Genomic DNA, 56007 nt, shown 5'->3' with positions numbered 1-56007 from the left:
GCAGAAATTTTCTTTGGAGACTGGGCTGTTATTGGAAAGTGTATTCACACAAGGGCAAAATCATCACAATGAGAAAGAACACACTCTTAGCATCATCACAGTAGAGCAACAACCTCCCCGGATTGGAAGTTCAGCTGAAAATCATCTTTTCTTCCAGCAGTGTTGCCCCCACTGCAGTGGTAATGTGGAACAGCAGCCCCAAACCAAGTGCAGCCTTCCTGCCAGGGCCAGTTAAGAGGAGGCAGACAGGTAAGGCAGCTCCCACAGTGTCCTTGGGGGCAGAAGGGCAGGTAGGGAAAGCCCCCTGGGCTCCCAGGGCACAGGGAATCCACATGAACCTGTGGCCACAGGAGGTCTTGGCTGTGCAGGCAAAGCTCTGCGTGTCAGGTGGGGTGAGGAAGTGGCCCTGGCTGCCCCCAGTCCCGGGGACAGGGTGAGTGCAGGAGGGCTTTCCATAAGTGGAGTGGAAAGGTCTTAATTTAACCTGTGCCCACCACCTGGCCTCAGCTGTGGCCTTGCCTCTGTCCATCACAGCTAGGAGCTGCACAGGCATGCCTGGCTCCTGCTCTGGCAGGCTGAGCCCAACAAAATCCTTCACAAGCTGAGAACGAGCAACACTTGTAACCCTTTCCCTACTGGGCATGGGAGAAACACAGTGCAGTGGGCACGCGTGTTGTAGGCATCCCAGACTACTCTCTGCACCAGTGAGCTTCCTGCAGCCCACAGCAGGGCTAAGCCCCCCCAGCAGGATCCCATCACCCTCCCCATGCCATCTCTCCCTGGACAGCCCCAACCCCTACTCCCAACCCCAGCACCCAGACCCACGTCAGCGAGAGATGGACGAGCCCAGGGAAATAACGACAGAAACAACTGCATTAGGGGTGTGACAGAATGACTGATGATTTAATGCTTCTTGAAGTTTTATGTTTCCTTCCACAGGGCATTGGTTTTAAAAACAAACAAAACGAGGTAAAATAAATTAATTTATGTACACTTTACATACACTGTGTCACATGGAGCTTTGCAGCAACAGTAACCAGAAATTGTTACAAAATAGAAAGTTGCATGGCTGGTGCAGGTCCTCAGCAACCTGGAACCTACAAGGTTGTCATCCTGAGTGTGGTTGGCAAAGTGATCATGTAAACATGTTTAGAAGCATTTACGGTGGACAATGGATGGGCCAGCTTCATCGTACTCCTGCTTTGTGATCCACATCTGCTGGAAGGTGGACAGGGAGGCCAAGATAGAGCCACCGATCCAGACAGAGTATTTGCGCTCAGGTGGGGCAATGATCTAGGAAAGCCAAGAGAGACAAGATCAGCACACTTGCAGCCACCACAGGTGTCATGGGGTACATGCTGCCCCACGCACTGTTCACAGGAGCACCAGAAAAGGCTGCTCCTGGAGACTTCTGTGCAGGTCCTTGATACTCAAGCCTTACCTTGATCTTCATTGTGCTGGGGGCCAGGGCTGTGATCTCCTTTTGCATGCGGTCAGCAATACCTGGGTACATGGTGGTACCCCCAGACATGACGTTGTTGGCATACAGGTCCTTCCTGATGTCAATGTCGCATTTCATGATGCTGTTGTAGGTTGTCTCATGGATCCCTGCGGACTCCATACCTGGGGGCAGGAGAAGAGCAGGTATGAGCTAAGTGCTAAGCAGGAGCTCTGTGCCAGAAGAGAGCAGAGAACTGGCAGGGGAGAACAGAGGGAAGGGGGGCACACACCAATGAAGGAAGGCTGGAAGAGGGTTTCTGGGCAGCGGAAACGCTCATTGCCGATGGTGATGACCTGTCCATCAGGCAGCTCGTAGCTCTTCTCCAGGGAGGAGGAGGAGGCAGCGGTGGCCATCTCGTTCTCAAAGTCCAGAGCCACATAGCACAGCTTCTCCTTGATGTCACGGACAATCTCACGTTCAGCTGTTAGAGGGAGCAATGGCATCAGTGATTGCAAGGAAGGGAAAGAACAGGAAACACTCACAACTCCTCCATTGGTCTGCTGGGTCTCCAGACCACAAGCCATAAGCAAATGCCCCACAGGGAGCGCTCCCAGGGCTTGCAGTGCGGCAAGAAGCTTCAGCATTCCTTGATGTGTGAGAGTTGGGAATGTGGGGAAACATTTTGGAGGAGGGAACAGTGCTTACCCGTGGTGACAAAGGAATAGCCACGCTCAGTCAGGATCTTCATCAGGTAGTCAGTGAGGTCACGGCCAGCCAGATCCAAGCGCATGATGGCATGGGGCAGGGCATACCCTTCATAGATGGGGACGTTGTGTGTCACACCATCGCCGGAGTCCAGCACAATACCTGTGAAAACAAAGAGCAGCCACCTGAGGAGCAGCCCACAAACAGATCTGCGCTGGGGCAGAGCAACTGGTGACTGCAGAGGCCCGGTCCTGGGTGTCCTTGGGGAAGAGGGTCCATTGGGATGACTGCACTCACCAGTGGTACGGCCAGAGGCATACAGGGACAGCACAGCCTGGATGGCCACATACATGGCGGGCACGTTGAAGGTCTCAAACATGATTTGGGTCATCTTTTCACGGTTGGCTTTGGGATTAAGGGGGGCCTCAGTGAGCAGGGTGGGGTGCTCCTCAGGGGCCACACGCAGCTCATTGTAGAAGGTGTGGTGCCAGATCTTCTCCATGTCGTCCCAGTTTGTGATGATGCCGTGTTCAATGGGGTACTTCAGGGTGAGGATACCCCTCTTGCTCTGAGCTTCGTCTCCTACGTAGGAGTCCTTCTGACCCATACCCACCATGACACCCTGCAAGAGAGGAAAACGGGGGCTCAGCAACCTCTCCACGGGCAGCAGCATGTCCCCTCTCCACACACGGGGCCGAGTGACCCCGCAGGAAGCCCCGAGGGGGCCAACATCGTACCTGGTGGCGGGGCCGGCCCACGATGGAGGGGAACACGGCCCTGGGGGCATCATCCCCGGCGAAGCCAGCCTTCACCAGGCCGGAGCCGTTGTCGCACACGAGCGCGGTGGTCTCGTCCTCGTCACACATGTTGCTGGCTGTCTGCGGGACACGGGGCCGTCAGGCTCAGGGTGACGGCGGGGCGCACGGAGGGACCACACGACGGCCCCGCGAAGGGACGCCGGGCGGCGCGGCACGGCACGGCGCCCACCTACCTGTGCTGACTGCGCGTCGGGCCGCTGGCAGAGACGCCTCCCGCTCCTCCGGGTAGCTCGTGGGCCGCCGCCGGCCCCGGAGCCTTTTATCGAGGCGGGCGGGAGCGGCGCCCGGCCCCCAGGAATGCAGCCCCGGCCGTCGCCATATTTGGGTGTCGGGCCCGGCGCGGCCCCGGCCCGGCGCTGCCCAAAGAAGGCGCTCCTGGCCGCGGCCCAGGTGAGCGAGGCCGGGCCGTATAAGGAGCGTCTGCCGGGCCCCCCCCGGGGCCGGGGCCGAAATAATCCCCCGGCACCGCCGGGCCCGTTAAGGACGAAGCGGTGGGGGCCTCTCCCGGGGCCGTGCGGGAGCCGGGAGCGCAGTGAGGCGTGAGGGAGGAGGCCTCGGGGGCCGGGGCGGCCGGCTGCGGGGCTCCTTACAGGGACGGAGCCTCCGGGCCTCACCTGTGAGGGAGCGTGAGGCCAGGTACGGGCTGTGCCAGGCAAGGGACGGGCAGCTGGAAGGGCAGCATGTTAGAGGCTGAGCTGTGGCTATGTGCCGTCCTGTGGGACGTGGTGGCAGCCCGCCTAGAATTATAGAATCACAGCGTCATAGAATCGTTCAGGCTGGAAAAGATCTTCAAGATCGTCAAGTCCAACCACAACCTAACCGTACTATTCTAACAACCCTCTGCTAAATCATGTCCCTGAGCACCGCATCCAAATGGTTTTTAAACACATCCAAGGATGGTGACTCAACCACTTCCCTGGGGAGCCCATTCCATTCTATAGAGAAGTTTTTTCCAACCTAAACTTCCGCTGGTGCAACTTGAAGCTATTTCCCTTCATCCTGTTACCTGTCACCAGTGAGAAGAGACCAACCCTGCTCTCAATGCAATCTCCCTTCGGGTATTTGAAGAGAGCAATATGGTCTCCCCTCAGCCTCCTCTTCCCCAGATTAAGCAGCCCCAAAGTCGCAGCTTTGCATTCTGAGTTGTCACATATTTTTCTCCTGGGTGCTATTTTTAAAATGGAAAATAAAGGTATATGATAATCACAGAGAAATGTCTGAAGGCAAAGCAGGGAAGGTACAGACGCAGGTGACTCAGATCCCAGAAGCCTGACGTGGCCATGAATGCTGGTGCCCTTACCACATCCCTGTTTCTGGCCTGCTGAGCTCTGCTGGATACAGCACACCACCCCCTATCCAGCACAGCAGCTCAGCCTCTTAAAATGAGGGCAGTCTCACTGAGAAACCACCTCTGATTAAGCAAAGGTACTGTGCAAGTGAAAAGGAACTGTCCATCTCTGGCAGCTATGGGTATTTTAACAGGTTCTGTGTGGCAGATGTGGAAGACTTTATACAGAAATTCTGATCACGTCAGAAGAAGAATTGAGGAGGTAAAAAGCAAGTTTGCAGCCTTGCACATGAGTCCATGTAAATCAGCCTTCAAGACATTCTCTAATGATACAGCTGGTCAAGGGAAATACTTATAAACTTTAACATGGAGTCAAGAGAGGAAGAGGAAGAAGAGGTAAAAAGAAGAGTTAAGCCAGAAGCATTCATGCGGTGAGGAAGTTCCTTACTCCTCAAAGTAAAGGCATTTCCTCCACTGCCATGCAGAACAAGAAGTGTCAAGAGAAGCAAACTTTTTTTTTTCAGCTTTTGCATCCTCTGTCTTGACAGCATTCCTCTTCACCTCTGGCTGCTCCCTATTTCTTTGAGCTGTATGTTTTCGCTTCTTGTCACTTTATTGTACTGAAGTACATGGGGATAACAGATGCTTTTCTCTCACACTATTTTTCAACTTCTTGTGCTGTTCTTCAGTTCTGTCATCTATAACTGGGACTTGAAAAATTGGAAGCCAGAAAAGCACTTTAAGAGAACTGCGGCCATTGAATCTACTTACAGAACTGTAACACGGGTTCCAAAATGTGGCCACTTGCATTAAGCGGGCTTTGGATCTGAAATCAAATTATGTTTATAACAGAAATCCTGCCTAAAACATTAACACTTCTGAGATGTAAACATTTTTAATGGTCCTTCAATGAAACACGACGCAAGCCTAAACCCACTCTTCCCCTAATTTCTTCTGATTTTCTGGCAGCCCAAATAAAGTTTACAGCAAAGTGCTTGGTGTGAAATTCTTCTAGTTCTGCATAGCTCTCCACAGGTAGGTCAGATATTTAACTCTATTTGATTTGGGCTGTAAGTCAGGAAACATTTGATTTTAGTTTCCAAAAGTGAACACAGAGAAAACCACTATCTACAATAAGTGGCTTTAGAAATTTACCACAAATGACAACTGATAAACTGCTGCTCCTATAACAGCAGAGGACAGTAGTGTGGACATGTTGTGCTGCACGTATTTTCCATTAATGAAAAAGCAACACTTTAAGAAACAATATGAAATGCAGTTCTGTACAGGAGCTGCCCATACACCCTGAGCTGTTTTTATCAAAACCTGAATGTTTTGAGGCCCAACTTTATTTCTGGTTCTGTTGCACTTGGAAGTAATTTGGAGCTCTTGCATGACCTTTGATGGGCAGTGATAAACGAAGGCATCCTGCTGTACAGTAACCCGAGACAAGAGTGCTGTAAAAGAACAGCTTATTACATAACGAAACAGAGTGTGGAGGGATAGCCCCAAATCCCCAGCTTTTCAAGCTTCCTAATGCAATAGTGAACCAACTTAACATTCCTTGTAGGAGAACAGTTAACTTCAGTTTAGGCATGGAAGTTATTTTAATGAGGTTATATTTAAGTAAACTCATTGCCTGTAGCCTTCTGTTTTGGCAATAGTCAGATGAAAGGCATTGTACAAATGCCAAATACCTCCTAACCCAGCAGCAGAATAAAACATTAATTGTAAAGACTCCAGGGCTGATCGTTTCCTGAGAACCTGGGGAATGCCTTTATACCAACTGGAATAAACACATCTCAGCAAAGATGCCAGACGCATTGGAGCAGGCAGCAATGGATGAGCAGAAGTGTGTACAGCTAGAAAAAGCTTTCTTGGCTTATCCTGTCAGTCCTAACAGACTACTGACATTCTAAGAAGGGTATCTCTGAAGTATTTCGCTGTGGATGGTCAATTACAGAGATTCCTTTTCTTGCAAAACATGCCCAGTAAAAGTTTGTGTAGAACACATTTCAGCACAGAGTGACAGTCATCTGCTAGATTATGCCATTTCTCTGAAAATGTGACATCAATTACATGAAACCACCCTTAAAGCAATATTTAAACAAGCAGGTGCAATTCTTCTAATGTTTTAAATGACTGACTGCTTTGCAACCACAGCTCAGATTTATACCCACACTTTGGTATCAGCCACAAAGGACTGCAGGAGAGCAAAGTCTGCTTCCTAGAACAATCTGAGAAGATGAGTTGTTAATGCATTTCTTTTCCATATTAGTTAGAACCTCTCTAGATAAAGCTATTCTTCCAAACATGTTCAGACTTTCAGCCCAGCTTACTGTATTAGTACAGGGAGGAGGGGAAGCGGCGGAAGGGGAGCTGTGCTTTTAAAACTAGAAACTGGATTCTCTTCAACCAATTTAACTTCTGACCTTCTCAGCTGTTGGATCAAGTTGTTGCAGCAGGCAACTCGCCAGACAAGTAAAACATAAGGGCATGCAACTCGCTCTGCATTCATTTTCTGGCTGTTGAGCTACTTGCAAAAGTAAGGTGCAAACCTATCAGACTAAAGCAACATTTAACTTAAAGTTCAAAATCTGCTACCAATCAAAATAATTAATAAAAAATTAAATGAATTTTTTATTCCTATGTTAGAGACAACTGAGACAGAAGGGTTAAAAATTAACTGCAACATCAACTCTTAAAGAGCAAGTCGTCAAGTAAGGAAGATCACGATGGACACCCACTTTCATGAACTGCTCTCGAGGTTTCTGGTCAGCCTCAATTCAAGCAGTTACTCTGAATGCCTGCATGGTGAGCTCCTAAATCTCATTTTTAAGATGCATTCTAGAAATCTAGAAGTAATTTTTATGAACATTAGGCGGATAAAATGTCAGTTAAGAGCATTTTGAAAAAGTAACCCTAGTCTTGTAAAATATAAAATCAGGACGAACTGAAAGAATGGTGTATTTCTGGGTCAGAGGAATCTGAATGACAATAGTGTTTGGTGACAAGTTGAACAACTAGTGACAAGCCAGCTATCCTTACAGCAATCGTTACTGCAAAACTGAAATTAGTTTCTGCAGCAGACTGTACACAATGCAGACTACAAGAGAACTGTTGGTAGTAAAGTTATTCTTTAGAAGAACTATGTGTTTCTTAAGCAAAATATAGTCATCAAGCATTAATGCTGTTCAGTGTTATCTGAACTGAAATCACAGACCCCATGGAGCGAGAGCAAGGGTTTCTACTTTCTTCAGTGGGTCCCACATTTCACCCTGTGTGTCTTTGCAACTTCCTGACTATCAGGCAGGTCTCATAGTAAAGAAATTATACAACAAAACAGTGGGTTTACAAAATGCGTGGAAAATGAAAACCTTATTGCATGGAAAATGAAAACCTTATTTTTTCTTTTACCTGAAAACACACTCCTGACGCCCCTGACCGAGGTGTCAATGTTTATAAATATAAGACTGCTGTGGTTTAACCTGGCAGGTGACTGAGCACCACACAGTTGTTCACTCATTCCCCCTCTTCCCACTGGGATGGGGGAGACAATTAAAAAAAAAAACAAAACAAACAAACAAAAAAAAATCCCAAACACTCAAGGGTTGAAATAAAACTATGTTCTAGGACAGAAAAAAGGAAAAGAATAATAGTTATGACTGGATGTATATATATGTATATAATGTATATAACAGGTGATGAACAAGCAATTGCTCACCATCCCCAAACTGATGCCCAGCTAGGCCCTGAGCAGTGGAAGAGCGAGAGACGAACTCTCACCCCCTTCAAAACTCATTCTGCTTGATGTCGTGTAGCATGGAACATCCCTTTGGCCAGTTTGAGTCAGCTGTTCTAATTCTCTTCCCTCCCAGCTCCTCGGGCCCTTTGCTGAGAATGGGCTTGACTCTACAACACTGCTAAGCAGCAACTATAAACACTGATGTGTTATCAACATTGTCTTTCCCCCAGAACCAAAACATAGCATCGTACCAGACACTATAAAGAAAACAATTCCATCCCAACTGAAACTAAGACACCCCTTATTCTCTATCGTTTACATCATGTTCAGGTCCCAAAATTTCTACACATCCTAATTAACTACCATCACCTATCTTGCTTTCTGGTATATCTACACATACAGTATTCCCATGACCTACTGGCCATTCATGTAAATTGTTCATGGTATTCATTTAGTTCACAACTTTGCATCTGCCAGCAGTTCGTCAGTGCAGAAGGGATGATTCAGTGTTGGGTTACTGCATGCAGAAGCTAGTTCTGGGTCCACTGGAGTTCATTCTTCTTTAACCTGAGCAGCTCTTACTGTAATAGTTTTAACAAGAGATGTAACAACCATAATCGTGATGATGACATGCAGTATTATGTAGTAATTTAACATCATACAATTTAAACTACCGTCTGTTCTCACCCAGCATCAAATCACAGACATCCCCATCCTTCCACGTTACCCACCACGTGCACCTAGGTCCTTGAGCAGAAGCAATCCCACAAACAGGCTTGCCTTTGCCCAAGGCTGGAATAATAGACTGCCTTACCCAGCATGTTTTTTATATACACTACCAGCACTTCATCCCCTTTTACAGTGCATACGAGGTTTCATTGGGCAGGACCAGCTTGACTGGCAGATCTTGGAGTGCTGACTAATCACATGGCTTTTGGCAAATGCGTCCCAGTGTTTGAATGCCCCAGAACCTATTATTCCCAATACAGTGTTTAACAGTCCATTGTATCATTCAGTTTTTCCAGAGACTGGTGTATGATAGGGGATATGATACGCTCACTCACTGTCATGCTCTTTGGCCTTGATGGTTATGAGATTGTTTCAGAAATTAGTCCCATTATCTAACTCAAGTCTTTTTAGGGTGCTATGTCACTACAAGACTTGATTTTTAAAACCAAGCACCAAATTTTGAACAGTAGCATGGAGCACACAATCTGTTTCCAGCCATCCAGCTTCCACTCTTGTAAATACATGGTGCTTGCCCTGGTGAGTTTGTGGGAATACGATATAAACATGGGATGCTCTGGCAAGTAATTATATTTCAGCTGTTATTCTCCATACCAGAAAGGTTTTATCCACTGCTTAATTGCAGTGTGTGTTGCACACTCACAGATAACCATGCAATAGTGCCCATATTCAAGCTCACCCCCCAATCTATAAGTTGCATCTCTTCCTTGATGGCCTGAGGTGTCATGGGCCCACTGAGCTAGAAATAATTCACTCTCATTTTGCCAGTCCAGATCTACTTGAGTCACTTCAATCCTAGCAGCCCGCTCCATCTGCTGATTATTGTGATGTTCTGTAATGGCACTACTCTTGGGTACATGAGCAAACTAGACACTATGAAAAAAACAATTCCACCCAGCTGAAACTAAGACAGTGACCAAGTATATTACTCTTTATAGACTTTATTACAAATTTTTAGCAAAAAAAAAAAACCCAAAAACAAAAACCAAACAAACTTTAAAAAAAAAAAAGAAGTATACATGAATTCAACAGTACTTTAGAAAAAAAGTATATTTTAAAAAAGGACAATCATTCTGTTTGTCCGTGAACATAGAGTTCATAGTTTGCTTTTAACACAAATTCAAAGTAAGCATTATATCTCAAGGAGCCGAGTTCGTTTGCTTGCAGAAAGTCCTTCACGTCCGGTAAATATTCACTTAACTGAACTCCTGCAATACAAAACCTTTCATTACAGAACTGATAACAGTACTTTGCATTAGCATTTTAAGCAAGCACTCATTTCTGCATTTTCTTGCAATTCAGACAATATAATTATAACTCTATTACGTATATTTAAAAAATGCAGTAAAACATAAGCATCCTATAAAACTAAGTCTAAAATACTTCCTGCCTAAAGACAGCTTCCCGATGACTTCCCCACTGAATTTATTATTAAACCTAAAACACTTCATACGAAACCTAAGTATTAACATTGCACTTTCCAAAGGAGATATCAGTCACATAACCAATACTGGTATTATTAGTTGCAATGCTTCAGTCTGCACTGTGAACATCTTACAAAAAGGAAAGAAAGTGACAGGCTGAGCACACAAAGCCAGACCTGTTCTGAAGAATTTATTTTTCATATTTCTCATGTAGTGCCGTTTTAACTCTGGAAAGTGTTCATATGTAGCAGTAATAATTTTTGTTTTATTTTACTTTACACTTTAAGCTCCTTATTCCCTGTCCTCCCAAGGCATAATCTATTAAAAACTGTAACTTCAATGACCACAGCTTCCCACAGTCAGTTTTAGCTTTGAGAAAGTGGTGGTGGTGTCCACTCTGATTTTGCATGTTGGGGGGAAAACAAAATGTAAAATATTTGAGTTTTAGTTTGTGCTCTTCAGGGTGACAGATGATTAAATACTAACAATCCTTCTTCTTACAGAAGAGATGCATTTATTTGCAGCAGACATGCTTTGCTGTGCAGCAAGAAAGCATTAAAATCCGACAGGCACCCAACTGAGCCAATAATTTGAAGGTGCTAAGATTGTAACTAAGAAATCAGCTCATCTCTTTCATCTTCTTGACATTCATAGAAAGAATTAATTCCCATACAATTGTAATTATCTAGTAGAATGCATATGGAGGTTTTTATTATTCTAAATACACACCAGCTACTCTAAGTATGTATTAGCTACTACATACTAGTTTTAAGCAGTTTTTAGAATGAACTGCACTTCAAGTTCACATTTACATTCAACTTACCTTCTTTCAATAGCTTTTGCAGTATTTTCACAAATATACTATCTTTAGATGCTTCTATTGGATCATCTTTACCTTCTGAACTGGACCAGCTGCAAAGTCAAAGAATAATTTGCAAAGAGAATTGCAGCAATGCAAATTACATGAGAACAAGAAAAATTCACAGGAAATCTGATAAATGATCAAAGGTGACAATACATGTTCACACACAAGCACTGTGTTTGTGGTTACAGCTCAGAGCAAGAGGCTTCCTTAACCATTATTACATTATTCCAAGAATGTGCATCAAGACAAGAATTACCCACTCTCAATAACTAACAGTTGAGATCAAAGCAGGGATTTATCTTTTGGTAAATTAGAGAAAAGGGAGGAAAAACTGTACAGTACAAGCTGCAGGCTTCTAACATCACGCACAAAAATACAAGCTGAGTTTCTCTAGTTATTAAATGTGAAAGACTTATGAATGCAAGACTCATCTGTGATTAAAAAAAAAAACACCTGTTTTTTCTAAGAGAAATTTTATTTTAAGATGCTTTCAGATCTGAACCTGGCTCGAAAAAGCTCCTACTGTCACATCCTCACTGAAGTCATGGTTTTATCCTGAATATCAGTTTAACTCCAAAACTTGGGGACCTTCATGGTTAACTCCACTGGGAAGAGACTGAAGAAAGGAAGGAGGGAACATGAAAGGCTTGGTGATGGTTTTCCTCTCCTCTATACAAAGGAGGGACAACGAAAGCCCTACCAGAATGTCAGGAGCATGCCATTTGTGGTTGTGGCAGTAGAAAACAGGTAACTGTAACATGTTAAATATTTTATTCCACGTACTGAAGAAAACTAACACTACCTCTGTTACAACTGACCTCTTTGTAAGCCTTTGTGAGCCTTGCTGGACTGGAAAATCAGCTGGGAGATCAAGTTTTCAAAACACAATTAAGGACAAAGTGTTTTCTAATTGTACATGGTTTGCTAGTGAACGGGGCAAAATCTTGTCAACGCTGCATATAATTTGAATGGCCCAAATATTGTGTACAAAACTGCTTTTGGCCCAGGCAGGATGCAAATCTATTTCTAGACTAGTGCCATTTTGGAGTTCTAGATTCTTCCATCTTTCAATTAATAGAAAAGGAAGAAAACAATTACAATAGCATGAAGCTTTTTCTGCATATATTTGTGCCATATGTGCCAGTAAATCATGCAGCTAGGAATTTATTTTCTGCAGATCACCGCCCTTTGGAATCTACCCTGTGCACAAACCTGAATCCAAAACTTTTTCATCACAAATGGCACAGTGCATTTAGAATGTACACTATCTCCTTCCTCTCTAAGGTCTTTTTAGAACATGGGCATGAGTTGGTAAAGCTGGGTAACTTCTGGAGATTAGTAAGAAAGGAAACAATGTCATCTGAGTTACTCAACAGTAGCACTGCTTGATGAAAAGACTCTTCTGACCAATTGGATTCAGCCTGTATTCAGCATTGAAGACCCATAATAGTGGCTCTTCTAAGCAGTATCTAGGATTTTGATCTCTTACAGTCAAGAGTTCAGCTTAATATAAAAAAAGCCATTAACAAGTTGAAGTGGTTCTACGGTCAAAAACAAATGAAAGAAAGAATGAAGAAGTTTATAGAAACAATCACTGCACTTATTGCTCTTAAAAAGCTTCATCTTGAGATGCTTCAAATGGAAAAAAGTTTCAGCATTGATCACTGTTTTTACCTTAGCAAAGTGTTTAAGAATATAAGCTGCATGGCTACACTGCTCTTTCTCTGGTGTTGAAAATGAATAGCAGGCTGCCAGTGAGCAAAGATAATGAGGTCTTAGAGGTTATTCTTTTATGGGAGTTTCACACACATCATTCATACTTTACAAACCTCATGCTATGAAATTCAATCTTTTTGATGAGCTGAAGAATAACAGTGCCCTATCGTTTAATTCTGGAATAGCTCCACCACAGGTACTATTGCTGATTTTTATTCTTGCTGCACTTACCCATCTCTTCGGAGAGCCATGCAGAGAATTTTAAGTTTAAGATCATTTACATCCACCTCCTCTTCCTACATATCACAGAAGGAGAAAAGACAGGTAATTTTTAAAATTTGTTATTTAAAACATAAAAATCACTATTGACAGTGACAGAGGTTACATCGATTAAGTAGTCTTCAAGATCTGAACACAGTCAAAAACAACATCCTCTTTAAACAAACGAGCCAATGGTACTGTTGAACCACTGAAGACTTCATTTCCATTTGAACATACAATTCGGACTTTCTACATCCCCAAAAGACTGCCTCAGTTTGAAAAAGAGTATAATTTAAAGCACACAAACATCTGCCAATTTGTAGAACAGCATATTCCAGCCAACTTTAACATGCTAAAAGGCAACTGAACTCAAGACTGAGCAAGCCGACACGGAGCAGCATTTATGTTAGAACAGTGTTATGAATTCGTGATATAATGATCCAGCAGAGATTTAAGGATTAGCAGCTGGGGGAGCAATCTCTCTGTTCAGAGGTTGTGCTTTTCTTGAGATATCACCAGTCTTCAGAAAAGATGAGCTACCTTCTATATTGCTTCCTAAACTAAATCTTAAATACCTTTGTAAGGTATTTAAGATAATTTATTTACTTTTTATCGTGCTCTTTAACATCTTTATCAATGACAGAATCAAGCGCACCCTCAGCAAGTTTGCTGATGATGGTGGAACAAAGGGATGCCATTCAGAGGGACCTCAACAGGCTTGAAAGGAGGGCCTGAGTGAACGTAATGAGGTTCAACACAGCAAAGTGCAAGGTTGTGCTCTTGGGTTGGAGGAATCCCAGGCATTCATACAGACTGGAGGGAGCAGTCCTTGAGAGCAGCCCTGCAGATAAGGACCTGGGGGTCCTGACAGATGAAAAACTTAACATGAGCCAGCAGTGTGCCCCTGCAGCTCGGAAGGCAAATGGGCTCCATCAGAAGAGGGGTGGCCAGCAGGGACAAGGAGGTGATTGTCCCTCTCTGCTCCTGTGAGGCCCCATCTGGAGTACTGTGCTCAGGTCTGGAGCCCCCAGTACAAGACAGACAGAGAGCTGTTGGAGAGGGTCCAGAGAAGAGCCACAGAGATGATCAGGAGACTGGAGCACCTCCCTATGAAGACAGGCTGAGGGAGCTGGGCTTGTTCAGCCTGGAGAAAAGAAGGCTGCGGGGTGACCTCAGTGCAGCCTTTCAGTATCTAAAGGGAGCCTACAAACAGGAGGGGAACCAACTCTTTGAAAGGGTTAATAACTGTAGGACAAGGGGAAGTGGTTTGAAGTTGAGGGAGGGAAGATTTAGGCTGGATGTCAGAGGGAAGTTCTTTACAGAGAGAGTGGTGAGGTGCTGGAACAGGCTGCCCAGAGAAGTTGTGGATGCCCCATCCCTGGAGGTGTTCAAGGCCAGGTTGGATGGGCCCTGGGCAGCCTGGTCTAGTATGAAATGGGGAGGCTGGTGGCCCTGCATGTGGCAGGGGGGTTGGAGATTCGTGATCCTTGAGGTCCCTTCCAACCCTGGCCATTCTGTGATAAGCATGCTCTTATCCTAGTAGAAGGGATTATCACTCTTGCTCCACATAATCAAATCAAGTTTACTGAAGGCCAACAAAACACATCACAATGGCTTCATAAAGCACTACTGAAGATTTTAATTTGGATTTCTTTTATGTAGAAAAGGAAAATGATGCAAGAATTGAAATAACCTGAGAAAAGCTCTCATTTTCAGTTACCAAGAAATACCTTCCAAGCCATTCATTGGAGAACTCTGGAATAATTCACTGAAATAATACAGCTTTCAGTTTTTAGTGAAGGCAGCTTTCAATTCAGGTTTGATGTTTCTCAGATGTTGATTTACCCATGCTTACTTTAAAGTTACTCCTGACAATTTATTGGATCATACAGTGAGTTGCAGTGAGCACTCCAAGCTTGAAAAAGTAAATCAGTAGTTTAATGCTATGGCTGTGCAAGAAAGTTGGCAACTCTTCATCCCACATTATCTCATGCTAATCAGAGGAAACTGCCAATAGTGGAGAGGCAAGAACAGAACAACTGAAAACAAATCTTGGTCCTGTTTGCAGAAAGCCTGTGGGGAAGCAAGGCTCTAAAAAAGAAAGTAGACTATAAATGGGAACTGAAGATGAGAGGAGTGTCATTTTTCTTCAATGATCTAAACCACATTTGGCATTAAATCTTCAGCGACTTAAAAAGCAAAACAAAAAACACATTAGGGACTATTTTTAACTACTATACGCTAAGCCAGTATGCTCTTAACTAACTACAGATGCAACAGCCTAGCTTAAATGGTCAAAACACATTTCTGGATTAGAAATTCTTCAAAAACTTTTCCTACCTCATCAATATATTCCAGTAGATCAAGTGCTTTCTTGAAGTCATACTCATTGGCCCTTCTGTTCTCATCACAAATGTACATCTATGATGTGAAAGATGAATGCACAGAATTATTTTTAGCCTGCAAACTAATGTAACTGATAGTACAAACAACTCATTGTGGGAAGACCACCATGTATTTTCCACTTACATGACCTTCTCATGAAAACATGCCTCGATTCAATTGCAAGTATTTTTATAGTAAGGAATATACTTAAGGTTTTAGGGTGGCATTCCACCTACATGACAATGGTCTGTGGACAAATGACACTGGATAGAAAGCTGCTAGGTTTCAAATTTAAATGCCATTTAAGGCAGTAACATTCCTGGACTACTGCAGCTAGAGCTCAGCTCCACAAATAAAGTGAACTCAAAGGATTACTTTAACAATTAAAGCGTAAAGCAGTACATAAGCACATGTACAGCCCTTCCACCTTTTAAAAACAGGTAATTTTGCCATTCACATTTCATTTTTTCCCTTATAAGCAAAGATCTAAACAAGTACTTGAAAGCAAAACTAACATTAATGCACCTTTTGTTCACATTTTCCAAGTTTCTTGTTACTTGCAAAGTGAGAATGAAAGAACCGTGGTTAGACAACAGAGAATTCAGAAGGAAAACCGGCATGACGCCAGCTCTTGTCAACTGTGACACTTCCCATTCTTCCCCAGTCCCACAGAAAGTCTCAATTAAAGACAGAGGTAACGACTCCAGAATCCACAGGCAACTAGCATTGTTCTGAAACAAACACACACAAACACACACACACCAAATGGGAGAAGTTTAACAGCTGCGCTACTAGTTTCTGATTTTCCCCGGGATTACAGAAGAGTAATGAGCTGCTAAACTGAAACCCAGACAAGGCATATTTTGTTTTACAACACGTTGTTGCTACTTAATCACATATGTTTTGTGTGCATCACTGGATGATAAAAATACATTGCCAATGGGGCAGAAACAGCAAGGTTATTGGTTCCAGGCTACCACCAGAAATGAGTTGGAAGAGCAATCAGCTGCAGTGATCCCAGAACTAGAATGAACATTTTTTTTTATTGGTGTTGTTTGATTTTAAAGATAGAAAGACAGAAAGTGCTCTTTGCAACAAGTGACCAAAAGTCTCTTCCTGCCCTTTCTTTTTCTAGATTGTAGCATCTTTCTTCATGAAACTGGAATTCTTTGTTCCTTCTGTTTTCCAAGCTCTGCCTACCAAGGATGTGACAGAAGGTAAAAATTGTACCAGCACTTGAAAATGAGACAACAGCTTCTGACACTGATTTTATTTTGCTTCTTCTCCTTATAGCACCCACAAGCACACATCCAACAAAGAAATCCCATACTAAAAAATAAAGTATTTTTGTATTTGTTGGTGGTGGAAGCAAATTCAGATAAATTTATGCCAGATCTTTAGGTGGTTAGTAAGTCATAAAAGAGATAAAAACATCTGTGATCTCATTTATTTTATAACACCAGAAGTAGAATATACACTGGAACTTTTAATGGTAAAATGAGAAAAACATGAAATACTTACATCAATGAGCTGAGTTGCAGACAGCACTGGCATATCATTGAGGTTCAGTTGTTTGTCTACCAGTAACTGCTCAGGAAGTGTCTCCTGATGTAGAAGAAAGCGTTCCTGTTCTGATATTTCTAGCAGTCATTGAAGGAAATAAATGCTTCATATTATTAAAATGCAATACATCTTACAGCACAGCATGTCTATTATGAAATATTTTATATGGATGCTAATCTGAGTTATTTAAGCACAGAAATACTTCTATTGCAGTAGCACCGCCCTGGCAAGCTAGTAGCTGTTACTTTGCCCTCATGTTCCCAGTGTAAAGCAGACCAATAACTTTCTTTTTTCCTAAAACCAACAGAACTAATCAATAGGAATGGAGAGATGCTATGGCACTGGGTAGGAAAGCAAGTTAGCTATCATTTCTTGGAGCCACCTGTGCCATGAACCTACTCCTTTGAGAACTGCTTTGTTTTCCAGTAACACCTGCTTCAGAGTTAGAAGCCTACTGGGCTGAGGCAGAATCAAAACAGAGTAACTCTATCCACTCCAAGCAAATTCCATCCCCCGCTGTTCCACTGCATTGTAGAAATGAGAAAATAATTCCAGAGTATTTTACCTGTTTAAGGAGATGAGCAGATTATGGCAGAAATAATTACTCCTTCCTTACAAAGGTGAAATCTATACACAAGCAGTAGAAGTTTTAAAATCTATGTCCTCTGACACACAGAAATGGGTAACCCAGGAGAGCCCACACTGAATTCTGATAATCAGATACTCTCAAAATAAAGTTTTGCTTTCCTTATTTTTAAGGTTTTCCTCTTTAATGATGAAATTGTTCACATCAGTATTAGCATACATTTTGAAATTGCATTCACACAAGTTATATGCAATGTTTAATAATTACATAACAAAAAAATACAGGACAAGTTATTATTATATCCTGAAAATAATTTGTGACACCTACTTAGCTATCTGCTACTTTAAGACTTTTTCAGCAAGTTCTCATTCAAGAACTGTATATAACACACGGATAGATACACAGATAAATACAAGCAAGCCTGTGAAAGCTTCAGTGATATTTTAGAGCCTCCCCCTGGTGGCCAGTAATAGTTTAACTATCAGCACAGAGAATGCTTTTTCACAAACTCACAGAAGCGTGTGCTGTACAAACGACAGCAGAACAGAGCATTTAAGTGGGATGGGAAAGGCAGAGCAGGGGAACTCTTCTACTTGGTAACTCACAGGTAAAGCTGAATACTGAGGTTACTGCCTCATGCTCTCTTCCTTGTTCTCAGCAAAACAAACAAAGTCAGACCATTTATCCTTACCACATACAAGCTAAAGCCCTCATCTAAGAAAACAAACTATTCACAAATACAGTGTGATTCTAATTCAATAACTTTGTTAATCTGTTCTTCACATTAGTCTGTATTTGTTTCTTACCTTCTATCTTTTCCTGCAGTATGTCTTCTGAGAAATCAGATGCCAGTGCAGCTAATTTACTCAAGCCAAGAAGGGTTTTCTTCTTTGCAAAATATTTGGTCTCCATGTTTGCTAAAGTTTGCAGTGTTCTGTGAGCCTAAAAAAAAAATAATTATGCTATATATCAGTTTTAGAAGTTAACATCAGGAGGCTAACAGGTAAGCAGGACTTCATCTGAACTGCAGTCTCACAGCCATTTAACATTTGTAATACTGCCACGTGTATTTCTTAAGACTTACAAGTTGCAAACTAAAATCCTGCATTGCACAGTACAGGATGACATAGATCTCTATTCCTATTACACTCCCAGAATACTTTCCTTTAATAATGGAGAATAATCTTAAAATTAAAGGACAAGCTGCAACTTTACACATTGTATCTCTGGGACTCTATTTAAGGTTTCTCCATAAAAGCCAGGTTTTTATTTCCTTTATGTTCTGCTCGGAAGGAACATTCTGCATGCAGGTTATTTACTAGTTGATTCAGAAATTTGGTTGTAAGTGTAACTGGTTTCTAACCATTGTAGTAACCAAACAGACAAGAATTTATTTGTATGTCTGACAAAGGAACAGAACATTTCTGAGAACAGTCTGAATTATTTCTGTTCTAGAATCCTTGCTTCCCTCTTCACAAGGTTTTCTATAAACAACAACGCCTCAGTGGAATATTAGATTTCCAACACAGTCATCATCATGTGCATCACCTTCACCCATACAAAACTCTCATATTCCCACCCTCCCCCCCCTTTATTTTTTTTTTTTGAAAGGGTTGTATGGTATTCTCAACCTATAATTCATGGCATCAGAAAGGTTTCCATCCACTTTGTATTAATAAATGGGCACACAAACTGTTGCCAGAAATAGGAAAAAAACTGGGCAGCCTAGAAGGCAACAAAGAATCAAGTTTTATTTTTAAACATTCATCTATCCACATGGAGATCAACTTTAAAAATAAATTGCTTTCAAATTACAAATTTAGTGCGAATATGAATATCATAATAATAACGATTGAAGTAGTTAATGCTTATTTTTTTTCCTTTTTTTTTTTTTTTTTAAATTTGTGATACCTCCGAATTTCTCTGCGTTCAATTAATCAGTTTTGAAATACAAATTCCTGTTCTTCTCTTGCTGGATAATCTTAAGAATTTTACTGATATCCACTGTGAACTCACTGTGACCAGATTGATTGATCATATCTATGTCTAATATTTTGTCATCAACAAGGAGTGAAAAGCAGCTCTGATTTCCATTCCATGACAAAGCTCATGTGACATACCAGATGGTGCCTAGAAGGATTCTTCTGGTACTTCATTAATGATCTGTGCCTTTATCCCCTCATTCACATAGTGAGGCATTGTTCTTTTGATCATGAACTTCTGGCTCAGTGGTTAAAAGTTTTAAAACATGATACTTGAGTTTGTTTGTATTAAGAAAGCCTACCTTCTGCAAATCCTGACTATTGATTTCATGTAACCAGCTCAGGTGCTCATGTGCTTGCAGGAAACTGGCCAGCTGTCCATGCTGAGCAATAGGCTGAGATAACAGCTTCCCTCGTTTTCCTTTCTCTAAGTACCAGCGAAACAGGAAATCTGAAAAATTCTGAATAGGAAAACAAACATATTAAAAGTTGCTTTTAAGCATCTTATGTCTTATTTGGCTAAATACTTTGTAAGCTACCGCTGGAAAAACATGGGTTAACTTGATTAACAAAACTGAAAAAAAAAAAAAATACGGTTGATGAAGAAGAGCTGAGTCCTGTTAGAAATACAGTCTTAAAAAGAGCTCATCAACTACTTATACCTCAGGATTCATCGTTCAATGGATGAGAAGGAAAAGACAAATGCAAATTCTTTGTTAGTCCAGAAGAATGCAAACAGTCACCACCTCAGCCATAGTTCCTTATTTCTGCAACTGCCCCTTTCCCACACTCAGAACTCTGTGCTTGATGCCTCCTTTCAGACTTGGACGCTCACTTCTGCCACTGTTCTTGAAACACCCTCCTACCTCCGTCTGAACCTGGAACCCTGGAACCCTTCCCCTTGTCACTGACAAAGCCTTATTTTTAGAACAAACTAACAAAAAACTCCCCCAGACTATTTTATCCTCATAAACTTTAGCGTTAAATAACTGATCAGGATTTAAGTTTGAGATTTAACTTAGTCTTCTGAGAGTAATCTTGAATGCTGTTTCAAAATTTAATGTTCTAATGCTGTTTCAAGTGCATTAACAATTTCAAAAAGTTTAAATAAACCATTAATCTGATGTTCTACATTTTAGACTTGATGTATTCCCTTCTATGTTCAGCACGGTAAGTTCTCTTCAGAAAGCATTACTTTCAAAACAAAACGAAAAACAAGTAAACAAAAAAATTCCACACCACCAAAATTAGTATTTAAGACAGCTAACTGAAGAGAACATATTTCTGTTGATGTTTTCTTTGCAAGCTCTGGGAAAATTCTTCCATTAAGTCTTGCAAGATAAATGTTGGCTCCAGTTTTCCACATAACATTCTGTGTGCTTGTGTAAATATATATATATGCATATACATAAACACATACAGGTTAAAAGAAAAAAAATTTGCAAGACTTCAGGTGCAAAGTTATTATAAAGCATTATTTAAACGAGGTTGAGGTAAAGAAAAAGAAGAACAGAGATACCTGATCTGCAAACTGACTCATGTAACGCTGCAGCCTGGCCTGGTTGTCTGTCTGCTCACACATTTGCACCAGGATATCAAAGTCACAATACTTCTCTGCTAAAGCAGCTGCCATCTGATACTGTCCCAGGGAAACTAAGTAACCAGGAAGAGAAAAGTTACATCAGATACCTTCATCTTTACCTGACAGAAGAAGTTTGAGTGAAATGAAAACAAATTTCAGGTGTTCAAGTCAAGGAGATACTCCATACACACCCTATGCATGTATACAAGTCTGTATACACACCATCTCTGCCCCCCAGCACTAGAGGGAAGAAGGGAAGTTGTATAAACAGGCCTGTATACACTATTTTCTCTGAAAGTTCATATCTGCTATTTGCAGTTCTTTAGGGGAAGGATGGAAATCATCCATGATTTAATATTTTTATTAGTATCTAATTACATGAAGTGAGAAAACAGACAGCAAAAGCTTCTGATAACAGAACAACTGGATCATGGCATCTGTATTCAAAATATGTTGTTTAAACTCTTTCATTTGGGTTTTATTAAATATTAAGTTCACAGAATGCTTTTATTTGCAAGGCAAACTACAGATTAAACATGATGACATGAGATATACCTGTAAGCTAACAGAGCCCATGAACGTCAGTAAAACTGAGACTGACAGTTTAAGAGACCTTTCCTGAAGCTAAGGAATGTTAAAAGTCAGTGATTGCTAGGTCATTCTATCCATACTGCATCCCTTACTATAAATCTAAAGAAAATAGAAGTTTATAAATTCAATACAGTGAATTTGCTTAAGGTTATTTCCACTCAGCAAGGGGGCACTGCTATCAATTATTCATCAAAGATGTGACTGATACATCAAACAACAAGTTTGATTAATCAAGATTCAACTTTTACTCTGATAAATGCTAAACAAACTTATTAGAGGTACAGGTATGGAGGCAATCTTAGAAAGAACACTAAGGTGTTCCCATTTTACAAATATCCTATTAAATCATAAAAACCAGTAACTAATATACTGAAATACAACACAAAGAATTCACACACGAATGCCATTTATTCTATTAGGTTTGCATCACTTTCTCACTGAACATTTAAACCTTGCATTGAAGGAAAACTATGAGTACTTACGGAGAGGAGACAAGAGCTCTGATCTCTTCTGCACGTATTCCATTTCCAGATTGCTGTATCTCTCTTGATCAGCAGGTCTGTCCACAGACTTCAGCTGAGAAACGTATCCATCTAGAAAGCAGTCAAGCAGTGCCACCACCTGTTCAGCCACAATGCTACGGAGGCTGCTGTCCACCTGAGGATACACCACCTTCAGAATGATTCCATGCTGACGTGTTATTGCTGCACGTAGGCTGCTGGATGCTTGGAAAAAACAACACAGTAGATGTTAAAACCACCTCACTTGCAAAGGAATCCAAGCTGAAGTACAACAAAAGCACTGCCAAGTAAAAAAACAAAAAAAAAAAAAAGAAAAGGAAGAAAGGGCTAGTAAGCACCTCAAGCACTTTGGGTTTCAAACACTATCAGAAAAATCACACCAACTACATGCTCCCATTTTCCTTTAAATATTAAATGTGGCCAAAATGGAGTAAACGACCAATAAGCAAAAACACAGCCCCCCCCAACCACACAACCCTATGCTGTCAGCTATCAGGATCAGCTGCTCTGAGAAGAACTAGCATGATCTCTGATGAAAGAAGAGAATATGCAAAAAAACTTAAAAAGCTTCTGCTAACCCACCTTAAATCTGTGAGTGTAATCATAAAACACCAGAACAGTTTACACAGATTGTGCTTTTCAAAATATTTTGATCTTAGAAGTGCTAAACAACTAACATATGTTTTATACATAAAGGCCAGAAGAAAACCCAAACACCAACCCAGAAGTTCTTGCTTCTGGAAGCATTTCTTCTGACAAGACACTTTCAAGCACATGGACAACCACTGGTCCCCTCTGAAACAGCTCTAGATCCCATGAATTACTTGAACATCGTACACCCCATAGCTCCATCAACTAGAACCAGCACACAGCAGTTAAAAGTATATATTAACTTTGTCTCCTAAACATTGCAGTTGCATTGCAATGCAAGTTTTAAAGGATTACCAAAACTCCTGGTCAGAATAAGTGTTCATTTCTCCACTCACTGATCAAAACCTCTCACTTCTCCCACTCTTATTGACCATCCTTGAGAAGCTTTCAACAATAAGCTTAACACTCAGATTGGAATTCATGTTTTCCAGAACACAGCAGAAGTCCTTTTTATTTGAAATAACTACTGAACTAGTATTAGTAATTTCTCACCTGTCCATGGAATGTATTCAGGCTCTCCTTCTGGAAGCTCTCCTGTTTTATATAAGGATGCTCTAGATTGACGATACTGACAGGCAGCTTGTAGCATATCCTGTTAAAAGATACGCAAATACGTATCTTAAAATCTACCTGTGTAACACAGGTTATAAAAAATACTGTCTTTTATAGTTCTGAAATGTTATTTTAATAGTGCCTTCCTTCTCAGTTACACAGAAGAGAACATACTGTCTGAGCAAGAAGTCTCAGGTCTCAACGCAAACTCTTCACTCTTTGCTACAAATACAGGTACTTTTTTCAACACTGCAGCTTCTCAAACTCTTTCTAGCAGTGGTTAAGGAGAATAGGAATGTCCCTAATTTTGCTGGAGACCATCTCTTCTGTTCCTCTAATATATTTAGGCATATGAAAAATGTATTTACTTCACACATCAGAAGCTCTGACGTACTGATGTACACAACAAACTGAGCACTCATTAATATTTGCCCTTCCCATGGACATTCCAGTTGGTGCACTTCTATACCTTAATGATGTTGTTCACATTGACAACTACTTGGGCCCACTCAATTGATTCAATATGCATTTCTTTCAAAACTTGTTCCTCCTCTTCTAGTAAGCATCCAAAGATGGAATCAATCTGGGACACCTTAAAATATAAAGAAAAATTGCAGTGAGCACCAACACATGCATCCCCAGCTCATACCTACAAGCCAAATGACAGAAGTGGACTAGAAATAGTAGAATCCAGATCAATATCCAAAAATATGAACTACTCCCATGGATAATGAAATCAATAACTTACATTTGAAACAACAGCTAGAACAGATAAATTGCCTCACTGCCAGCCTTAAACCAGACAGAAAAAAAATTCTACTTTTAAACAATCAAAATTGATCTTTCTAATTTTCTATTATATTTGTTTTCCTCCATTAGCAACTAATGCCCTCTTCTGGGGAAAAATATACAGTTACATATTTCAAAAAAACCTCAAGCGCTCTGTCTAATTCTTTTAATTATTTTCAAAGAGGAAGAATTAAAGGACTGGCTACATGAATTAATGCAGCTTAAACTGAGAACTGAGATTAGATACATTTGCTTTAGAGAGGACAAAAAATTATGAAAAACATATTTGATAAAAGTCATTCCAGCTTTCACCCCTGTTTGCACAGCTTCATACCCATCAGTTCACCCCATGAGAATAATAAATTAGCATGTATTTTCTGAGAAGCTGTAAAACTGCTTCTTCTATGTAAAACATAGCAAACTTGATTTCTCTACACATTTGCAAGTACTCGTGTTCATTTGTACAGACATAAGAAGTACATGTAGTAAAGTGAGGAAAACACACTGCCAAGCCATTACTATTTAAAGGGAAATTGTGTAGAATTAATTTTTGAAAGGAAATACATCAAAGTGTACATTAATGCATTCCAGCATCCACTACATGCAATACCATTTAGAAATGAAAGAATTCTATGCATTCTGCTGTTCTTACCTCTCGAAAGAAAATATCTGCAGGAGTAAGATTTGGTGGAATGTCACAGTCCCTTTTGTTTAAAGCAATCAGTATAGCAGCATTCACTAGATCAGGCAGCCTGGAGTGATAGTTCTTGAGAACAATAGCAGCTGCTAGTTTTTCTGCATGCTCACAGAGCAACAGTCGAGTTGCCATCGGCATCCCCCGTACTGGAAAACTGCCCAGTCGTTCAAATATGCCAACCTTGTGTAAAACAAACACACCATCCATGCTTTAAATCATTTTACTTTCAGCCAAAAACAATTCTCTGTGTTTGCTGACGTAAGTAGAACAGTAAAAATATTACCTGGTGAAGAAACTCAATGAAGAAGGAATGAGCTTTTGTCTTATCCTCCAGCTGATGGAGAAGAATGAGGGATGTATTGCTGAAACCACTGGCTTCTAGATTAAAACAAACAAACGAAATCTTACAATGCTTTATATCTTCATGTCAAAGATCACTATTTTTCTTTACCTCTGAGGCAGATGCATTTCTGTAAGTTTCTGTACTGCTACTACATGCATGCATATTTATATACTGCTGTTTTTAATGAGGCTTTTGAACTCTACCATAGTTGAAAATAAAGCCTTTAGAAGCAATAAAGTATGTCAGATGAGTACCATTCCAAAGCACTCATGAATTTGTTATGCTGCTCAAACAATAGCTTACGAGCTTACTCAAGTTTTAATAAGATTAATAAGATAATATTTTTTATCACAGTAGCTTAGTTGAATTTACATGGCTGAATTTATAAGACATAGATCACACTACTACAAAATAAAGTTACAGGCACTCAGACTTGAGTTTTGCCTCTGCATTGCCTGAACAGTTCCACCACATGACATAAGCAGTGTCCTAACTCAGCACTACTTTTCCTCCTCCTCAAATGAACCTCCAACTGAACAGCATGTTAATACACCCACCAAACAACAAGGTTGTTCCAGGAGTCAGTAAGGATGATAGAAGCTTCCTCATGAACACCCCTACAGGTATCTCCCCTCAGCAGATTCTCCAGAGACAAAATCCTTTTTGTATTTGAATACTTTCTATTTATGCTTTAAGCCGAAAAACTACTAAGATACAAAACTCAAAAGAACTATTACTATCAGCAAAATTAGTAAGACTACTTCCAAGAAGCAGTGAACTTCCCCTTCTCTCTTAGGCAGTAAGAAGTGCAGATAAACTGCCGAGTTAAAGATGAAATTAAGATTCAGAACACACTAAGGATTTGATGCCTGACAATTTCATACATCTGTATGTACTGAGTACACACACTTTCAAGTGAGACTGTTTGGAAATTGGCAACTGCTGCCTCAAGGTCCTGGGGACAGCTTTAAGTTAATACTGCTCAAGAGAAAAAAAATCATGAACAGGGATATTTCTTTCTCAAAAGGTGTCTATTTTAATCCTTTACATATAGCAAAAGAAATTCAAAATAGTTTTCTCTTTAAAGCAGACATTAATAGCAATGTGCCAGAGAGATGAGCTAACTCTACCCAACCCAGGATCCAAATCTATCAGAAGTTGTACAGCCATGCTAACAAAGGGTCAAGCATGAGCAAACAAACTCTTATTTTTTTTTAAACACACTTATCTGCAGAAAATAACTTAGATCTACTCAAGGAATTATGGAAACACTGAAGTGGTACCACTCACTCTTTGCAGAAAGTCCCATCCCCAAAAATGCCCATTTTCTTTGCTGTTTCTGTTACCAGATGAAGAACTAACCACAGTAAACTGGAAGTTAATCTGGCAGTCTCATAAGGTGCACCTTTATGCCTGAAAATACATCTGGAGGTGGATGAAACATTGATGCTTTCTTTGCAAATTAAATCATGATTTTCCCTAGAGTACCATAAGCAGTTTTTCACAGATCAACCAAACAGTTAGCTTACCTTCAGGTACAGATTCAGCCCATCTTGGATCAGAGGCAGGATAATCATCCATTAAATCCACACTAATCTGAGTCACTGCCCTATCCAGTTCAGCATCAGAATCCACATCTGTGTTACTTGGAAACAGTTCAACCACCATGCTTTGAGCATTAACTATATCTTTCCTGAGATAAAAGAAATGCAATATGTATGAAATAAAAAAAAATATATATATATATATATATGATAGGATTATAAGAACAAGAACAACTCAATTTGTAGCACCTTTTGAGATATTCTTTTTGTATTTCAGACTATAAATATTGAACACTGGGCTACCTTTAATCACAAATAAAAAGTATTCTGATTCTTTTAATGTAAGCAAATTGCAGTCTTTGAAAGTAAAAAGCTTAATCAGCAAGTGTATGAAGTTACTTTTTACTTGTCCCTATTCTTACTAAAAGAAAAAGATTCAGCCTTTGCTCTGTTTATTGATTGTCATTGATAATTAAGTCTCCAAAGATCAACTGCTTGCTGTGAGATCCTTGTAAGAGTACAAGATATCACTCCCATGAGTGACAATACAGTAAAAGCTCTCAAAAATCTGACAAATGCTATCATGCATTATTCATATTTCTTACACATTTTAGAAACTCTTTCTATTCAGGTCAGTAAATTAAGAATAAGGAAGAAGCATCTAAACATTCTTTCAGCTTTCAAGGCATGACAATGTACTGAAGCACTGTAAGAAACATTCGATATACACAAAAAGCATCAATTTGATTTTGTGATTAAAAATTATTGTAGTCAACCAAGGATTACCCTGATTGCAAACTATTAACTGGAAAATATTTATGGTTTTAGTGTTAATCAGAATTTGTGTGAATGTTTGTCTAAGCCAAATGTCTTGAAATAAAAATCAGAATCGCATCCAGAAATTTAACAGAAGTTTACTAAAGTAAAACATACTTTTAAAAACAAGAATGTATTACATCTTTTATGGGAAGGAAGTTCTATCTTCATCTCTCCACAGGACACATATTTCTAAGGGATTTATGTGCTGCTTTATTGCCTCCATCAAACCACTGTCATCAGCCAGTACAGTGCAAGAATCAACTCTATCTTTCCCCAGAACATCCATACAATGTTGACTGTGCTCGATGCACAGCTTGTGGATTTGCACATTTCCATGAGCTGCACAACTTTCCTCTACATCAACTGCTTTACCATCTGGGCAGGTCACTGCTACAGCTATTCTCTCAAAGACTTCTCAGTTTTTATGCCATTTTTTTTTCTAGTTAAAAATGTTGTGCAAACCAAACCATTAATTTCTTCTAGTTCTGTAAATGTAACTCTTTTGGGTTATACTATATATAACCCACAGATATATAACTATGTAACATCAGACTTTCATGCTGTTTCACACAGTTCTCCCTGCTACTCCCGACTTTCCTCTGACCCTGTTTCCAGTCCCTTTTGCACATTCTCAGAAAACTGAGGTTTCCTAAGTTCTGTGCAAGTTCACATCTTATTCTGATATTCTTTATTCTATGCAACGAATCCCTTATACAATCTTCTTAAATTGCTTCTTTCCCAATCTTAAGATTCTTTACAGAGATTAGTCTTAAGAGTGTTTCCGTTTGTATGCTTTGTAGCAATGAATATATATTGAAAACAATCCCTTCTAAATAGAATTAATCCCAGCCTGCATCTCCATGTATCTTCTCATCTGTACTCTTCCTCCTTCGTGTATCAGCAAACCTTTCAGAGGCATTCCAAGTGTTGCAACAGTAAGTTTGCTTTCCTTAGGATAGTTTGAAGAACAGTATTCATTTCTACTTTTACCCCAAAAATGTCACTTTTTTCTATTTGTCAATTTAAAAAAAAAGATGCCATCTTTCCACAAAATCTGCCTTGTTTCCATTTCATGGAAATAGAATGACAGCACGATAGAATGGCCTGAGTTGAAAAGGACCGTAACGATCACCTACTTTCAACCCCTCTGTTATATGCAGGGACATCAACCACTAGCATCAGTTCAATGTGTTCTGAAGCATTACTGAAAACTGATGAGCAAATAAAGAAACAATAGGAAAACCTATTTACTTTTAACAACAAAGTGTCACAGTGAAAGAACAGAGAAAACAAATGAACAAAGCTGAGAATGTTCTCACTGACACTAACAGAGTACTGCAGGGTTTACACACAGTAATCAGTATCCTTCAAACACAAGGTCTGTTCCTTCTTAGCATGCATCTTCAGCTAATGAAGAAGTGATGCACCTGTGCTATTCTAAGTGCACGTGTCACTAAAACCATTGTTAATTAAGGAGCACAAAACAGTAAGCCTTTACCAAGAAAATTTCCTACTTAAGTACCAATGTGCCTTCAAGAGTAGCAAAAAAAGTCCCAAAGATAGAGTGCAATTTTTACCTGCAGTATTGTAGAAAAGCAGCTTTCAGTAACTTTGTCTTATCTTCCTGAGCTACAGCTTCTAGCCTACTGGCTGGATCAAACGCAGGACTCTTAATAACACAAAGAAAGTATTTCAGATGAAAGACAAACAGCAAGTTTCATTATTAAATTAAAACTGTATTTCTTCATAACAATATAGATTCAAAATAAAAGTGCCACTTGGAAGCAGTTGTGCTTTTTAAACCCAAAAGATAACCTACAATGAAGTAGCTCTGTGTGTGTACATGTAATATGTGTACATGTATGTTTTAGGCTATGAACGTATGTTCAAAACTAACATTTTTGATAGAATTTAACAAGGTAACAACAAGTTCCATTGCTCACAAAAAGTGCAGACAAATCTAGACAGAGATTAACTCAGTAAGAAAAATATAGTTCCATTTGAGCTACCACCACAAAGGTCTTCCACTAAAATACTACTGTATAGTAACACATCTAAAAAGGTGATTTAACTGCAATAAAAATTGAAACTCACTCTTAGCCCATCAACACCACTCCCATTTCCTATTTTAGCAAGGTTTTCCACTCTTCCAGCTACTCCAGAGACATCTTGACAACAAATTCTACACACATTTTAAAGACAACATTTGAAGTATTTAAGAGTTTACTAAATGCACAGTGGCCAAAATTGCAATAAAAATGCTATCACACACATTTTGGTAGGGCTGTATTCCAACAAAAACACATAAAAGAGCAGAAACAATATTCAGCATCTATCAATTCAGACTCTAAGCTTTTCAGAATGCAGTAAGAAAATTCTGTCTGTTACACACAAAGGAAGAGGCTTTACAGACCATCCTGACAGAAAAGCAAGAGCAAAATCTTCAGTCTCTTCTAACTCAGCGTTCTATCAGGCCCAGTAACACCTACTAATAGACCTGTGAGAAAAATTACATATTTCTTAGAGAATTCTACTTCAGATCAAAGGGTAGGGAGAAGAAACACCTTACCCAAACTGACAAATACTGTTAGAGAGAATACAAACTGTCCAAAAAACATTTCGCTTCTGTTCTTGCTTTTCAACCATTACCTCACTTATCGGTCCAGCAACAGAAGAGGACAGAGAATCTTCAAGGTCTTCAGGAAGCAGAGAAACATTTTCTCTGGATAAGATGGTAATAAGTCCACTTCTTTTGGCAAAGAAGATGGGGAGGCTAGTATAGGAACCTGCTCCTAAAACGCTGTCTCCTGAAATGGCAACAAAGGAATAAAGGCATGTCAAATGCAACAGTAAGAAGAAAGTATGACACAGTTTCATAAACATAGATAAAATTTTGTTAGGAACCAATAGTAATTCCCACAACTGCACCTGACTTAAAAAAAACCATGAATACTGTTTGCTACCAATTATGTACATTTCAGTGTACTGTTGAGTGAAAACAAAACAAAACAAACCCACCCCAAAAAAATCATCAAGTTTCTGGTAGCTCAAACTCCCTAATTTCTGCTTCAGACTGAAAAACACCTCTGAATATCAAGGACAATGTACCTGGACACCTGGTAAAAAGACCTATGATGAACATTAGGCTGACCTTCAAAACAAAGCTAATTTCAAGAAAAACTGAACATTAGAGGGAGGGAAAAAAAAAAAAAAAAAAAAAAAAAAAAGGCCAAAACAAAATAAAGACACCCAGGGCATTAGTTTTGTCCAGAAAGGTTGTGGATGCCCCATCCCTGGAGCCATGCAAGGCCAGGCCGGATGTGGCTCTGGCAGCCTGGTCTGGTGGTTGGCACATAGCAGAGGGGTTGAAACTAGATGAGCACTGTGGTCCTTTTCAACTCAGGCCATTCCATGATTCAGTTATCAGGATCATACATTTACTTCATCTAAAATACTGCAGAATAATCAATAATGGTATCAGCTGTCAGTTTGGTGTTTTCTCCATACACCTACAAAAAGACTTCAATTTGAAAGCCATAAAAAGGCATGTAAATATGATTCTACTCTCTATGAAATACAATGGCATAAACACATTCAATTAAAAAGCATCAACAAAACATTACATTTCTCCCCTGCATGCTACCTTGAAAGCCAAATAAAATTTTCTCCTGTGGTAATGAAATTCTTCCAGTTCCAGTAGAACAAGCGAACACCTCATCTTCTTTATAAAGGTAAGCAGCGTGGCTGAAGTAATCTGGGACCACCAGGCAGCACATTACTTCCTCTTCAGACTGAAAGTGTTACATATGAACAGTATCATAATCAAAACCTTAAACAAATAAACATCTAACATTTTTAAGGCTGATCTAGAGTTGCATTAAATTTATTTTCCTCTTTTTTTAAAACAAGACAAGGATAAAGCAACAAAAAAAAAAAAAAAACCACCTCAGTCCCAAAAGGATGCTTTTCATTTGCCCTGAAGTTTAAGATTTTAGGCCTATAACTAGCAGTGTTCCCCAGGGATTGGCACTGATGCCAGTTCTATTCAACATCTTCATCAATGACCCAGATGAATGGATACAGTCCACCCTCAGCAAGTCTGCTGACAATACAAAGCAGGGAGGACTGACTGTCATATCAGAAGACTGTGCTGAAATTTAGTGGGATCTGGACAGTCTGGACAGTTGGGCAGAGAGGAACCCAAGGGCAAGCGTAGAGTCTTGCACCTGGAGAGGAATAAGCAACTGCACTCAGCAGTACAGGTTGGGGGATGACCTGCTGGAAATGAGCTCCACAGAGAAGCTCCTGGGTGTCCTCACTGACAACAGGTTGGCCATTAGCCAGCAGTGAGCTCTTGTGGCTGAGAAGGCCAAAGGTATCTGGGATGCATTACAAACAGCCTCAGCAGGCTGAGGGAGGTACAGACTCCCAGCTCTGCCCTGCTGAGACCACATCCGGAATACTGCGCCCAGTTCTGGGCTCCCCATTTCAGACAAGCATCTCCTAGAAAGAGACCAGGGGAGAGCAGAACATGATTAAGGGCTTGGAGTATCTCCTTATGAGGAAAAGCTGAGAGATGATCTCAGTACTCTTTATATTTGTCTTAAATACAGGAGTCAAGTTGATGGCAGTAGACTCTCTTCGATGGTCAGCAACAATAGAACATGGGGCAATGGGCAGAAATAGGAACACACTAATGTGAGGAAGAACTTCTTTACAGAGCACTGGAACAGGATGTCCAGAGGGGATGCAGATTCTCCTTCTCTGGAGATATTCAAGACCCACTTGGATGCCAACCTGTGCAACCTGCTGTAGGAAGCCTGCTTTAGCAGGGGAATTCAACTCAATGATCTCTAGAGGTGCCTTCCAACTCCTACAGTTTTGTGATTCTGTGATCTCTTTTTTGTTGTTTTTGCAAAACAAAACTCTCTACTCAGTTTAGAGCTTTCATTTGCATACCTGAAAAGATGGATTATACTGTGTGACCTCCACAACAACATCATCAGACATCTGGAAGCCTTTATCTTCTACGGTTATCAGAGTATAGTAGACAAGGCATGGATGATCTCCAGGATGCCATGCTGCAGCAAGTATCACCAGTCCATCACTATTCAACAAGAGATCACGTCAGTAGAGGTGATAATTAAATATTTCTCTTGCTTGAACTCTATCGCTTGGAAAACAGATATTTAAGTACAATTACAAGTAAATACTTTCCGTACTGTATAGTAGTACAATATTTTAAAAGTAAATTACTACTTGTTTCAGAAAAGCAAACTCTTTGTTCTTTCATTCTGTTTTAATACAAATATGCAACTGCAGTACAAAACTGAACCAATCCAGTTGTGGAAATTTTACGTAATTAAATCAAATACAAGAGATACAGAAGACTTCCTACATTTGCTGTAATAACAGTTATACTTGCTATTCACTGTCTTTGTATTAAGAAAACCTAATAAAAAATGACATTAAAAAATGAAATAAGTTATTCTTAGGTAAAGAGTCATAATGCTAGAAAGCTAATTTTGTGCTTCATGCTATGATTATCTAGGTAGCTGATGAGCTTATTTTATTAACAGTGGCACTCAAGTAAAATTAAATTTCAGTTTATTAGAAAAAGATTTTGATAAGAAAGCAGAATGCAACTAGTAGATTCACTTAACCAGATGAACATCAGGTGAACTTCCTTACCGATTCTGCTGTAAATCCATATACTGTACATTTACTCCTCCTTTAATATCTTCATAGTTACTCTCAGAACCCTAAAAACAAACAAAACAGAAAGAAACTACAATGTATCTGACTTAAAACCATACACAAATAGGCTGCTTATTAAGGAAACAAAACAAAACTTCCCAGCGAGTTTGTTCTTACCCAAATTGCATCTGAAATGTGTTCCTTCAGGATTCTGTTGATATCCCAGCTGAGAATATAACGTTCTGATGAACTGTCAATCTCCCATTTGTTTAAATTTGAATTTGTTAGCATATAAAAGCTCGATCTCTCTTTATCCCAAAGAACACTAGAAATCTGCATTTAAAATAGAAAAATCTCAGACAAAATGATCTGTATCACTCAGTCCACACAAAAATTACTTCCTTGGGAAACTGGAACAAGAGGTGAGACTCAAAGGCTTTGCAAACTCCCCAGGCAACATTGTACTTTAAAGCTGGGCTTTTTTTTTTTTTCAGATCTAAAGAATAAATAATTCTCCAATACACAACATACTATTTTTTTTTTTTTTTATATTTACTTGATTCCTGTCTACTTTTTTAATGGGAAAAAAAAAAAAGTATATAACATAAAATCATTAAGAGTCTTCTTTGACATCATATACCCATAGGCAAACTCGTGTTTTTCTTCTCCAAAACACTGAGACTAGAAGGCACAGACAGACATTAAAGTAGATTAGCATCTGAATTTTTTCAGGCTTACCACAGCATCATTTCCAGGTGATAATATACCCAGAAGAGAAGAAACTTTTCGACCAATTCCAGAAAACATGCCCTGACCCTGTGGCAGAGCATGCTGATGAATCTTGCCAGAATTATCAGGAATCAGTCGAACTAGCTGGCCTCTGGAAGATGATAAAATAAAGCTTCCTCCCTTAAAAAAAAAAAAAAAAAAAAAAAAAAAAGAAATTATGTTAAAAAGTTAAAAGCACATTCCTGCAGTAATTATAGTCATAAAATTCTTCATCACCTCGTGAAGAGAAAGACTGAACAAGCCATTCATATTACTTGAGCATTAACAGAGATGTTATATATTTTTATATACATCTGAGTAGGGCAATAGCAAACGTAACTGCAAAAAGATATTACAATGCCAGCGTCGTACAAGATCAGAACATATTCTATGCAATATAAGAAAAAGGGGGGGCTTTTAAATGCTTTCAGGTTTTTTGTTTTGCTTTGGTTTTGTTTCTAAGAAATACTACAAATCAGCACTTAGCTAAACATTTAAGTGGTAGTCAGTAGTGGAAAAGAGTCATTTACTTAGCTCTGAGAGCAACACATTTATACCCATAAAACTCATTTCAGTCTAACCACACACAGTACTAAAATCCCATGAAGCATTGTGGACCTTATACTGAAAATTAGTATTATCTTTGCACTAGAAGAAGGTGAAGTGTTGAACACAAGGCAAAGCATGCATTCCACTGTAGGTGCTTATACACGTTATTTTTAAAGCAGGAACTTCTGTGCTAGTGCATTTTTTGTGTGGGTGCACTAATGGGTGCATCTACATTAAATTTGCATCAGGAGCATGTTTCTGAAGTGATCTGCTAGTCTCCACGTATTACATGCTGGATCACACGCCAGTACTCTACATGTACTAGCAATATATCCTTTGAAGGAATCTAAACTGAAAGATGGGCTCTGACCACTGACAGACATTCACTTCATTTCATGAACTTGCTTCAAATAATAGCCCTGTAAAAATTAAACAGTGTAAACAGTGGCTTTGCCACAGCACCAGCCATAGCTTGGAGGCTACTAAAACAGCAAAGTTTACCTAATTTTCATGATCATACCATACAAAAGTTACACTACAGATTAATTCTGTCCATCAACAGGTGGACTAATATTCAATAACACACTTTTAGATCACTGACTTAAAATGGTTCCTTTAGCTGTAAATTCTCATACATTTTAACAATAAAGTCAATGTGAAGATCTCACTTTCCTCAGTTTGATGCTTAAAAACTGAACACAGTAAAGCAGTATTTTTATATAAATCTATTGCACTGTACCTTCACTGCTGTCAGGAAACTGCATAGAGAGCCTCCAAAGTCTGTGAAAGTCTCAGTATAGGAACCCTCATGGGCAAGACTGGGCCAGTAGCGCACAGAACCTTCGCTGGTAGCAACCATTATTGCCAGGGACTTGAAGTGGGAAAATAATCATCGTAACACGCAAGACAAAAAAACAATCAGACTGCAGCTTTACCTACATCACCTTATTTTACATAACAAGATAGCAAGACTGTGAGGGACTCACGCGTGAAAACGTAGTGAATACATATGGATGCACATTCACAGGCATACACTGAACAGCAGGATGATTCTGCAGCATATCTTAATACATGCAGGGAATGCTCTACTTGCTTATTTTGCTAGTAATAGCTTGTACGGGTTTGTGCTCCTGATACTTCAGTTTGCTACTGAAAAGCAAAAATTTACAAGACAAGCTGCAAGACAAAAGGTATAGTGGGGAATTCTGGATGCCAAGATGATGACTTAAAATGGAAGATTATAATTTCATAAAGAAACTGCTCTGGATTGATTAATGAAAATGAAAGCAGATTTTTTTCTTCAAAAAGACATAAGGCCACTGTGTGCCTCTATTAGGGCTTCTGACTTAGAAAACCACCCAGACACCAAATTCAAAACGTGATGCAAGAGACTTCCAACATCAGCTGTGCTATAAAGACTACAAAAAAGGGAAGGTGCTCGTTTTTGCTTTTCAGCTATGTGTACTCAGAATTAAAAGACAGCTGAACTCTTTTCAGCTAGCATGCAGATCAGTTGCATCTGCTTACACTATTTGAACGCTAGTTAACTGAATATTTCTTCATTGGCTGGGAAAGCATGCTAAGTAATTATCATAGAAACTGTACGGTATTCTGATTACGTAACATGTAAGGGGCATAAAGTGATGAGACTTTATTTCAAGCATATTTAACAAAAAACAACAATCTTAACTTTTAAAATATAACAAGTACACAACTTTAAAACAGACTGAAAACAAAATACACCAGATAAAATAGAACACATTCAAGGCTGGTCCAACAGTATTTTTAAACACAAACTTTAAGAAGTTGGATCACCTGCAGAGAAGATGCGTCACCTGAGGAACTGAGACAACATATAGCTGCTAAACTGGAACTCCATTGGTAGTCGCTGGGTGGCAGCTGGAGTTCCTTGCACAGAGATAACTGTAAGAGATGCAATTATAAAGATGAGACTGTAAGAACTTACTCCTGTGCCACAAAGTCTCCACAGCTGTTGAGCCTGACAAAAATTGATTTTAAATTAGCCTGCACACTGCATAAGGGGAAAAAGAGAACACAAGACAAAAACAAAGTCAAACTTGCTGAAAAATCTCTTTTATCATAACAAGCAAATGGCTAAAACACACACACACACACACACACACACACTTTCAAACACAGCAGTTTTGCTTTTGTTATTTCTGAATGTTTCTCACCTCTTTTCAGAGGTGCCATTACTTAGACATACCTTAATATAAGATACTAACAAGATGGCAGAACAAATTAAACAGAAAGCACTTGAGAAAACTGTGGCTCTGGGAAGCCTGGTCCAATGGCTGATAACCCTGCACACAGTAGGGGGGTTGAAACTAGATGATCACTGCGGCCCTTTGCAAACCGGACCATTCTATGATTGTACGATTCTATGAAAGCCTGAGGAGGGACAACATTCTCCTATCTTAAGAAAAGTGACATTTCAATCAGAAAAACAATAACCGCTGAAAAAACCTCTGTTAAGTACCAGAATCCTTGACATTTCTGCACTGACATTAAGAGAAGAATCTCTATAATTAACAGATGTTGCAGTAAATGGAAGGTAAAGATTTTGTGACTACAGGGCTCCTCTGAACATACTTGCTTTGCACTGTGCTGCTGTGAGAAAAATGTTCCCAGAGAAAAACATATTTTTCTTGACATAAAAAAACCAAAGGAAATATACATTCAACACTGCTGAAACTCACTTCAAAGTCACTTTCAGGAGTGTCTAAACCAATGTGTAAGATACCAACTCTTTTCAAAATACTGGAATAACTTTATCAAGGCTAACACATTGAAATGTAGAACTTTCACTTGGATGTTAATCCAAGGTGACAATTAGAAATGAAAAGAGAAATACAAAGCAGTTAAACTCTGCCAGAAACTTGAATTACTGCTGTTAGCATGACCTCATATCAAATGCTGCTGTCAGTGGAAGAAGCAAACTTCAGGTTATAAGGAAGCCTTGATTTAAAGCAACACAACTGGACAACTTGCCCTACTAGCTCAAACATACACATTTTTCACCTTAGTCTCTCATTTACCTTTGCAACAGGAGACTGACCAATCTTCCAAATAATCAGCCTCTCTTTATGGACTAGCCAAGCCCACCCGCTTTCATCCACTTGAACGCTCAGATGGTCATCAGCTACACAGAAAGTAATTTTTCAAAGGGTTAATATTTTACAACAGTACAGAGTAAGCTGAAAATCAAGTCACCCTCAGTCTTGTACACAAAGAGCATCTTTTGCAGCAAAATTAAATTCCTTGTTAGATCTTCCACATATTTAAGACACCAATAGCTAAATACAGTATAAAGAATCCATTTTTCAAAATATATAATAAAATATAAAAAAATCCATTTGTCAAAATGCTCAAGTTTTGAGCGAAAAGCAACACAACTCTAGAAGCTAGCCAATCATTGCAGATAAAAATCATCTTACAAATAGCTGAAGAATTTTACAAAGCTATTATAAAGCTTTATATCCTTGGTTTCTCTTATCTCCATTAGATAAATGAAGCTTAAGTAATTTATTGAACTGAGAAAACAGTTTCTATTATTGGGGTTTTAGAACTGAAAATCAAGCTATTGCTTCTGTTTATTTTCATCCACTGGTTTTATCACCATTACATGAGCTGAAGCTTAATTTAACTGACTGTATCTAATTTAATGACTCAGAGCATGTGGATTAAAAAAAAAAATAAAAGAAGGAACAACCAGTTCAGGAAACAAGAGAATCCAAAACAAGTCAGTATCTGAGCTATGCTTGCATGCATTCATATGCCTGTATTCTTACAACTGCAATAACAGTTAAGCATGCTGGATTCTAACAAAGTCACAAGCATTTCATTTTCCACTCCAGTCAGCTTTTAAATAGCATCAACACCACATTAACTTCTCTTGTCAACTTCCAGAAGGAAAATAGTGGATAAGATCTAGTCTTACCATCAGCATTTCTCAAGGCTTCCATCACCTTAACAGGCAGGGCAGATCCAAAAGCTTTCACATCGTAGTTAACAGTCTCACTTGCTAAGGGATGTTGTATAACTCTGGTGGGAGTTGCTCTTAAACAAAACAAAAGTTGTTATTAGTTCTCTATTGCTTCTTCAGAAACTCCAACGGTTCTTCACTTCAGATGCTTTTCATGCTTCTGTTTTGTTTTCCATGCATAGCTTCCTGTTCCTTTCTCTATTTCACACATATCTGAGGAATTCTCACGCTCAAGTTAGTAAGACAGGGTTAGAACATATCAAACCTGCATCATTTTATATTAAACTCTGAAAGAATAAAGCTAAGAAAACGGACAAAGTAACCTGACACACCGCTGAGTTCTGTCAAGCAATTATTATTACAGCGATGGATGCATGGGGGATCGCTCCACCAACACACACACCGAGAAGCAACAACAACATATTTAAAGGCAGAGCATATACATATTCACTACATTCCAAGGATGTGGGCAAAAATTCCAAGAAATAATTAACATCTCTGCTGGTCGTGGGATGAAGGATGAAGTCATTCTTATTGTAAATTTCCAGCCTTTTAAGGGAGGGGGCAGCCCAAAGCTGTTCATTATTCAGGAAGCACAAAACACTCAATTATAGGGCGTTTCAGTCAGAACTGGATAACGTGAGGTGATACAAAATATCCTACCAAGAAAAGATCTCAGTCAACACAATCCAGACAATATTGGGCATGTGAATTCACTGCATCTTTCAGAAGGGCTCCTTAGCGAATATCACTAAATAAATCATGTCTATAAACAGGCAGAAAACTCCTATTGTGGCCTGAATTACGTATAAAAGAAAGGAATCAACACAAATAAAATAGAAAACAGAGGCTGATTTAAACACTGCTTCCAGCAGAGGGCAAGATCCTATTCTGTAGGACCTGTCCCGATATCTAAACTCTTGAGCACAACTGTAAGAGCAACCGGAGGGAACATCTCACTCGCCGTGCGGCGTTATCTAGGATTTCTCCATCGCCAGCCCGACTGCTGATTGCCTCTACAACCGGCTACTGCTACTGCAGCACCGAGCACCCTGCCCAGACTCTGCGATGCCGCCCGGCGCCCTTGAGCTGAACTCACCGAGCAGAGAGGGAGCCGCTCCTCCGAGCCACCGGGGAGAAGAGCCCGGGGGAGCCGGTCGCCGCCACCATGGCCAGGTTCTTCCTGCTGCCCGGTCGGGACAGGGGGCTCGGAGCGGCGCTGCCGAGGGCCCAGCGAGCAGAGCCGCCCGGAGTCCGCGGCGAAGCGGGAGCCGAGGGGAACATGGCCGGAGGAACGGAGGCAGATCGGACGCTCCCGCGTGGCGCCCCTGAATGACGTTATCAGCGGCGCCGGCGCCGACGTATGACGTCACTGTTCTGCGCCCGGCTGGGAGGGAAGGGAGCCCCTGCGCTGCAGTCGGGGAAACCCCGGGGGCAGCCGTTCGCTCTCTGAGGTTTCCGCGTGCGTTTCCAGAAAGTTGATGGCGATCTGCTCAGGGAACAAGTTGGGCTGTGTGTAGGTGGTCAGAGGAGATAATCAATTAAAATGAACCGAATGAATAAATAAACATTCACAAAGTACCCATCGTTCTTTCCCACCGCGGTGTTTGATTAAAGAGAGCATTTAAGCTTGCAGCTGGTGATTTGCTGTTTGATTGAAAAACGGTGTAGCAAATACTGCTTAGGCAGACCAGCTGCAAATAGCTGCCTGCCTGCTTCGGAATGAAATTAGTCTGGAAGGATAGCGGCAGCTCAGATTCCATCATCTGCAGACATAATTCTCATTGATTGGTTATTTACTGTGAGCGGTTTATAGGAAGCAAACTTAACTGAGTGTGCCCTTCAGCACTGTTCAAAGAAAGGTGTGCATAGAGGGTCTGCAACATCTTCATGAGAAATGTTGTGAGTTACCCAGCAGGTCACAGTATTAACTGATTTGTCTCGTAGCATCATGTGTTCAAGATTTCTTAAGCAATGGGCAGCAATTCTCCCAACTCAAATAGTTGGAAACATCGTGCAATGTGGTCTCAACCAGTTCACTCTATACCTTTGCAAAAACTGGATATTCTATTACTCCACTAATAGGAATCCACTCCCTTTTCAAAGATAACCAGTATCTTGGTATCAGAAGATTTAAAAAAAAAAAAAAAAAAAAAATTGAATTAACTGCTTGCAACCCAAGTTAAAAGAACTTCAGAGTTGCCAGTCATTCACCGCATTTAAGATAAATAGCTTAACAAGTAGCTTAAGTTACAGCAGGGGAGATTCAGGCTGGACATGAGGAAGTATTACTTTTCAGAAAGGGTGGTCAGGCACTGGAATGGACTGCCCAGGGAGGTGGTGGAGTCACCGACCCTGGGGGTGTTCAAGGAAAGACTGGATGTTGTGTTGAGGGACATGGTTTAGTGGGAGCTATTGGGAATAGGTGAACGGTTGGACTGGGTGATCTTTTAGGTCTTTTCCAACCTTGGTGATTCTCTGATTCTATGATTCTAATAAGATTAATGTAAGTAATGTAAAAAGATTAAATTAATTAGTAAAACTAATTTGTCCCTCTCTACTCTGACCTTTTGAAGCCCCATCTGGAGTACTGTGGCCAGATCTGGGGCCCCCAGTACGAGAAAGACAGGGAGCTCTTAGAGAGGGTCAAGAGGAAGACCACTAAGGTGATCAGAGTAAAATGCATTAATTAGTAGTAGATTCTGAAAAAAGTATTTGTGTTGCATATTTATCTGTGTGCATGTGAAGTTAATTATTTTTAAATGTTTGGGGATCATTTTCACTTCTTTCCAATACAAAGAGGATATGTTGAGGCCAAAGTAGCACACCGGTGCATGCAGCATAGAAGAGAGGTGGTCTTATATAATGTACTGCAAAGGCACTTTAAAAACTACTAATTGCAAGAAAGTTCTGGCCTAAATCTCCCATGGTGCATCTTAAAGCTGTTACGGCTTGTTCTATTGCTATTTACCTGGGAAAAAAAGGCCTGCCTCTACCTCACTACTACCTCTGTTGTTGTAGAGAAGAATAAGGTCACTCCAGAGTCTGCTCCAGCCTAAACAATACCAGCTTCTGCCACAGACCTCCCCGGAGACAGCTAGTAGAAAAGGTAGAGAATAGGTTGTGTCCCAGCAGCAGTCAGTGCAAGTGGTTTCATCAGGAGATGATACCCATCTCCTGAACTGAAATTGTTTTTAGGGAAAACAGCACGTGTGCTCAAATCATCTGTAGTCTGGATGTAGTCTGATTAATGATGATGTAACTTTTCATATCTTCAGGCAAATCTGTCCTGCACTTGTTTACAGATTATTTATTCTCTTGCACTATTTAGGGGAAAAGAACAGCTTAACCTATGCCAACATGCTCACAGGCATTGCATACCTTGGCATTAAGTTTGTTTTCAGTATACCTTCTTTCAGTATCAAGAAGTCGTTCTCCAGGTAATGGCAGTAATCTTCAGAAAGCTTCAAAGATGTTTCTGAAATCAACTGCTTTCTGAAACTATTGGCAAGTTTCTCTTGCATTTTTTCTTCACACTCCTTTTGATTCTGTGCTAATATTTTATAATCTGCCACAGCCTCTAAGCACTGCTTGAGAGCACCCTCCTTCACTCGCATCTGCTCATTTGCACTTTTTTTGCAGCAGTGACTTTGGGTGTTCCACCTCCAGCTGTGCAGAAAGGTCACACACTGTATGCAGTGGAAAAACAATGCTGTCCTGTATTTGTTTTCAGCTTATTTATTCTCTTGCACTAGTTCGAGGAAATGAACATATTGATGTGTTCATAGATTTGCATGCCTTGGAATTAGCCTTGTCCAAATCCTCTTGCATGTATTTATTTTTTTTTCAGTGAGTCACTTAAGTGACTTAAGAGCTGGGATTTGCCACTTGCCAAATGGCAGCAGAAAGGGAACAAAACAGAGGCAACTCGAGGAATGGCCTTCCAGGCAGGTAGCTCATAGCTGGTAAATTCTAGAAGCGCCAGATGCCTTTGGGAGCTGCTCTACTTCAGTGTCCACCTGACCTTTTCTTCTGCTTCGTCTGTTTCGCGTTTAAAGACATCACACTGCTCTTACCTGGTTGGTCTTTTGCGCATCTTCCAGCTGCGGACAGAATAAATGCATACATTTACATCGGGGAAGGGAAATGTCCCTGCAGAAAAATACAAAGGGCCATTCTCAGGAAAGACAAAAGGGTGGCTGGCATAGGCAACTCTCTTCTGAGAGGAATGGAGGGCTCTATATGTCAGCCTGACCCTACCCACAGGGAAGTGTGATGCCTCCATGGGGCCCAGGTTAGGGATATTTCTAGAAGACTCCCAAGTCTGATCTGCCCCTCTTATTACTACCCTTTATTAATAGTTCAGGCCAGCAGTAATGAGATTACAGGCCTTCTTGGCTACCAGGGCACCCTGCTGGCTCACGGCCAACGTTTTGTCCACCAGGATCCCCAGGTCCTTCTCTGCAGCGCTCCTCTCCAGCAGACAAAGGAGGGGAAAAAAAAAAGTGTTAACTACTTATGGCCAATCCAGCTCAGCCTCCTGACTAATGAGGCAGGGCACTCCCAGGCTGGCACCTTGAGAGAGAAAGGAAAGCAGTGGGGGGGGGTTGGGAAGGGTAGGGAGGTAGTGGATGGGTCTAAAAAAAACCCAGAGCAATGGCAATGATCTGAAGAGGAATGTTAATTTACTAAATCCAACAAAATCAAAATGAGAGAGTGTGTCCAAAGCTGAGGCCTTATGCTGTAGGCTGCAGAGGGAACCACGTGCTTCTCTGCTGCAAAACAGAGAGAAAGAGAGAGAGAGAGAGAGAGTGTTTTTGCATGTGGTTGTATAAAATGTGATTGTGCAACTGCCATTAGTACATAACATCGTTGTTACTTTTTGTGTTACTTTCTTCAACAAATCACAGTAAACATCAAGGTATTGGTATCTATATAATGTGCAACAGTGCTTCCCAAGCTCAATATGCACATTTTTCTTTTAAGCAAATACTCTGTATCACTGTAATTCTGTAAAAACAGACTACAGAATAATGGGACTAACTCAGAGTGCTTAGCCTTAGAAGAAAACATTCACAGCAATGGTGAGATGGAGGAACTTTATTGAGAAGCAAAGATTACGCAGTTCTACAAAGAGAAGTGTGGCACAGAAGGGGTTTTCTACCCAGGAAGACGGTTGCTCAAGTTGTCTCAAATCCCTGCACATCATTTGCTGAGCTTGAGTGACTTTCAAAGGTTTTGGTCAGACCAATGGGGCAAAAATTGCCAGTGCTTCTCCATCTGTGTTGCAGAGACTGAAACAGGGCAGAAACTGCTGCTGCTACTCCATCTATGTAAGAGTCATTGAATGGGGCACACAGTACTGCTTCTAGTCCATCTGCGTAGGAAAGATTGAGCGGGGCAGGATTTGTTCCTGCTACTCCATCTCTGTTTGAGAGGTTGATCGGTGCAGAAGTTGCCACTGCTTCTCCATCCTTGTTGGAGAGATTGAGCAGGGTAGAAGTTGCTGCTGCTACTCCATCTGTGTTGGAGTGACTGAGCAGGGCAGAAGTTGTCCCTGCTACTCCATCTGTGTTGGAGAGATCGCGTGTGGCAAAAGTTGCCCCTATTACTCCGTGTTGGAAAGATGGAGTAGGACAGTAATTGTTGTTGCTGTTCCATCTGTGTTGGAGAGATTGATCAGTGCAGAAGTTGCCACTGCTTCTCCATCTGTGTTGGAGAGATCAAGCAGGGCAGAAGTTGCCCCTACTCCTCCATCTCTATTGGAGAGATTGGTTTGTGCAGAAGATGCCGCTGCTGCTCCATCCATGTAGGTGTCATCGAATGAGGCTTCCACTTCTAGTTCATCTGTGTGAGAGAGATCAAGCAGGGCAGAAATTGCCCCTGCTACTCCACCCATGTTGAAGTGATTGATCAGGGCTGAAATTGCCACTGCTGCTCCATCAGCTTTTGGAGAGACCGAGTATAGCAGAGTTGCCCCTGCTACTTCATCTGTGTTGGGGAGACTGAAAGAGGCAGATGTTGCTGCTGATACTTCATCTGTGCTGTCCTCTGCCTGTTCAAAATAAATAAATACAAATTGTCAACACTTCAGCAAAACATCTCAGAAGAGGGTGTAATGGCAAGCATTTTATCAATCCAGAGGACCATCACGTGCATGACTTTAGATTCCAAAGGGACTTGTCCTTGATTTTCCTGATCTGTGCAATCCATGCAGTGCACGCGAGCACTGCAGCTAGAGGGACAGAAGGCACGTTCAGTTGCGTGCACTTCCTATTGCACTCCTATGGGCCCTTTCTTGGCCACGTGTTCCAGACTGATAGCAAACTGGGAGAGAGCAGCACAGACTTGCTAAAAGGTACTTAAACGTTGTTTTCTGGCATGCTTGGTTTACTAGCAAGTTCTTCCCCGAATCAAGGCTGCTATGAAAGACACAGCGAACTTTATTCCCAGGGGTGCTGACAGCCCACAGTAGCTCCAGGCAGCCTTTCTTCCTGCTTCCAGCTAATACTGGCCAATGGAGGCAGGGGATAATGGGGATGACCAGAGGGGAAGAAATGACATCTAGAACAGGTGTCCAGTTATTCTGGGAGGTATATATGGGCAGGACGGGCTATGTGCAGGGAGGCCAAATCTGCCTGTGGGCTACCATCATCAGGACATGTGCTGATTTTGCCACGGATGTTGGGTAGAACAGCCATGACAAGAGGAGGAATAATGTGTTATTGCGAATAATAATGTATTATTGGAAAATTAACCAACCAAACAACTGACAACAACCACCACCACCACCACCAAGAAAAGGAGAAAATGTTTTCACTTACTTGTCTTATTTATTTGCAAGGCTTCTTCTAATGTCCTCACCCACCCGGAACAGTTTTTCTGACAAGTCTAGCTCTGCTTGCCAGTGTGCTATTTGCCGCAAGCTCTCCTGATGCATGCTTTGGTCTCTCTCCATTTCTGATGTCAGAGCTGCAATTCTCTGCCTCTGTTCCTTTCTAAACGTTGCTTCTCTGGCATTGATCTCCTCTAGCTTGCTTTGAGAAGCTGCCTGCATCGGAAGAAGACAGTGCAACTTGAAGGAACAGGAAGAGGCAGACAGTGCCACATCCATGTGTCCTTGCAGCCAGTTCCCATACCCAATGGAAACAAGATAGCCCTGCTCAGTGAAGGAGCCGTGCTTCATCCCTACCATCAACACTCAGGGAAGAAGTCAGAAATGACTAAATGTCATTTTTACAATGTTATTTTTACCTCAGAAAGAAACATATCTGCTCTTCTGCTGTTTTTACATGAAAGCTAGTATTGAGCCGCCTCCAACTCTATAAGGAAGGGGATGAGGAATAGGCTGCCTATTTCTTATGCACCAAGATCACACGACACACACAGAGACACTTTCACACATCTCTCTTCAGCTCTCCAGCTTCCTTACAAGGAAGCCAGAGGCTGTGCACTAACAGAACTAAGTGTAAGAACTAAACGTGCAACAGAAAACTCCCAAAAGCAATGAGCGCAGCGACAACTCAACGCGGTGTGGATACAGATAGGCATGGCACATCAGTTTACCAGAGAAAAGAGGCTGGGCTCTTGCTTCGGCCCCATTTCTTTTGGAGCACTTTCTTCGTGCCACCTTCCACTCTGTGAGAATGGGCTACAGCCCGCTGCAGTGGCCTGTGGGCGATATTGGTGAACCAGGTCCTGCAGCGCCCGATTTGTCATTTCTAGCTGCAGCGAGTTCTGCTGTTCCATCTCCAGCTGTACGGAAAGTTCAAACACCTGCATGCAGTGGAAAAAAACAATCTCCATTAATCAGAGAGCTCTAAAATCCCCACAACCTGGGGAACTCTTTCACATGTGTGTGTTGATGGTGCCCCTAGCGTAATGCACTAAGGCTGTAACTTTTGCGAAGGAAAAGAGGTGCGTTTTTTGTAAAGCAAGTACGACTTTCTAATCTTTGCTGAGAAGACTGCTGCAGTCTTGACCCTTCTTTCCAGAACGGCTCCAAAGGAAAGGCACTTGACTCCAACGGAATTATGCAACTCCCATGCCTGTGAAGTAATGCTCCTGCCACAGACCTCCCTGGAGACAGCTAGTAGGAGAGGTGGAGAACGGGATGCGTCCCAGCAGCAGTCAGTGCAAGTGGTTTGCACAACACCCATCTCCTGAGCTGAAATTGTTTATAGGGGAGGAAAACAGCAGGTGCTGATATTTTCATCCTGAATTACGGTGGCACCAGTGGGCAGTGGACAAGAAGAGCGGTCCTGTTTTCTGCCGGTGCTTTCACCGCAAACCAGGCTGGCTCCTTTCCTTTTCGTTTGCACTCACCTGTGCTAATGTCCTCTCAGCGTGGAGGGAAAACGCGAGAGAGTACTTTTGTTTGTCACCAACGCTACTAACAGGGAACAAAGATCTCATTTTGCTGTTGAGAACTTGCAAACAGAGCTGCTGAACTCAGAGAAGCTTTGTGAGGGCATGCCTTGTGGTGTCACAGTACTGCCACAACATCAGGAAAGGCATCAGAACATCAGCGAGTCTCGAAGGAGGACAAGCTGCTGCACTCTTCCTTCCCTGGATGCTGCTCCCAAGCCACTGCTTTGCCCTCAGCCTGAAAATGAGCTCCCCGAGAAGCTGCTTTGTTCTGTGAAGTGACAGGGGAGGAGGCAAGGAGAGTAATGTACTCTAAGGACCGAGTAAGAGCTTCCACTGCCCCTCTGCAGCAAGGGATTGCCTCTTACTTGTGGCTGAAAGCAGATGGCTTTGTTGATGTTTCAGATCAGATCATGCTCTGATCAGGAAAACCATTGCTAACAATGATGTGTCTTTTACTGCTTTCAGGTAAACGCGTCCTGCACTTGTTTTCAGATTATTTCTTCTCTTGCACTATTTAGGAGAAAAGAACAGGCATTGCATACCCTGACATTAGCCTTGTCCAAGCCTTCGTTCAGCATCAAGATGTCGTTCTCCAGGTAACGGCAGTAATCTTCAGAATGCTTCAGAGATGTTTCTGAAGCCGACTGCTTTCTGAAACTGTTGGCAAGTTTCTTCTGCATTTTTTCTTCTCGCCTCTTTTCAAGCTGCACTGATATTTTATAATCTGCTTCCGCAGCCTCTAGGCGCTGCTGGAGAACAGCCTCCTTTACTCGCAGCTCCTCATTTGCCCTTTTTTGCAGCAGCAACTTTGAGTGCTCCAACTCCAGCTGTGCATAAAGGTCACGCACCTGTATGCAGTGGAAAAACAACAGTGTCTTACGTTTGTTCTCATCTTATTTCTTCTCTTTCACTTGTTGGAGGAAATGAACAGCTTTGCCCCTATTAAGGCATGTTCACAGATGTTGCATACCTTGGCATTAGCCTCATCCAGATCCTCTTGCAATTTCAAGTTTTCTTTCTTCAGTGAGTCACTTAAGTCAGCAGAAGTTTTCCGGGATGCTTCTGCAATCTGCTGCTTTCTAACAGCCTTAGCAAGTTCTTGTTGCAGCTGTCCAACTATTCTCTAGAGAAATGTGTGAAACAAAAGGTAAAAAACTAAAGCCTGCATTTTTACTTCTGCTTACCAGTTCCTATACTTAGATCATATCCTTGAGTGAACCACAAAGGGAAGAAAAGTGGTAGAGGACAATTGCCCAACGCTCACTGGGGTGCAGAGCTGGGATTTGCCACTTGCAAAGGCAGCAGAAAGGGAACAAAACAGAGGCAACTCGAGGAATGGCCTTCCAGGCAGGTAGCTCATAGCTGGTAAATTCTAGAAGTGCCAGATGCCTTTGGGAGCTGCTCTACTTCAGTGTCCACCTGACCTTTTTCTTGTACTTTGTTTCACGTTTAAAGACATCACACTGCTCTTACCTGGTTGGTGTTCTGCACATCTTCCAGCTGCTGACGCAGTGAGAGGTTTTCATGCTGGAGCCGGGCCACTTGTTCCTGCAGAACTTCCCACTCTGCAGTTTCTTTTCTTGGTTCACCTTTTGCAAGGCGTGAAGCACAACATTCCTTTGCCTGCCTCTGGGCCTGGAGAAGTGCTCTTTCTGTTGCTTCTAAAAGCAATGCCTCTTTCTTGAGCATTTCTTCCCATTGCTCCAGTGTTGTCTTTTGCCTGTGAGCTCTCCTATTGGATTTCTTCTGCTGCTGACTTAAGGTCTTGTTGCTCTTTTGCAACTCAGGGATGTTCCCAGAGAGGTTTTCCACGCAGGAGAGCTCAAGTTGTGTCTTAAATCCCTGCTTTTTATCATCTGCTGAGCTTGAGTGACTTTCAGAAGTCTCAGTGAGACTGAGCAGGGCAGAAATTTCCACTTCTACTCCATCTTTGTTGGAGAGAATGAATGCGGCAGAAGTTGCCGCTGCCACTCCATCTTTGTTGGAGGGATTGAGTGGGGCAGATTTTGCCGCTGCAACTCCACCTGTGCTGCCCTCTGCCTGTTCAAAGTTAAAGAATAGAAATTGTCAACATTTAAGGAAATCAGCTCAAAAGAGGATGCCATGGCAAGCATTTTATAAAACCAGAAGAAGACTGTCACCTGCTCGACTTCATATTCCAAAGGGCCTTCTCCCTGGCTTTCCTGCTCTGTGCAGTCCCTGGGGTGCACACGAGCACTGCGCCTAGAAAAGACAGAAGGCATGTTCAGTTGTGCACACTGCCTGTCGCACTCCTCATGGCCCTTTCTTGGCCACCCGTTCCAGACTGACAGCAAACTGGGAGAGAGCAGCACACACTTGCTAGTACACACTTAAATGTTGTTTTCCTGTATGCTACGGTGTATCGGCAAGGTCTTCCTCAAAGCAAGACTGCTGTGAAAGACACAGCGCGCTTTACTCCCAGGGGTGCTGACAGCCCACAGTAGCCCAGGCAGCCTTTCTTCCTGCTTCCAGTTGATACTGGCCAATGAAGGCAGGAGATGGAGGGCGTGACCAGAGGGGAAGAAATGTCTAGAATGGGTGTCCCGTTATTCTAGAAGGTATATATGCACAGGACGGGCTATGTGCAGGGAGGCCAAATCTGCCTGTGGGTTGAGCTGCCATCATCAGGACATGTGCTGATTTTGCCAGGCTTTTACGCACCCTATATGCCCTCGAGAACAGAAACTAAGAGGCACAGACCTTCTCTGTGTCATTCTCAATCTGCAGAAAAACTTCTGTATCTTCTCCATGATCCGTTGGGACTGGGCACTACCACCAGCACCACCAGCACCACCGCCACCAGTGCTAACACTGCCAGTACCAATACCAGCACCAGCACCAGCTCTAGCACCTGCACCTGCACCTGCAGACACTGTGCTTGTGGGGGCTGTGCTTGTGGGGCCCCAGTTCTGCTAAGGCTTTGTGACATCACAAAGGGTTTGGTGACACGTGGTGTCAGTTGCCAGGGCTACCAGTACCAGTGTTCCCTTTGTAAGGCCCTTGGGGCAGAGGGAGGGTCTCCTGTGTACCAAAAATTATATGCGTTTACCAGGGCAACATGGGCAAAGGAAGCAACCCCTTGCACACCTGCAGGAGTACAGGATGCCCAAGTTTGCTGCTCCATATCTCCTGTGTAGCTTTCACTCAGAGCTTCTCCATTCCCTCTGGTTGTATCTTCATATCGGTCACTGCAAGCACTGAGTTGCCCTGGTCCCCTTGCTTCACACACACATCCCCTTCAGTCCTTTCCACAGCATTCCAGTTTCCTCCCTTTCCCTTTTTGGGATGATTGGAGTCCCTTCTTTTCTTCCAGGCATGCGTACATCCTTTTCACTCCATAGACTCTGCTCCCTTCCAGCATGCTCATGTCCTTTCTACTTCCCAGGACACATCGGTGACCTGCTAGGAACGGGGTAGGGAAATGTCCCTGCAGAAAAATACAAAGGGCAATTCTCATTAAAGAGAAAGGCATCCTAATAGACAACAGCAGAGTGGAGAGTTTAGCTTGGAAGAAAACAGCAGCTGGGTGCAATGTATGTTCTACAAAGGAAACCGTAAGCCCTGAGGGAATCACAGAATCATAGAATGGCTTGTATTGAAAATGACCATAATGACCATCTAGTTTCAACCGCAATGCTATGTGCAGGGTCACCAGCCACTAGACCAAGCTGCCCAGAGCTACATCCAGCCTGGCTTTGAATACTTCCAGGGATGGGGCATCTGCAGTCTCCTTGGGCAACCTGTTCCAATGTGTCACCACCCTCTGGGTGAAAAACTTCTTCCTAATATCTAACCTAAAGCTTCCCTGTCTCAGTTTAAAACCATTCCTCCTTGTCCTATCACTATCTTCCCTCGTAAACAGCCGTTCCTCCTCCTGTTCATATGCTCTCTTCAAATATTGGAAGGCTGCAATGAGGTGTCCCTGCAGCCTTCTCTTTTCCAAGCTAAACAATCCCAGTTCCCTCAAACTTTCCTCCCAGGAGAGGTGCTCCAGCCCTCTGATCATCCTGGTGGCCCTCCTCTAGACCTGCTCCAAGAGCTTCACGTCCTTCCTGTGCTGAGGGCCCCAGGCCTCAACTCAATACTCTAGATGGGGTCTCACAAGAGCTGAGTAGAGGGGGACAATCACCTGCCCCTCCCTGCTGGCTATCTCTTTTTAAATGAAGCCCAGAACACAGTTGAACTTCCGTGCTGTAAGTGTGCACTGCTGGCTCATGTCCATGCTGCTATAGGCACATTACTCACAGAACAAACAGTTCCATTCTAGCTCCGTTAGTTCTGCCCAGCTCATCAATGCGTAACATGAATATAGTTTGGAATGGTACCTGCGATGTAACATCAAGGTGTGTTGCAGACAATTACCTTTACACATGTCAGTCCTGCTACGGTGCTGATGTTCATGCAGCAAGACCAGAAAGGCTGTTGACACTTTGGCAAAGTCCTCACTTTGCTTCCAGGTGAGGCTTCTGGAGCTCTTACTGGCCCAAACACTGGAGCATGGTTGGGGGGGGGGGGGGGGCGGGACGCCCACATCGCCAAGTCAGTATCTGTTTCCACCCATCCTTCTCTCTCAAACTGCTTTGCTCTGCTCAGCAACAACAGGGCAGAGGCTCCACCACTGTGCAGTGGATATCACCTCACCCTTTTGGGAGAGAGTTACAGTGGTTTTGACCCAGTCCCACACCCCCTAGTTCTTCATTAGTATTGCGAGGGGTAGGAGAGGACTGAGGGCTCACTGTAAGAGGAGCACAGTCTGTCTGCCGATTCCTCTCTGTCACCTGTTTGCAAGGCGACCAGGGGCGACATGCTCCATTGGGAGCCTCAGGTGCATGCCGGGACCTCGGGGCCGATAGGGCCTGGCACCACCAGTCAATTTCCTTTTCACAGTCCTTGATGGTCCTCAACCTCTCCACCTCTTCCCTCAGGCAGGCCACCAGACTGAGAAGGTCATTTACGTGGTCACACCTCACACAGGTGCTACCTCCATCGCCTGGCACTTCAAGGGCCAGACTCTGGCACTCGTTGCAGCCATCAACCTGAATGCTAGTGTGCTGTTCTGGGACCTCAGTCTGGGTCTCCACACTCTTCTTGGCTGCAGCCTTCCTCTTACACGTGCAGGGGACCTCTGTCTAGGTCTCCACATGTTTCCTGGCAGTAGCCTTCCGCCGGGACGCAGCCATGGCAATCCAGCAGACCCACTAGCACAATCAGAGTAGCCTTACCAAGGTGTGACTAAACAGCTCCGCCCCGTTACTGACAGTGCTGGATCTGCCCTCGCTCTTTTACCAGGTCACTGACGGGTGCAACCACGCTTACGACCATCTTCACAATGACAAAACTCCTCCTCCTCGTTTGTGTGGAGGAGAGCTCTTCAACGCTCTCATTAGAGGCGGGGGAGGCAGGCGGGGACGGAGAGCCGCTACCCTGGCAACGCCCCCGCCACGTGAGCCGCTCTCGCGAGAGGTGCGGGGCTGCTCCGATGCCTCGGGAGTCCCTGGGTGAGGGAGAACCGAGCGAGTCCGCTGTGCGCTCCGCTTTCAGCCGCCTCAGCTCTGCCTGGGGCAGCTCCGAAGCAGCAAACCTCGGCGATCAAAAAACATTGATAAGATCCCCTCTGAGTCCCAGATCATTCAACCTTTCCTTATAAGAGAGGTGCTCCAGGCCCTTTACCATCTTTATGCCCCTCCATTGTACTCTTCCTAGGAGATTCTGGTCCTTTCTGCACCTGGGAGCCCAGAACAGCACACTGCAGGTGAGGCCTGACCAGGGCAGAGCATAGGGGACTCTCCCTCATAGGATCACCTCCCTTGACCTGCTGGCCACATTCCTTTTAATGCATCCCAGGATCCCACTGGCCTTCTTGGCCACCAGGACACCCTGCCGGCTCATGGCCAACCTGTTGTCCACCAGGACAAGGTGCTCCATCACCTTTCTAGAGACAGAGGTGGGACTGATTGGCCTGCAGTTTCCCAGATCCTCCTTCTTGCCCTTTTTGAAGACCAGTGTGACACTGGCTATCCTCCAGTCTTCAAGCACCTCTCCTCTTCTCCAAAACCTGTCAAAGATGATAGAGGTCACAAAGTGATCCAGCCCTCACGTCTACCAGCTCCCTCAGCACACGTGCATGCATCCCATGAGGGCCCGTGGATTTGATCCCACCCAGATGCTCCCAGACCATTCCCTCCTCAACCAGAGGGAAGCTTTCCATTTCCCAGACTCTTTCTCTTTGCTCCAGGGTCCTGAAGTCCCAAGTGGGAGTCTTTGAAGTGGAGACCAAAGCAAAGAAAGCATTCAGCTTCTCCACCTTCCCCATTACCAGGACATTCCCCTCGTTCTGCAGGGGACCCACATTATCCCCAATCTTCCTTTTACTGTTGATGTACTTAAAAAAATCCTTCTTATTACACTTTATCTCCTTTGCCAGATTCAACTCCAGGTAGGCTTTAGCTTTCCTCACCGCATCCCCGCAGACCCTGACAACACTCCTATATTCCTCCCATGAGGACAGGCATGTCCTCATATACAGAGGATAGGTTATTGTGGTTTTGTGATTTTTGTTGTCAGTATTCCGCATCAGAACCTCACGTGGACCAATGGGAGTTAACGAGTTAATGTTCTGGTACCGTTTACTGCCTTTTATGAGCACTTTGAGTATCCTGATGGGAGGGGACAGCATCCCCAGAGGACCTGGTGGGAAGAGGACGTGGTGTGGAGCACTGGACAGGACTTGAGCATCTGCCTCTCTCCCTCTGGCCCTGGCTCAGCCATCTCAGCTTGCCACGGAGAAAAGCAGGTGCTTCCCTTGCGCTATTGTGGTTTGAGTCACATTTTGGATACTCTTGTCTCTCATTTTGTTTGATTTAGTTAAATTCAGTAAATTGGAATTCCTCCTCAGATTGTTGCCACTGTATTTTCTTTTTGTTAAAACTGTCTGCTCGCTCTCTGCCCTTTCCCTTCTCCCTGGAGCCCGGGGCTGGCTAGGTCATGGCAGACCATTAGTACCCCTTCTTTTTTTCTCTTTTTTCCTGGGGCCTGTGCCCCCCTGTCACAGACTTATATCTAGGGATAACCCCGTGACAGGTACACAGCATTCCACACGTGTGGTGAGGCTGTGTCGCATGCACTGTAGGCATGTAAACTACAAAGCTGAAGTTCAGATCAACAAAGCAGTCACCATTACATGCTGACAGATGACTTTGTATTACGAGAAAAATAGATTGATGAATATCTCCAGTGAATCTGAAAAGCAAAATAAAAAAACGCTTTCTGAAGATTTGCTTGGTGGCCGTTGCAAGGCAGCTGCCTTAAAGGATTTCAGGAAAAACTATGAGCACACCTTGTTCAACAGAAGATTGCACTCACTCCAATGTCTGTTGTTACTTAGAAACACTGCACAAGTCTTAAGAGGAACCTTAGTCTATTTAAGCAGCAAAACAATCAGTGGAGCGATTTCCAACAAGCTTATGCTCCCTTGTCCTGCCCTTCGTCATTATTCAGAGCTGTGCTCCGTTTCCACAAGAGTAACCCTTGATTTATTCCCTTACACTGCTCTCAGACACACAAGGGAACCATCAGTACACAGCCCAACAAGTAACAGCACACACCATTAGGCCCTATGAGTAGACAGCTGCTGGCTCAGCGGCCACACTGAAATCATCCTGTCTGGAGGAGAACACTAATTTGTGGCATTTAATCTCTATCCAGCTATTCAATTTCTTGAGACACATAGAAACATTATAATCACATTCAGCAGTGCATTGTTAGGGTAGTATGGTTAGATTGCGGTTGGACTTCACGATCTTGAAGGTCTTTTCCTTCAAGATGAGCAATTCTGATTCTATTTTCTGGAATTGTGCAGACCTTACAGAAAAGTGATAGGACAAGGGGGAATGGTTTTAGGCTCAAGAGGGAAGGTTTAGACTAGCTGTTGGGGGGAAGTTCTTCACAGAGAGAGTGGTGAGGTGCTGACACAGCTGCCCAGAGGTTGTGGATGCCCCATCCCTGAAGTTGTTCAAGGCCAGGTTGGATGGGGCCCTGGGCAGCCTGGTGTAGTACCAGATCTGGAGGTTGGTGTTCCTGCCAGCAGCAAGGGGTTGGAACTTGATGATCCTTGAGGTCCCTCCCAACCCAAGCCATTCTATGATTCTGTGACAGGATGTAACCACATGCATGGCCCTTCCCTATTTGCCACCACTGTATTCTTACGGCGTGCATCTATATGCAAAAGCACTGAGCTGGCTTGACATAGGACATAGGTAAGATTAAGGGAAGAGCTCTGCTACATCAGTCAGCACTACACCTCAAATAAAGGACAGCAAAACACCCAGTTCAGCTTGAAGGATTTCCCATTGGGGTGGATGAAAGAAACCAACGGTAAACACAATTAAACCAGTAAGAAACAAATGGCCTAATGCTACTTAATTGAACCCTACAATACAGGACAGCAGGGGATTAGCCAGGTCAAAGCCTGAAAAAGTATGTGAGCATGCAAGTGCCTGGAAGAGGGGAGCCTAGACCTGCCCTTCTATAGTCAATAGCACAGCAGCACTTCCAGGATGGGGTGGAATCAGACAGCACCAAATGAACCCCCTGCCCCAACATCCTAATGAGGCAGAGATTGAACTGAAAAAGGCTACAGAACTCAGCTCACCCTTTAACAACGGATGTGAGAGGTGAGCTAAACACTCCACTTAGAGATCTTGTTGGATAGGGTCAGTACCTCAAATAAAGACCACGACAACTCCGGTGATTGCTTAAAAGATTCAAAGATGAGAACAAGAAACTACTTGAACAAGCACAAAAAATTTATTCATAAGAGAAAATGGAGGCAATAAGAAGAAATCAAGTAATACATACATACATACATGAGCAACAGGTACTAAACACAGAAGAATCACATGAAATAAGACAGTAAAAAGCTTCCGCTTCTTGCCTACTCCTGCCTCCCGGTTCTCCACACCGCTTCTTCCATCTTCGGCAGC

The 56007-nt window shown here is 42.2% G+C and overlaps 2 protein-coding genes across 2 annotated transcripts; both read right to left on the bottom strand.

The window, feature by feature from the left end:
• Positions 1-875: 875 nt before the first annotated feature.
• ACTA1 (actin alpha 1, skeletal muscle) lies at positions 876-3206 on the bottom strand. The gene is made up of 7 exons (XM_042812520.1): positions 3138-3206; positions 2884-3024; positions 2444-2768; positions 2147-2308; positions 1731-1922; positions 1442-1623; positions 876-1293 (listed from the first exon to the last, which is right to left on the bottom strand). Exons 2-7 carry the CDS (start codon positions 3010-3012, stop codon positions 1150-1152), a joined length of 1134 nt encoding a protein of 377 aa, XP_042668454.1. The 5' UTR covers positions 3013-3024; positions 3138-3206; the 3' UTR covers positions 876-1149.
• Positions 3207-9779: 6573 nt separating this feature from the next.
• Positions 9780-39929, bottom strand: NUP133 (nucleoporin 133). Its single transcript, XM_042821768.1, has 26 exons — positions 39735-39929; positions 38591-38709; positions 37689-37792; positions 36445-36552; positions 35369-35500; positions 34051-34221; positions 33490-33645; positions 33307-33377; positions 32575-32722; positions 31259-31406; positions 30265-30422; positions 29193-29284; positions 26782-26945; positions 25193-25287; positions 24865-25089; positions 23893-24015; positions 23364-23463; positions 22182-22424; positions 21046-21179; positions 19829-19987; positions 18351-18486; positions 16917-17035; positions 15351-15431; positions 12981-13045; positions 10992-11080; positions 9780-9952 (listed from the first exon to the last, which is right to left on the bottom strand). The coding sequence occupies exons 1-26, from the start codon at positions 39917-39919 to the stop codon at positions 9813-9815; spliced, it is 3465 nt and encodes a 1154-aa protein (XP_042677702.1). The 5' UTR covers positions 39920-39929; the 3' UTR covers positions 9780-9812.
• Positions 39930-56007: the final 16078 nt, after the last annotated feature.

The sequence above is a fragment of the Centrocercus urophasianus genome, unplaced genomic scaffold (genome assembly GCF_019232065.1).
Source record: "Centrocercus urophasianus isolate 14NV4802_14NV808 unplaced genomic scaffold, USGS_Curo_1.0 seq_10, whole genome shotgun sequence".
NCBI classification, from domain to species: domain Eukaryota; kingdom Metazoa; phylum Chordata; class Aves; order Galliformes; family Phasianidae; genus Centrocercus; species Centrocercus urophasianus.
The sequence above is the reverse complement of the archived record's forward strand: the minus strand, read 5'-3'. Positions and strand labels throughout refer to the sequence as shown.

Coding starts and splice junctions, on each gene's coding strand:
- NUP133 (XM_042821768.1), bottom strand. CDS start 39,919: ATGTTCCCCTCGGCTCCCGCTTCGCCGCGGACTCCGGGCGGCTCTGCT. Junction 33,646..34,050: donor CACCTGGAAATGATGCTGTG/GTAAGCCTGAAA, acceptor TTTTAAATGCAG/ATTTCTAGTGTTCTTTGGGA. Junction 31,407..32,574: donor AGTATAATCCATCTTTTCAG/GTATGCAAATGA, acceptor TAACACTTTCAG/TCTGAAGAGGAAGTAATGTG.
- ACTA1 (XM_042812520.1), bottom strand. CDS start 3,012: ATGTGTGACGAGGACGAGACCACCGCGCTCGTGTGCGACAACGGCTCC. Junction 2,309..2,443: donor TGCCTCTGGCCGTACCACTG/GTGAGTGCAGTC, acceptor TTGTTTTCACAG/GTATTGTGCTGGACTCCGGC. Junction 1,923..2,146: donor CTATTCCTTTGTCACCACGG/GTAAGCACTGTT, acceptor TCCCTCTAACAG/CTGAACGTGAGATTGTCCGT.